General features: G+C 28.9%; 5 protein-coding genes across 7 annotated transcripts in view; all 5 read left to right on the top strand.

Moving 5' to 3' along the window:
• Positions 1 to 5,778: 5,778 nt before the first annotated feature.
• Positions 5,779 to 8,365, top strand: LOC111622053 (lysozyme-like). The gene is made up of 4 exons (XM_023364366.1): positions 5,779 to 6,030; positions 7,130 to 7,191; positions 7,286 to 7,418; positions 7,815 to 8,365. Exons 1-4 carry the CDS (start codon positions 5,988 to 5,990, stop codon positions 8,087 to 8,089), a joined length of 513 nt encoding a protein of 170 aa, XP_023220134.1. The 5' UTR covers positions 5,779 to 5,987; the 3' UTR covers positions 8,090 to 8,365.
• A 1,416-nt stretch (positions 8,366 to 9,781) lies between these two features.
• Positions 9,782 to 15,283, top strand: LOC111622054 (lysozyme-like). Of its 3 annotated transcripts, none has more exons than XM_023364370.1 (5): positions 9,782 to 9,889; positions 10,020 to 10,101; positions 10,817 to 10,878; positions 10,958 to 11,102; positions 11,427 to 12,646. In XM_023364370.1, exons 2-5 carry the CDS (start codon positions 10,059 to 10,061, stop codon positions 11,690 to 11,692), a joined length of 516 nt encoding a protein of 171 aa, XP_023220138.1. In that variant the 5' UTR covers positions 9,782 to 9,889; positions 10,020 to 10,058; the 3' UTR covers positions 11,693 to 12,646. The 3 variants fall into 3 exon arrangements, with proteins under 3 accessions (XP_023220138.1, XP_023220137.1, XP_023220136.1); XM_023364369.1 differs by lacking the exon at positions 9,782 to 9,889 and adding an exon at positions 14,958 to 15,283 and having other exon boundaries at positions 9,931 to 10,101; positions 11,427 to 11,613; XM_023364368.1 differs by lacking the exon at positions 9,782 to 9,889 and having other exon boundaries at positions 9,932 to 10,101.
• Positions 15,284 to 25,611: 10,328 nt separating this feature from the next.
• Positions 25,612 to 27,644, top strand: LOC111622055 (lysozyme 2-like). The gene is made up of 4 exons (XM_023364371.1): positions 25,612 to 25,889; positions 26,843 to 26,913; positions 26,988 to 27,123; positions 27,208 to 27,644. Exons 1-4 carry the CDS (start codon positions 25,844 to 25,846, stop codon positions 27,411 to 27,413), a joined length of 459 nt encoding a protein of 152 aa, XP_023220139.1. The 5' UTR covers positions 25,612 to 25,843; the 3' UTR covers positions 27,414 to 27,644.
• Positions 27,645 to 29,266: 1,622 nt separating this feature from the next.
• Positions 29,267 to 32,425, top strand: LOC111622056 (lysozyme-like). Its single transcript, XM_023364372.1, has 4 exons — positions 29,267 to 29,522; positions 30,681 to 30,745; positions 30,826 to 30,961; positions 31,032 to 32,425. The coding sequence occupies exons 1-4, from the start codon at positions 29,477 to 29,479 to the stop codon at positions 31,247 to 31,249; spliced, it is 465 nt and encodes a 154-aa protein (XP_023220140.1). The 5' UTR covers positions 29,267 to 29,476; the 3' UTR covers positions 31,250 to 32,425.
• Positions 32,426 to 54,728: 22,303 nt separating this feature from the next.
• The window catches only part of LOC111622072 (orexin receptor type 2-like), a 24,618-nt gene continuing 7,257 nt past the window's right edge, over positions 54,729 to 72,089 (top strand). Inside the window, 2 exon segments of the mRNA XM_023364389.1 lie at positions 54,729 to 55,137; positions 55,140 to 55,300. Of these exon segments, the coding sequence (XP_023220157.1) occupies positions 54,921 to 55,137; positions 55,140 to 55,300 (378 nt within the window). The 5' untranslated portion in view covers positions 54,729 to 54,920.

A 72,089-nucleotide genomic window follows, 5' to 3' on the forward strand; every position in this document is an offset into this window, starting at 1 on the left:
TAAGAGGTAAAAAAATATTATTGAAAACATATTCTATTTACAATACTTGTTTAAAAACATCACTTTTTATTTTGTTATCCGGGATTCCCTTAATCGTACCGGGACTCGTTTTTGAGTTTTAGCGGCACGCACATTGTACACTTACCTTTATTATATATATTGATTGCATCCCAGCAACATACAAGATAATAACACATTAACATTACGTGTTTTTTGTAATGTCTTGTATAATGTTTTGTAATTGTTACAAACCTAAACCAAACGAATAACGTTTTGCTCTTTTCCACTACAGTTAATACGGACACATTTATATATATTGTTTACTTTATTATCATCGCGTCTGCTTCAAAAACTTCGACTATAATAATTATTGCTTAAATGGGGATATCTGAGCTTACATCGATTTTCCGAATTGCCACGTATACGGTTTTGCGGTACCAGAAACATTAGGCATTCGTACAGATCACATTAGGCAATATAGTGTTAAATGTTCGTGGTAATGTGCATATTTTAAATTATTCCTTGTTTTATACACGCAGGTGCTATCCATAAATTACGTCACACAGATTTGGATGAGTGTTTATAACTTACATAATAATTAAATTTCGATCACTGGATGACATTATGATTGATTCTTGTTTTCAAACAGCCGAAATTACATCTTGTTATACAATACTAGCAACGTATTATAGTCATTACCGGTTAATATAGGCCTACTAATGTAATATACAAGACATTATAAACTATTACGTGCATTACGTGTACAAAATCTGTACATATCTTAAATTTATCAAAATTTTTCAAGGGAAGTTTTCTGAACATAGCCTATGTTTACAAAATATTTAAAATATCTAAAAATTAAACACTTTAAGGATTACATAAAAGTTTGTGCAATTTGAATTCTCAACGTTTAACCCTTGTAAATGGATGGAGAATTTAAATTAATCTTTTAATTTTGCAATAATATTTAATTTTTTAGTAAATTCAACGACACACATCTCATATTGTTCTCTGGCTTGTTGCATTGTTGCACGTTCCCGAAATTGCTTGTTACTGTAGACGAATGTTAGTTCGATCCAACAGAAATAATTGAGAACAATGGTCAGTAGGTGCGTCACCTTACAACCTGCATTTCGAATAAGCACAGACATGTTTTATTTATGTATTTCGACAAGGCCGTTAATTATGCCATTCCTTTCGGTTGCACGCGCGTCATACCAATGTCTTGAGTTGTAATAATAATGAGTTATTGAATTGGACATCAGTAGTAGAGTACTTATTGTGCTCTCTGTTTCCCAATGATAACGAGCAGTACGATGATCTGGATCAAAGCCAGACTAGGGTAATAATGAATAATTATAGTAATACCAGGCATGTCAATGATGTAACTTACAATAACGTTGACGTAGCCGCTAAAGCCTCGACGAATAGAAAAGCCCCTGGGACCAACAATATTACCAACAAGGTAATTAAAGAAGGTTATGGTGTCTTAAGGTCTCATATGACAAGATTATATCAGACATGTTTGCTGTATGGTGTCTTCCCTAACTGTTGGAAACAGGGGAAGGTGGTAATAAGGATAAGACTAATCTATGGTCGTACAAGCCCATATGTTTAGTACCGTTGCTGAAAAAAATATTTGAGCGTGTAATAAAGAACAGACTAGAGTCTATGATCAATAGGTATAATAATGATTACCAGTGCGGCCAGTACGGTTTTAAGAGAGGATGCTCAACGGTCTCGGTCAGATGGTTGAAAAGTCTTGTAACAAGTACTTTCTTGGTATATTTTTTTAATATTAAAAGTGCTTTTAATCTTCTGTAGTGGCCTTCCATTTTAAAAAGTTGGTGTATATGCATTGTCCCGGTGAATTATATTGGATACTACGGGAAAAGAAAGGTTATGTACGAGGATGTGAGCAGTGTGGAAGGTAAATAGAGGCTGTCCCCAGGGCTCGGTTTTCAAATCTCTCCTCTGTAATTTGGTATTTCGCTGTTGCCTCAGGATTTTGCTTGAAAGTCGTGTAGAGTAAATAGCTTACGCAGACGATTTGGTTTTATTTATATCCGGTAAATCGAGGAGGGAGCTAACGTCCCAAAGTGAAAAGTGTCTATAGTACTGTACTTAATATTAAAGAGTACGGAATTGCATCTGTAGTAATTAAATGCTTGTCATGCAATGGAAAATAAGCCACTGTTGTGTGTGACATGTGGTAACGTTAAGTGCATTGTAGGATGTAAGGTGTTAAATCTATAAGCGGACCAGGAAAACTAACGTATGACGATACGTGCTGATAGAAATGATGTGACGTATTTAGTTTTTAATGAAACGTTTGTAGACATAGGACAGGAAAGGGCTGGGTAGGTGCAAAGTATTCGTTGCAAGAAATGCATTCATCTGTGATTTATGTTAGTAATCACAGCTAACGCTTTGATGTACAGGTACATTACTGATTCGTTCTATTCTCCATTTCGAATTAAACGCTTGTTGAATTATCTAGTAATTAAGCTGCAATTCAAGCCTGAGATAGAGTTTATATAATTTACGTTAAATGTAAAAGATATGATTAAAAATTGCAGCCCGGCATTGTGACCGTGTCACAATGAATAATTGCTCGTTAATTTTAAAGCTTTTTATCTTATTATTGTTATCATTTTTAAATTAACAAAATATAGGTTATTGATTGCTATTATTATAAGTTTTTAACGTTAATTTGTAACTACACTTATGCAGTTTCACAGTTTTTTATTTTCATTGTGTATTATAAAATGTATACACAACTAAACGATTTTTGAAAAATACATTTTGGGTTCTTTCTTTAAATGATGTTTATTCAAGGTTTGAGAAAACCCCGACAAATGGTTTACATTGTTAACAAACTCAGATGCTACAGTGTTTTCTACAAATTACAATAGAATAAATTTCTAGTTCCATGATAATTCTTATGAATGTGTTATATTCCATTTGTTACTTTTAACGTTGTTTAACCTAAGGTAAGGATGCCGAATATGAGATATCATTTTTATTTTTGACTATAAAAAATAACTATTACACTTGGAGCTTTACAAATTACAATTTTGAATAGGGAATTTAATATATTTAACAATATAATTGCTATTTAGTCCTAAGCATAATACATTTTTAGTTATATTAGATAAAATGAAAAAAGTCCGAAATCACGTCTTAGGTAAATGGTCTCCTATTATGAGATACTAGGGGTACCCCAGATTCTGGACAGTCTTGACCCGTCCAGATTCGATCCCGGGTCCCCCAGAGCGGTAGGCTGTCACCGTGACGTCACCTCTTGGCCATCCGGCCTTTTCTGGGGTATCCTTAGGAACACCGAATTGTTTTGATGCCTTTAAGTAACCTATTTGATTGCTCCGTACTGCATCCACGGCTCGTATCATGGCACTATGGTGCCAGGTTTTCCTTTTAATTGGGGCCATCTAAAATATATAAAAAAAGAACTTAAAGTAATACGTATACTTTCACCTTATATATGAAATGAGATATCTCATATTAGGAACCCTCATGTGTCTCATATTGGGAACACATTCAAATTTTACAAAACGGCTGCCTACTCTTTTTGCTGACAAAGAAAACAATAGTACTGCACTAATATCGTGAAATTGACCGTATAATTGATACAATGAATGTAAATTAAAAGAATTTAGCGTAATAATAACGTTGTTACATACCTCGTAAACATTTAATGTCGAAAAATTTGTTTTGTGCTTTTGTGAAAATCTGCACACCCACGATCTAACAGCACCTCTGGCCAGCGTGCACTGACACACGTTTGGAGCTATTGCCAGGACGCTTCGGGAAACACTAGAGCCAAATAGTTGCCGTTAATAGTTTGGCCAAAACCTTGGTATCTCATATTTGGCGCCTATCTCATAATAGGCATCTTTACCTTATATTATAAATATTTAAAATTAGAACTGCACTTTATATTTCTACGTTTTGAGACCTCTTGAACTCGAAAAAGTCAAAGAACGTTAAGAAATTTCATGTATATGTGTGTATGCTGGCGACTATTTCGTATATCTCAGGATGACTTAAACGTTAAGAAACGAAATTTGGTGCGGTGACATGTGCATAAAGGTTATGGATGGATGGACTATTAAATTTGGTGGTTAAAGTCGAGAGATTGGGGTGTCGTGTGTCATATCTCGAGAGATGACTATATAAAGATTATACCCGTTATTAACACTTATAAGTTTTTATTAAAAAATCATCCGTATTCTGAAAAGTAAGCTTTTTGCAATTCGATAATTACGTATTTACTCTCTTATAAGACCATCTCGCATATAGGACGAGGCGTGACTTGAAAGATCAAAATTAGATTTATTAATACAATTTAATTTTATTTCGTTTAATCACAAATAAAATGTCGAATGCACGTAAATGCACACATTGTCCCGCAAAAATCACTGAATTACTGGCATTTTAAAATTTAATGAAAAATCTTGTAAAATCGATAACATAATTTGTTCACGTAAAGTTGGACAATTCGGAACCTTTTTTGCCAATTCTTGACAGTCGAATCCACTCTCCGTCGATTACACCTACGAGTTTCTCCGAATTCTGGTTTCTGAATAATCATCTGTTTTCACGTGGGTATGGATTAAAACTTGTATCGAGCTCTTGTGTTATTTTGGAATTTCAAATTGGATTTCAATTCAAAAACTTTGTTTTTACTACTCCTATTCATCTTTACTCCTGACAATACACAAGAACGATTGAAACGACCCAGATAAAATACTTTTATTTTTAAAACATCGGAGGGTGAGCATCCGCTAAAAAATGCCAACACACGGTTCACAAAAAATATTGTAAAAACGCAAAGAATCTAGACATAGGTTTTTCCAGCAATGAAAAATAAATAAAAACCACGATAATACGGCAGTAAAAATATAAAAAGTTTTTTGTAACAAAACCTCCAAACAGATGGCGTTACATACAAAGTATATTTATTATGGTTAATAATATGAATGTTATTTTTAAAATAAAATCTCAAAGCACTCGAAAATGTTACGCAACTCGTTTTTGCATTTTTTAGTCATTTCTGTAGTACTTTTATTTATTTCGCATCCCCTATTGTTACAATGTTTAGCAATTGCTATGCATGTTGGTTAATTTTGGGTGCGAATATAATTCTTTAATTCTTATTTAAAATTTCGTTCTGTTTCACCTCTATAAAATTTTTCTCTTTAACAACTGCATCGAAATCGACATTTTGCTTTTTATTATCCTTTTGTCTATCATTATTGCCCTGTACAATTCGTTTATGACTATCCTGTTCGGCTGCTAATTGTATATTGTAATTATTTATCTATTTTTTCATATAATTTTTTTAAGTACAGAAATTTAAGTGTCGTTTTAATATTTGACAGACAATTACTACGTGTTGTATTGTTTAACCATTCATTTAGTTTTTTTTAATAGAATTTAGAAATTAAACACTTAAATAAATCTTATGAAAAATTTAAATATTACACATTAATAAGAATTAACATGGAACTACAAGTTTATTTTATTGTAATGTGTAGAAAACACTTTATTAAAAATTTAAATTATTTATTTTTATAATAATTAATTGTATTTTTAGAAAAATGTCAAGAGTCGAGCGATTTTAATAAAGTCAGATAAACAAACCAATGTTATAGTCTGTCTCAAATGAAATCGGATGTCATTGGCTCGTTTATCCAGCTGTATTAAAGTGGTTTTACAAGTTTTTAACTACGTAACACCTGTAAATACCTACAAACATGACGTAGTTCAAAACCTGTTCCGAAAACAACTTTAGATTTCCTTTCTAAATGTAATATAAACAATGAAGTTTTTTAGCTTATTATAGACATTACAATTCGGTTGAAGTATTACAAAATTACACGTAAGTAGGCTACATGTAAAATATGTTTCGAACCACTTCTCAGTTATCATTCTTCGAGTTATAAACAAAGGTTATAAATGATATAATGGAACTCAAGGGCATTCTGTTTACAACATTCGTGCTTCTCAGTAAGTAGCCTAATTAATCTCTGAAACATTTCTATAATTATAAAAATATAAACGAATATAGTTATGATCGTTCATTTCTTCCAGCTTTAACAATAAGTATTTCTTTATATAACCAGTTTAACAATAAGTAATTACATACTATATTACCACAAGGCGTATTTTGTACGGCGATACTTCGACCAATCGGATTGTCCATTTCAAGTTTCAAAATTTCTGTATTTGTTCTCTTAATGTCTCGCAATATTTATTGTTTCTCGGAACGATAAGAATTGCAATGGCGAGTAAGAATAGATTCTCGTGTTCTCTTGGGTTTTATTTTATTGTCTTCGCTGGTTTTTGTTCTTTTATTTAATTGTTTTTATAAAGTGTTTGTACGTGCGAAAATTGTCCGTTATTCTTTGATTTGGGATAAATCTTCGATTGTTACGCTTTACCCAATCGTATTACTGCTTATAAGATTAACGTGTATCGAGTGTAAAAGTTTCTACTTCTTGCGAAACTGACTTCTGAGTAATTACTTGTGTAGTCAGTACACACGTAAAAATATTTACTTTCTTGTCTTGTTTACTTTGTTAATGTATTCGCGAAATATTTTATTAATTTTTCGATACAAAAATACTGAGAAAAATATATAATCAAATATAGAGAAAACGAATGGAAAGATATCCTCAGAACTGGATTTATACTTGTTGTAGCCATATATTGTAGCGTATAACAGGCCCTTCGTCTGCACGGAATAACGACGCGTGTAGAAACGTAAGGCCGTAAGCTCGTAATGCGAGGCCCATCTTAATCAAAAATTATGTTATAGCTTCGAACCCTTAGTCTACACACGTTGCTTAAACAAATCTAACACGTTTCGCCCTCTTTAAAAGTAATTCTTTCACAGGGAACCGAATTTACGTATAAGCTAACAAACTAAAGTATAGGACCTCGTAATACGAAGGGCTTCGTTTTATTCTATTCTTTCAACTTGCTAGTTGTATATCAATCGCGTCGCGACGCGTCGTTTCGTTTCGGCTAGCGCGCGACGATCCATAACAAAACATTAATGCTTATAGATAACGGAATTTATTTATGTTTTATTTATTATTTTTAGGCGAAAATGTATTGTGTCGGTGTAATCTTGTCGATAGAAGATGCTTCGATTGTTTTTGTCAGGTAAAAATTTACATTTGTTAATTTCACGCGCGATGCGCCGCGCGTGGAAATTTATTTAACTTAGAATTTTTAAAATTTTAAACTTGTATTTTAGGCGCAAACTAATTGCGATTTGTCGTTTCAATGTGTGAATAAAACCGTTACTTTGTGTGGACCATATAAACTAAGTCGTCCATATTGGATAGACGGAGGTAAACTTGGAAACGACGATCCCGACGAGGAATTTGGTAAATTTTAAATTAAAATATATATAATTAACTAAAGTGTAATTTTAAAACGATAATTAATAAAGGTTCGTGTTCTTATATTTGAATATAAAACGTATTTTTAATTTTAGAAAGCCTGTATCTATCCACGCCAGTGATATACTATATACAAGTACTGTATATCACTTTGCGTTACAAAAAAAATATATTTTTTTAAATTAATTTTTATAATGGATATAATGAAAATATAAACATATTTAAATAATTCGTTAATTTTTAATTTTATTTATGCGCTTTCTAACAATAAAATTAAAGGAATAAATTAAATGTGTGGAAAGATCTGTGGCGACGACCGATGCGAGGCGCCGCGCGTCAACTTGCAGTAATATACGACTAATTTAAGTTTTACTCTTACAGAGAATTTCGTAAAGTGCTCGAAGAATAAAGCGTGTGCGGAACAAACAATTGAAAACTACATGAAAGTGTATTCGGTCGGAAAAGATTGTAATTCTAATGGTGAAGTGGATTGTGTCGATTACTATCGAATTCATTTGGGAGGACCTGGAGGATGCACACAAACCCGTTTCGAAAATACTGTGGAATGGTTGAGATTTTTAGAATGTTACCTTAACACGGCTACAAATATACAAGAGGCATTAAACAGTTTGAGTTTTAAAAAATACAGAGTTTAATAAACAAATCTTAAGGACAACTTTGAATATTTGAGAAGATGCTCCATCTGTTGCATTCGACATTGGTGTAAATTAGTTGACTTACAATCCAAAAATACATCTTGAAATTTTGTTGATAGAATTTATATTTTATCATTAATTTTACATAATATAAATAAGTGTTCGGAATAAAAATTGAAAACATTTCTCACAAATTTGTCTCGGGTATTTAACTCTCTACAAGAGCGTTATGTAAAGTAAATGCGGAGAAAGCGGTATAATTAAATTTAGTGAAGTGGCGGATGAAATTATTGATTGTTTCTGTTGACATTTATGAATATTTTCTTATTTTCTTTAATATTTATTGAATAATAATCGATAGAATTTCTTTAACTGCCGAATATTACTTAATAGGAACAATTTTTTCTAATCTTAGAACTAATTATCAGATCTTTAGAATGAAATACAATAATGTTTATATAATAACTGTTTATGTAAATTTAATCTTATATTTACACAAAGTTAGTAAAAAAGAAAGGAGTGTCAAAATCCGTTGGCAATTGCAGGACATGTCTCTGTATCACTTTGTAACTTAGAATTATTCTCTACTCGACTAATCAAAGCGTTACAGCATCAGTTTGGCTTTTATGGTTATGGTTTACAATTCAAATTGGATTCGAACCCGAAATCTTGAAAAAACTGACCCGAATATGTCGTGTTGCGTCCACTTAAGAGCCTGGCCAAATTTGCAAAAATTCCTCTTTGTTTATTTTTCTGAATATTTTGTAATATTATATAAAATTTAAACACCAATTAAGACCTTAGTATACAATTTAAGTTATCACGTAAACACACTAAAAGCGCTACCGTTGTTTTGCAGCCCGATGTTAAGGCCAGTACACAAAGACGGCGATCAGCTTACCTTATTGGTTTCTGAACAACATCAGCTTCATCCATCGTCTTTTTCGACTCTGACAATGGATGGCGAGGATTGGTCGAGCTTGTCGTTGACGCTCATCGTCGTCGTTATTCTATTGCTCGTGTGAATCGGCCTTTAGTGTCGCTACTACGAAAAAGTATTTTAAATTTCGCCGGGATTACAACCAGCCCAAATAAATTTGTGTTTATATTTATATATCCAGTAAACATTCATTTCTTTAATTTATTTAGTGATCAAATAATTCGAATTAACATTAATTATAAAAAAACTAATAATTATGGATTGGTTTTTAGTTTAAAATCAGATCACCCGCGCCTATCCCTTGTCCAATTGCTTAATATATTATTAATTAATTATCCTTCATGTATATCAATAAGATATATATAAAGGATAATATTAAAATTTATTTTCGTAGAACTTTTACGTCGTTGCCAGAAAATAAACAAAGTTATGTGCAAAAACCACCGAAAAACGTGTGGTTAATTTAATACACAGGGCTGTAAAAATCACGAGACGGTTGCGCCATCTTCCGATTTAAATAGTAACTATTAATTTTTAAATATCTTTTTAAAAATTACAGTAATCTTTATTTACACTAATTTAATTTAAATTAAAAAATAAATTTAACGAATTAATTTTGAAATTATTAGTAATTATTTAAAAATACACAAGAAAATAATTTAAACCAATCAGAATAAAGGAAATGCAGAAGGAAATTCCATTTCCTTTTGATTTATTATTTTATTTATTTTTATTTTGCATTGTAATTAGAAATAAACTAAAATAATTATTTTATTTTTTATGAGGATTTATTAATTGTAATTAATATAAATTTAATTTTAAAGCCAGATTGTATAATACAAGGAAGAAGATATTTACAGGTACGTTGTAGCTGTAAAGTTTTCTAGGAAACGAGTCTGATGCTTCCTTTATGATTATTATAATATAAATATAGGAAAGTTATTTTGATATAAATAATTGCATTTCAGTTGGATATAAAATATGTTTCAGTTTATTTATCGTTCTTCGAGTTATAAACAAATTTATTAAATGGAATTCAAGGTTATTCTGCTGGCAACTCTCATCCTTATTAGTAAGTGATTATTTCTTTATTATATTTACCGTAATTATAATAGATTTTGCTTGTATTGTTGCACTTTATATTAAGTATTTCTTATGCAACAGTAAATAATCTAAATCGGCGCTTCTCAACCTTTGTCACTGGCGTACCGTCTGATCTTTCTTTGTATAGATTTATAGCACTAATCCATCCCTCTTACATATCCTTAGTAGTATTTGAACTACTAGTTGAGAACTGCTGCTCTACATCCTCTTTTCTTAGTTGAAGAAACGTACGAGAATTTCCGTTTTTATTTATTTTTTACACTAATTATGCTAGTTAATTTGCATAAGTAACTAATTAAGACAGTAATTAGCAACTTTTAAACGTAGTTTCTGTTGTATAAGTACAAAGACTTAATGTTGTTTGACTGGATGGGGTCGAAACTTTGGTGACTTTACAAAACTTTATATTGACGTCAAAGTCGAAATCCCATTTTCCTTGTATAGTATCGTATAGACATTATATACGTATATACATTAAAGTTTATTACGTCATACGAAGGCAATCAAAATTGTTAATGTCGCCGCGCTGAAGCGCACGAACCGTCGCGATGCGTCGTGCAGAACTTAGTTGGCGTATGCGGGTCGCGTCGCTTTCGAGACAATTAGCGCGCGACGTTCTATAACAGTATGCTGTATACAATTGTTTAACAAAATAAAATATATTATTTTTATTATTTTTCCAGCTGAAAATGTATTATGTAAGTCTAATCTTGTCGATAGAAGATGCTTAAATTGCTTTTGTCAGGTAAAAACTTTATATAATAACGTGTCGCTCGAATAAACGTGTAATTAAAATTGACCTTAATTTTATTATTTTGATTAAGGCACAAAGCAATTGTAACATGTCAGCCGAATGCATCAATATGCCTTTTACCGTATGCGGTCCGTACAAGTTGAGTCACGGATATTGGATAGACGGAGGCAAACTCGGATATCAACTTGAAAATGACGATTCCAACAAGGAACGTGGTAATTGTTTTTTAAATTAAAAAAATATATAAGTAATTAAGTATAATTTTAAATTAATTAAACATAAGCCTACATTTATATATTTTAATCTAAAATTAACTTTTAAGATCCTCCTACGCGACTAAGTAAACGAAAGGTCGCGTCGCGCGCCATGTATACAGGAAAATTAATTTTGTGAAATTTCTATTTTATTATACTTCAAATTAAATAATTCGTTTATATTTAATGTATTTGTACAATTTTCGATAGTAAAATGAATATAGAAACGTAATAATTAGTGTGAACATATATTAATATATGACTAATGGTAGTGTTTACTTACAGAGGATTTCGAACGGTGTTCAAAAAATAAAGCGTGTGCGGAGCAAACCATAGAAAACTACATGAAAGAGTACACGAAAGACTGCAATGACAATGGCATAGTGGATTGTGTGGATTACTTTCGGATCCACGTAGGAGGACCCGGAGGATGTACAGGACATGGGTTTGAGAGTGGTTTGGAATGGTTGAGGTTTTTAGAATGCTATCTTAATACGGCTACGAACGTAAGCGAAGCATTAATTAATTTAGGCATTGTAAGATTACATTAAATACATTAGAAGATGTCAGAGAAATCATTAATAAAGCCAAACCTCGATGTATCATCTTTCAAAATCGGTAAGGCGCTAAACGGATTCTTCTCTTAGTGTCTGCAATGCAAAATGCATTATTATCCTCGATCGCGTGAGACTCAAACTTGTGTACACGTCATTGATATAGCTTAAGATTCGTGTACTGTACTTGGGTTTAGCGTCACACTCGATTTAATGCCAATTTTAGAGTCGAACCGATAGACGACGGAGCTAAATATATTGAAATTTGGTTGATAAAATTTCTATTTTATCATTAAATTTTGCATAATAATTGAAAGTTTTCGGTGGAAAGATGGAAATATTTTTACATTTCTCACGTGTATTTAACCTTCTATTAAGAGCTTTTATGTAAAATAAATGTGGAGAAAGTAAATGGAGTAATTAAATTTATTGAAGTGGAAGATGCAATCATCCGGATAAAATTATTGATTCTTTCTATCGACTCATGAATATTTTCTTCTTTATTTCTACATTTAATCAATGGTAGCCGATAGCAGATGATTTAAGCTGAAAAATTGTTTTTTCTAGAAATAAAATTCTGTAATTTTTTTTTAATTTTACAATTAATTATAAGAAATCTGCTATAAAATACGATATATTTTTATACTAAATTTAAATATTTTTCAAAGGTTTTATCCATTAGAAAACCGCATAAAGCGCGAAATTCTTCCTTAAAATTATCGTTTTATCAGAGAAAATTAAGGAAAATATTCTATTAATTAATAGTTCGGAGTTAAATTGTAATTCGTAATAAAATATAAAGAAATTTTAATGCGTAAAACCTACTTATGACAGTATTTGTACGTTCGTTTGCCTGTACTTGTTCAATGAATCTCTTAACGCGGTATTACTTTCGGTGTTTCGATTTTTAAATTGAGTTTTAATCAAGAAAAATCCAATAAAATTGTGAACATTTGTAAATAAAAAAAATTAAAAGTTTGTCAGAAAAAAAAAATTAAAATTATTATAATTAGAAAGAAGATCGAATGTATTAAATTATATTTTTAAACAGCCGAGAAAACACAAAGAAGTTGATAATTATAAATTATTTTTAAATAAAAAATTAAAATAAATGTTTAATTAAACAAATTTAAGAAATTTTATATTAAAAAAAATAATAAAAATTTTAATTATTTCGAATGAAAATTTAGTAAATTTGGCACATTCATTTCTAATTTATTTATTTGATAAAAAGTTTGTTTATAATTTTAACAATGAAATAATTTCATTAAAGTTATATAAAATTCTATAAATGACTAAAGCTTTTTAAACAATGACAACAATTTAAACATAATACATAATAAACAATAACAAACAAAATAAATAAGTCAACTATTGTTGTAAACAACTGCGTTAGTATTTTAGTTATTTATTAATCAAATCACAATACTTGCGTTCGAAAATATACAAAACATTCGTTTATATATAATAAATATTTATTAGTATGAAAGAAAAGTTTTCTGTATATTCCATTAAATTAATCTGTAAGTGTTTAACCTCTTCATAAATGTGAGAATCGCCGTTCAGAGAGAATGATCCCACTTTTATATCACTCTAATAATGCCTTTTTCTACACAAAATACTAAATTCTGATGCCCCTCTTTGTCAACGGATGGGGCCAAATAGTTTGGAATTTCATATTATAACTCATCTTCAATTTATTTTCATGCTCTTTTCGAGTGTAGAGAATATGCTTTATCGTTAAAGTTTGCCAGATCTCTGATTTATGGGACACAAGAGATTGGCACATCTTGCAATTATCAATGAAGAATTGACTTAGAAAGAAAACTTAATTTAAAATAAAATGTTTGAAATGATATTGAAGTTTCTGGTGTAGAAAATTAAAGGCAACTGTAACGTAATTGTAATAATATGAATTATAATATTATAAATTTATAATTCTTCTGTGTGAAATTATTTTTAGAAATTGAGTTACAAAACACCTCTGTACTTTGTTCCAATCGTTCAAACTTTGTATATAATGACATTTAATTATGTAGGATGTGTCACAGAGTTATTTAAAACACATTTTTATTATTTAAACATAACGAATAATGGGAATTTGATCTTTGCGAAAGGTTGATTGGTAAACTCTTACGCTGCACTTTCTATAAAGAGAGGTGCACATTTTTGTGTGTTGATTTTAGAATTTGCAGTGTAATATTTTATCGATCATCAAATTCACATAAGTAAGAACAACTTTCCGTTCAAATAATAATTACATCACAGCTTCATCTTTGCCATTTCATATATTTTTCTATTTTTCATCTTCACACATTAACGTTTGAGGAAAAAATTTTTCAAGTTTCTTCTTTCGTTTATATTGGAAATATAATTAGTTTAATTTAATCACGATTGTTCGACACGTGAAGAAAATCCGGAAAACTCACGTGGCTAGCTGGTCGAGTGAGGTCAAAACCCGCGATCAACTACAGTGTTCTGCGGTTGGATCCACTCGAACACTTGTGGGTAAATGTATCATTATGCCATATAAAAACACCTGTTTTTTTATTATTCTTTGCATTTGTTTTTATATATTCTTTAATACTATTCATTACATTTATTTTTAATATTAATCTTGTGGTATTATTATTGGCATTTATTCCTATCTCTTATTTATTGTATTATGTACTGTACTCGTGTAAACATTATATTTTTTCACTAAAATTTCGTGTAAAATATGCCATTTCGGTTTTAACAATAATATAACTAATTTTTCTTTACCTTTATTCAATACACTGGACATAAACCTCAAATACTTGGCCGAGACCTTACCTCAAAAAATATCGTGTGAATCGTGTGCTCTTTATCCAATTAATTTTAAAATATTTTTCAATTAAATATTTCATTTAATATTTTTTAACAATTTAAAATGAAAGTTTTATATATTACAAATTAAATTATATAATTTAAAAATTACACTTTATTATTTGAAACTTATTCCAATTTTTATTATAAAAATCGAAAGTTTAAAAAAATTTCCAACAGATGGCAGTAGAGTTTAAAATGTACGGTATTGCACGTAGATTGTAATTATGAAATACCTGTAATAAAATACAGCGCCATCTAGTGTAAAGTTTATCATCAGTTCTGGTGTCTGTCAATTGTAATCAGCGATAAACACACTATCATAAAGAAAAATACTTCATTATTTTGTATCTTTTGTTGATAAATATCAAATAAATTTTCATCATTCTATTAACTTGATAAAGTTTTAAGTGAGGTTTTTAGAATGCTATCTTAATACGGCTACGAACGTAAGCGAAGCATTAATTAATTTAGGCATTGTAAGATTACATTAAATACATTAGAAGATGTCAGAGAAATCATTAATAAAGCCAAACCTCGATGTATCATCTTTCAAAATCGGTAAGGCGCTAAACGGATTCTTCTCTTAGTGTCTGCAAGGCAAAATGCATTATTATCCTCGATCGCGTGAGACTCAAACTTGTGTACACGTCATTGATATAGCTTAAGATTCGTGTACTGTACTTGGGTTTAGCGTCACACTCGATTTAATGCCAATTTTAGAGTCGAACCGATAGACGACGGAGCTAAATATATNTTTTTTGTAAGAGTCAGAATTCGGACTTGATTCCATGCTTAAAGTTTAACAGCGAAAGTTTGGGTCGGGGGTGCCATTGACCATCTTTTATTTATGCTGATCGACTCCATTCAGATTCTCGCCTGCCCAAAATTGGACTATGGACTCGTACATTATGAATTAGATCTAATTTTCTAGGTTAACTTTTACTGGGATCTTAAAAAATAAAATTGAGAATTATGTTGATAGAATGTACATCTTTCGTGACCAACGAAGATAAAGTACGTGGAATAAAGCTCGTTATTATCCAAATCACTATCAACAACTAAAAAACCGAAATGTTGCTATAAAACATTTAAAAAAACAAAGAAATGGTGATGGAAACAGCAATAAATAAGTCCGAGTTGAATTGGATAACAATAAATTTATCGCTGAAAATTGGTTTGTTTCGTTTTATCTTCTCTACACCAATGCATAATAAAAAAGAAATAAAGCAAACAGGAAAATAAATGGGAAAATTTTATGATTATGTTTTGAAAGTTAAAATTATATGGACTCGTATAAAGATTAAAAGAAATATATCAGCGTTAAAATTGAGAAGACTCTGTTGAATGAACAATTCAAACCAAATTAGGATATTTTCCTTTATTTTAAAGTGTTTCCATCAATTAGAGGTTGCATTGTAATCCCATCCTCCACTGTAAGCATTATTTTCAAACTCTAACTTTCTCCCCTGGTGATTCGAGTTTGCCCTCTTACAACTTCCTGCTGATGATCAATTTATCATCCTCTTTGGTTCTCTCTTTTTGGACATCACTTGAACACGGTTACATTACAACAAAGTTTTATCGTGTTCTTTTGTAAATGTTATCTTTACGCTTAGAATGAAACCATGGTTTACATAATGATCTCATTCCGAGTTCCGTTGTTGTAGACAATTCCTCTTTACCATTTGTTGCATCATTTTATTGGTGTAATGAATGTATTTTCTAACAAATCTAATAGAGAAGAAATTGGGATAAAGCAATGATCACAAAAATAGTAGAAAATATAAAGTAGTTCCAAAAGAAAGATATTTAGATGATTTTTTAGTATTTGAACACCAATTTATAACTGTAATAAGGATCGATGTCTCTGTTTCTCTTCAATATTATCAGTTTGAAATTTTCACAATTGTTTTTAGAAATGGCATTGTTCACTTTTTATCTAACACCAAGGAAAAAATATCCCTTGCTTTATTTCCAGAATAAACTACAAGAGCTTTCAATAAAGAAGATAATGCTCGGGACAATATATTAATCATTTAAATGAAGCAATTTAAAATACGATAATGACGAAGATAAAAGAATTTATGAAATGAATAAATGAACACAAGTGTATATATTATTTATTTTACATTTTCCAACGTACATTTTAATGATGCTCGAAATAGTAATTCATATTTATAACTTAAATAACCATTCGCTTTTTATTTTAATGATGTTTTACAGAGGTGAATTATACATGCGAGTCGTTAATTCATACAAATAGCAGTCTAATTAAACTTCTTTCTTAATTTAATTGTAATTGATTGCTAGAAAAATATTAATTAAGGCGCTGAATCGGGTATACTAGAAATATCGAAATGGCCAACTGAGAACCACGCCGTTCAATGCTGTCCTACACATGGAATGTTCATTGTGTTCTGGATAGAAAACAATTTAAATTCTTTCTAAATTGTATTTATCTCATTTACATTGGTATTAATATTTACTGAGTAAGAAGAAGCTAAAACTCAATTCAAATTTGTAGTGGTATGGATATATGACGGAAAGGGATGAAAGATTTCTCCAGAGAAATGTTGTGGATTTCAAACCGGTGGAAGAGGGATTAACTGTGTGAAGCAATATTTGAAGCAATTGATAGTAGAAACGACGAAAAAAACACAATTGAAAGACAGAAAACAATAGAGAATAATATTGACGACAGCGAGGGATTACTTAATCTGTGAAGCTCCGTGGAGCAGCAACTGACAAGCGAGTTGCTAAAATGTATCCAGTTCAAATGATTTAGATCTGATATTAAATCATTAAGCCATTAATGAATTACGTGTCCAAAATGTATGATTGATCTGAAGGTTGTGGATTTTCAACTTTTAGAATATCTTATAATATAAAGGTAATAAATTTTCATGAATGTCTGTCAAATTTCTTGACCTTAAAAATGTTGCTTTTTTTTGTAACAGGTAAATACAAATAACATGGACATGGCCCCCACATCCTACAGCGGGCCTCTAGACCAGGATTATTGGCGAGCTCCTTCCCCCTCCCCTCCAGTAATTTTTATACTTTTATGATTGTTATATTAAGTTAATAATAGTAATAATTTGTTAAAAGTTGTATTTATATTAATAATAGTAGCTTAGAATATTAATTAAACTATGTATAGAATTAAATACTCTAATTAAATTTAACTCAATATTTCACAAGAAAATCCAAGCAAAGCAAAAAACACATGCTGGCCATCTTCATACCGGTCCCCATGAACCCGGGCCCCCTGACTAGGGTCCGGCCAGTCACTGCCATATGGGAACCATGAACATGAAAAACTCTTATAAATGTAATCTTCGATCGTGGCAGCTTCATGCATAAACTGTACTGTATTTAGTTCATCCATGTTAAAAATCTCACTCTCTTTGTTATTTGGTGAATAATTTCATTAAAAAAACTATAAATTATGTGAAGAATTAATTCATTTTCTCATAAAATTAAGTTATATTTTATTTTGTTATCTCATAAGAGTTAGTGTCCTCAATGTAACTAGTATGGCACATTGATGACTTCACATAATTAATCATAGAATTAAAAACATCTTTTCATTTGTTTAGGCATAAAATTCTGTGTTAATCAATAGAAATCAATAGCTGCTAAATTAAGCTTTGATATGGAATTTCCGTAAATAATGGCATTCCTTGATCAAGATACTTGATAAATCGACTGTTAAAAGCTAATTTAGACGGCTTTTCTAATTAATATTGTTTTATCATTTGAAACTTTAATTTGTATAATTAAACTTTGATTTATAAATCGTTTCATTTGTGTTGAAATTATAATCTGCCATAACTGTCTAGAAGCGAGAGTGGTTCCACTAAGAAAATCCGAGTTTGAGCTCGTGCTGGATAGTGATCCCCCAATCTTCTTAGATCATACACGTGAAAGAGGTCAATAAGAAACAGGAATAAAATATAATATTATGTAGATGCAATGACTGGAAGTCGTTAAGTTAGGCGTGTAAATATGCCTGTCAATGACGTTCAAAGTCATTGAACCCGCATAGACAGGTGTCAATACTTTAGAAAAATTATGAATTTTCTTGTTGCTTACACTAAAAAGTATCTTTTGGATCAAGTTTTGGTTGCAATAAGTTCAGAAGAGCTGAACATCCTGAACGTCTTCTGAGTCTATAAAGATAAAACGAGTCACACGTATGTCAGAAATGATTTACGATTAAAGTATATATAAATAAATTAATTGTTTATTTGTACATTTTTATAAGCATAATTAATTGAAAGGCTAATGTACAGAAGTTCAAGGCCACTATTTACTTCTAGATGTAAAATACGTGAAGGGAATCTAAAGAAATACCCACCAACTACCTTAAGATTCGTGACGCAAAACCTACGATCTCATTCCGAGTTCCGTTGTCGTAGACAATTCATCTTTACCATTTGTTGCATCATTTTATTGGTGTAATGAATGTATTTTCTAACAAATCTAATTGAGAAGAAATTGGGATAAAGCAAAGATCACAAAAATAGTAGAAAATATAAAGTAGTTCCAAAAGAAAGATATTTAGATGATTTTTTAGTATTTGAACACCAATTTATAACTGTAATAAGGATCGATGTCTCTGTTTCTCTTCAATATTATCAGTTTGAAATTTTCACAATTGTTTTTTGAAATGGCATTGTTCACTTTTTATCTAACACCAAGGAAAAAATATCCCTTGCTTTATTTCCAGAATAAACTACAAGAGCTTTCAATAAAGAAGATAATGCTCGGGACAATATATTAATCATTTAAATGAAGCAATTTAAAATACGATAATGACGAAGATAAAAGAATTTATGAAATGAATAAATGAACACAAGTGTATATATTATTTATTTTACATTTTCCAACGTACATTTTAATGATGCTCGAAATAGTAATTCATATTTATAACTTAAATAACCATTCGCTTTTTATTTTAATGATGTTTTACAGAGGTGAATTATACATGCGAGTCGTTAATTCATACAAATAGCAGTCTAATTAAACTTCTTTCTTAATTTAATTGTAATTGATTGCTAGAAAAATATTAATTAAAGCGCTGAATCGGGTATACTAGAAATATCGAAATGGCCAACTGAGAACCACGCCGTTCAATGCTGTCCTACACATGGAATGTTCATTGTGTTCTGGATAGAAAACAATTTAAATTCTTTCTAAATTGTATTTATCTCATTTACATTGGTATTAATATTTACTGAGTAAGAAGAAGCTAAAACTCAATTCAAATTTGTAGTGGTATGGATATATGACGGAAAGGGATGAAAGATTTCTCCAGAGAAATGTTGTGGATTTCAAACCGGTGAAAGAGGGATTAACTGTGTGAAGCAATATTTGAAGCAATTGATAGTAGAAACGACGAAAAAAACACAATTGAAAGACAGAAAACAATAGAGAATAATATTGACGACAGCGAGGGATTACTTAATCTGTGNTTAAACAGTATTATAAATAAAGTAATTGTATTAAACTCAAATGTAAACTTTAATTGGTCCAAAAATAAATTAACCGAATTACTTAATTTTACATTACTTTAGTTAACTGACTTTTCGGACATTGTAGAAGTTCACGAATTAATAATTTATGGAATTTAATTAATAAAGATTTAAGAAAATCAATTTAAAAAATGTTTTAAATGATATTGTTAAATTATTTTCTTAAAAATTAAACTTAAAACTTTAATCTTTAGTGTTATATTAGTAATTCTCCATCTCATTTGTGAATTAAGTGAAAGTAAATTATTACCTTCTTTTTTATACCCTAATTTCGCTCCTTAAATCAATAATTTAACTTAATAAAATTTCATTAAAATCGGATTAAACAGCCAATTATATTGAAGCTACTTGAACATTTATCGATTGAATTTTTCCTTCGTTCATCCAAGTCGATACTTTCAAATAATTTGTCAAGCAAACTGCCAATGGCAGGAAATTAATGCTTGCCAGCAAATTATCAAAGGAAACTATTAAATTTCATCTCATACTCGACACTTTATAACACGACGATAGCTGAAACAGGAGAATATAAGCTGTACAGGTTTGATTTAGATCAAATTTTTAGAAATTAGCCTAAAATTTATGTACATTTTCACTGTTTTATCATCAAACTATGCTCATCCAGCCGCATCATCAAGTTCTCGAGCTAATTTTTCGTGTTTGATGTCGTTCCTTTTGTAATTTGAAGCTTCTTGATGTCATTCGAAATCACTAAACTATAAAAGCATTAATACATAAGCACGTGTTAAGCTTTAGATATTCATCCACGATCATTTTTTCTAGTCCTCAAAGTTCTTCAGAGGACTAGAAAAAGCTTCAGAGGAAACTCCAAATTATCCAATTTAAATCGAATTAAAGAGTTTTAAATCCATTTTAAAAGAAAAATTTCGTAAAACAACACCTAGAAGAGTGATTTTAAGGCCATAAATTAGTGTAATTTATTTAATAATGGATAAGTATGACTGGATCAAAAGGGATCTTGAAGGCTATTTAATGGATGTATTATAATTATGATGAGTTTTATGAAGATTTATTTAAATAAAATAACATTTTATATGATTTTATTTGTTAAGAATTGAATTTATTATTATTTAACTGAATAAATTGTTAGCGTAGTGAATAGGAAGATACTCCCTTCCTGTTTGTGAACGACCTTCAAAGCTCACTTCCAAGAAATGCTCTTATTATACAGTTCAATGGAGCATAAATTCTAAATGTTGAAATTCGTAAATTGTTTTTCGACGTTAATTTTTTCTAACAAGAAAAATTAATTTTTTAAATTCGATAAAATAAAGCGAAGTAAAATTAATTTTCGAAGATCAGCAGTTGTCAACAAGCGCTAACAATATATCCCACCTTTAATTAATTGTACTTAAATTCTTAATTAATATTATATCTTTAGCTTCTTTACGAAGAAATTCTGCTCACATTCGTTTAGAATAACGTCAAACTGAGAGGGAGACAAATGAAAAGTGATGACTCAAATGACTACATTGGTCGCCGCGTCGCGTAGCGCGCCGTGTCGCATCGTCTTTTGAGCTATCTAACTTCATCCCGTGTGATGTTAACGACATAAAAATAGGTAAAATATGTAAATAGTTATGTAATACGTATATTTAATTAGTAACATTATATATCTGACTAGAATTATAAACAAAAATGTCTAGTTTGTTACTCATTCATGCGAAAAATGATCTTTTAGAATTATGTAATTTAGAATATTCTTTTAAAAGAATACAACAATTTTCTTATTTAAGCATATAAATAGCTGTAATATTATAAATAATTATACATCTTCCTCCTTGAGAATAGGAAATAAGTGAATATCGTGCGTGAGTAACCTGTTAAGTTTACTCATATTTAACTGAAAGAGGGCGAAGTAGAAGGTCCTAATTCAGGTTTTAATCTATAAAACATGACTTTGAATCGAAATAACACGTTCAATTTGATAAAATCTTTCATAAAATATATACAAACACATAGAAATGTTCGCCTTTTCTTTATATGTTCGTATGACTTTACTATCTTTAATCTTTACGAGTTTATCATCACTTGTTCTCTAATAAATTCCTAACATATACGTGATACTTGTATGATACAGTCTACAATATGCAATATATATGTAGGTGCATGAGTCACGATTCAAGAACAAGTAAAACTATTCATGGTTGAGACATGTAAACTTCAAGGCACGTACACACCCACGCAATTTTTATTATATTACACATTATTTATCATCCTTTATACGTTATAAGGACAAAAAAATGTATTTTTTAAAGCATTAAAACTGATTAAAATAGCTTAAATTATGAAAATAAATAAAGCTCTTTTGATATTTATATTATATAAAATATAAGTTCAAAGGTTATATAATTATATTTTTATATAAATTATTTTTAAAGCATTTAACTTTAATGCTGTATTGTTAAAAATATTTATTAAGAAATGACTTTTAAAATAATAACGATAAAATATCTTTTAATCAAAAAAAAATATAACACAAACTATTCGGCCCAAAAATCAGTTAACTGAGTCAGTAGCGTTTTCCTATAAATTGGTTAAACAACTTTTGGACGCTGTGCATATTTATTTTAGTATAAATTATTAATTTAACTGTTATTAAATAAGCTTAACTAAATTGAACTGAATTAATTTTAATGTAGTTCAATAAACTTTAATAATAATAAAAATAAATAACAATTAAACAGTATTATAAATAAAGTAATTGTATTAAACTCAAATGTAAACTTTAATTGGTCCAAAAATAAATTAACCGAATTACTTAATTTTACATTACTTTAGTTAACTGACTTTTGGGACATTGTAGAAGTTCACGAATTAATAATTTATGGAATTTAATTAATAAAGATTTAAGAAAATCAATTTAAAAAATGTTTTAAATGATATTGTTAAATTATTTTCTTAAAAATTAAACTTAAAACTTTAATCTTTAGTGTTATATTAGTAATTCTCCATCTCATTTGTGAATTAAGTGAAAGTAAATTATTACCTTCTTTTTTATACCCTAATTTCGCTCCTTAAACCAATAATTTNTAAAATAAATGTCATTTCTTATTTATTTTACATTATTTAATATTTCGTAACGCATCAATTCGTTGAGAAAGGAGGGAAATCAATGTAAACTTCTGAGAAAGATTATTCGAGATATTTTGGAAAATAATTGCATTTTTTTGTGTTTTTTTCTAATATTAATTATAAATTTTATTCTTTATAGACTTATGTATCGTGTGGTAAAAAACCTGGATGCTTTGTTGGTTCAGATAATGTTAAGTATTGTGGACCTTACGATATCACTAAACCGTATTGGATTGATGGTGGAAGACTTAGAGTAGATGATGATGATGAAGATGAAGATAAATGTAAATTATAAAATATAATTATCTTTATTTATGTAGTGGCGTATTAAATATTATTATATTTTTGGCTCTAATGACACTTTTTATGATACTTTCGTTCTTAACTATGTCCTGTAAAATTCTACGTAATGTATCTTTATTTTGTCCTGTATAGTTGTTTGTCCGCATTATTTGATATATAACTCGAAAATTCGCAATTTTTGGATAGTCTTAGATTCTCAAAGGTCAAGTTTACATTAAATTTCACAATTGCAACTTTGTTACAGCTTACTTCTAAAGTTAGAAGTAATACTTCCTTGTGTGAATAATTGATAATTTTATGATAAAATTGTTTAATAAATGTTATTTTTCTTGCCTTTTTTGGTATTATTAATCGTTCTTAATCTAAAAGTTTTAATTCTAAACAATTCGTTATTATAAACCATAAAACAATTAAATTCCTGTACTCTTCTGTATCCTGTCTAGCTCCTACATCTCTCTGTGCTTATCTTATATTATTCTTACGCTAAATACTACTGTACTTTAATAAATGCAATTTTATTTAATTTTAACACACATATTTAAAAATTTTTATAAATTGCGTGTCCTACTTTAGTGTTATTTATATTTTCTAGGATGTCCACCATCATTCATTTGAATTATGTTTATCATGTTATAAACATCCTTGAACAAATATAAACCTCTTAAAAGACATAAAAACTATATTAAAATCGTTTCTAAAGTCCTACAATTTAAGTATACATCAATGTTCGTGCATTCGTTTCGTCACAATAACATATACTTTTACGTCAATTTGACGTCATTCTCGAACTTTTTGTCATGAGAAAGTGCCATAATAATGTCAATTTAACGTCATTCTTGTGTTTTTTTCTTGAAAAATTATGTCAAATTGGCTTCATTAGAATGCTATTTTGACGAAACGAACGTTCCCTTAAAGCATATTTGAAATGCCGAATGTCCAATACATGACTTTTAATGTTTATTATCTTATAGAAAAATGCACTATAAGTTAATTTTGCTATTATTTTTTAAAAATTAATTAAAATGTTCGATAATTATTAATCTTTCAGCATTTGAAAAATGCAGTGTCAATAAGAATTGTGCTGATAAAACAATAAGAAGATATATGAATCGTTACAAAACAGACTGTAATTCTAATGGTAACTTTGATTGTTCTGATGTTTACAAAATACATAAAATAGGATTTACAGGTTGTGTTAAAACTGACGTAGAAACAACAGAAAAATGGTTACGTTTCTTAGAATGCTACCTCAACAATAGCACTGATCCAAGGCAAGCTTTGAACAGTATTAAACCAAAAAAATAAATAATTAATTTATAAACTGTAATTTTAATTGAAATCTAATTAAAATATATTTGTAATCTGAATAAAATTATGTTTAAATTCTAGAAAAATAACCAAATTTCTTGTCTAAACAAACGTTGAAGTTACGCTAATTTCAAGCTAAATTTTTCAAATAAAATGCATAAATTTAGTTTTAAAACTGCATTTTTTCTGTTATTTAAATATACATAAATTCATTAAAATCGAATTATATGGTTGTTTAAGTTTAGATAAATAGTTATCTTGCTTTGAATCGTCCAGATTGGTAACGCCGCGCGTCGGATCGCTTCGCTTCGCGACGTTCGTTTTGGAATTATATTGGCTATATAATCTTTTAAATTAATCTGTGTTCGTAATAATTTTAAAATACACTCTTAAATTATTAATTAAAATTACACATTATTTAACATTTTAATATAAATTATACTATTATACGTCTTTGCGCGTACGTCGCGTCGCGTCGCGATTTGAGAGAAAATATTCAAATATAATAAATCTTAACTCACTACAAACATTAATTATCCTTAAGCGTATTCTATAATAACGATATAACTAAAAAATATATTCGAACAATTGAAATATTCATTAAAAATCGAGAAAAATGAGCTCCTGTCGCGCCGCTCAGCATGCCGTAACGTGCAACGCGACGCGAATCAAATTCAAAAAAATTTATCTTAAAAAAAAAACTAACGGTTTGATAAACGAACAACAAAACAGGTTAATTGCGTAACATCTTCAACTCTAGAGAATCTTAATTAAAATTAATTTTTATGTCATTAAATCCGCATTTAATATATTTATAATGGGTCATAAATAATTCTCGCCCTTCAAATGAATCATTTAAATTGCAAAAGAGTATTTTTAAGTGGATAAAATCATAATTATTTTGACATTTAAGTGGAAAAACCGAGTGGAAGAGTTTAACAAGAGAAAACAAGTTTAACAAGGTGACTTAACAGCGCTGATGTCAAGGAAGTGGCCCATTTTTTTAATGCACCTGTCCCACTCGGACACTCGACATTGACTTTCACTGCCAAATATGTTTACTCTGCTGCTGTTGAACGTTGTTTTTGCCCTGGTTACAGGTAAATTATCATTCAATTTATTAAAATTATTGTTCAAGTTTAGTGTTCGGGGTCGTTAATTAATGTTAAATCAGTGGCGCCAGTAAGAAGATAGTCGAAAGGCAGCTTCTTACACATCCAATTGTTTGTCAAAAATATGTCTTATCAGCGCTTTTGTCTGGTTATTTTTGTATAAAACGTATTATACCATTAATTTTTAATGTTAATTTACGTTATACTTGTGTATGTAACTTAACAGAACTTATGTGAACAATGGCGCGTTATTAATGAGTGTCCCAATTCAAAGGGGCCTTCGAATGGAATTTCGATTTGGTACCCCCACCTTAAGCTGCCAGACACACATCTCAAGGTCAAACAGTGTCGCAAGTAGCATAGATAAATTACCAATAAGTATTGTTATGTAAGCCTTCTAGCTGACCAGATATTCTCTAAATGTGTAACTTACTCGGGGCCCCAAAATTTAATTAAGTTTAGGGCCTGCGCCATTCATTACACGTCGTGTAGGCGCAAATATACGCAAACATATGTAACACGTAGCTTATAAGTGTAAGAAGCACGCCCATTCAATAATACGTGTGTTCTTCTGTCTGAACAATTATATTTTACTACACCTTAAAAATATGTATCGTATATAAAACATTAAGTTCTGCCTTCTATTGTATTCTATACGAACAAGGTGATTCAAAAGTATCCATTCGAAACACAGACTACACTACACAACGATAGATGTGTTAAAATGCATTCTCTATGAGTGGGTGGAAAGCATTTATATATCATATTCTGTGACTTATAAGGTAAGGACAGTTGAATTATACTCTTTTTTAACGTAAAGTTTAACATAAATTATGCGTTTAAAAAAAGAAAAACGCCTTTTCTATCTTGTGTGGGTGTTTAAATGTGTGTATTCAAGCTTCAAGTACGTTAAAATAATGTTAAATTTTTATTACTTTCAGGACAATATTACGAAGGTTCTTATCAGGACACTTCGCCTGTTTCTGCACAATGCTTGCAGTGTATATGCGAGGTAGGGTGTTGTATTCTAATATTATGGATAATATAATTAAAAAATATAAGTAAAACTATAAATTTTTATATTAGGCAAGCACGGGATGCGATCTTAACATGGGCTGCCATAATGCGGGTCATGGAGCGTATTATTGTGGTCCATATTTAATATCGTGGGCATACTGGAGCGAAGGTGGTAAAGTAGGACAAGATCCTAGAAATCCTCATGGTATAATCTTGTTTATGATTCATAAAATATACGATATTATTGTAGTTTACGGTATATTAATCATAAATGTCTTGTTTTTTTTAGATTTTGAAGTGTGTTTGAAAGATAAAACATGCTCCGAGCAGACCATTCAAGGGTACATGACAAAGTGGGGTTACGATTGCGACAAAGATGGAGACGTCGATTGTTACGATTATTCTAGTATACATAAAGCCGGTCCTTACGGGTGTAACGGTACATGGTACAAGAATACCGATTACTGGAGACTGTTTGAGAATTGTTTCTATTAAAATTCAGCGACATCATTGAAGCGTGCTTAACATTGTTCAATTGATTTGCAATTTTTCAGCTGTAGTTACGACTAACATTACTTTATATGTTTTGTAGGCATTAATATTTTAACTGTAATTAATTTTATATAAGCTTCAATACTTTATCTTTATGTTTATCTTGAGTCACATCATTGTGTCACCAGTGTTGATGGGGCATTAAAATGACTTTTTTATATCAAATAAACCAATTAATTTACTATTTGTGAGGTAGTTGAATATATAAAGTTGAATTATTTATCAAAATAATAAGAATTTATATATAGCTGTTACGGTTAATTTACGCTGATGTAGTAATGTTTATAAAATTATTAATGCTACAGTCGTTAATTTTAATATTTTATGCAATTAATTTTATGAAAGAGAGGAGATTTTATGGAAATTTTTTAGTATTACACATTAAAAAGCTTTCAAAAATCGAAACAAAATCCTCAGAAATACAAACAAAATCTTCATGAATCTTTAACAACAAAATTTTAGATTTACAAAAGCAATTTTCAAAAACTTCATCCCTCTAAATTGTATATTAATATGAAAAATTAATAATATACTTGATTTAGGGCATTTGGGGGTGATTTTGCGTAATTTACGTCTTAGTAAATGGTTCCAAATTTTGTTTATTGTACCTTTTATACGATAAGTTCGACCGTACAAAACAAATTTTGGCAGAATTAAAGGAGGAGAAACAAGGATTAGGAAAGGGCAAAGGTCACATTATATCTTGTTTCTTTCTTGCTGCGGTTTACTCCACCCATTAAATTGGTGGGGAGGTTCTGTGTTGTCTCGTCTCCCTCGTACAAAGATAAGACAGAATACAGAAAGTAAACAAAAAGAGAAATCGCGTTATCTCACCAACTGACAAAGAACAGAATCAAAGAAGACAGAATAAAGAAAATCCCTTGTAAATACTTTAGATTTATAAAATATAATTATAAACAGAATCACAATTGCAATAGCTCTTCAAATTCGTATTGTTTAACATAATCAAAATTAATTTCAAATTAGTGATTGAGTCCTCCAAATATAGGTCTGTACAATAAAAACCTTTGCCATTTTGTTTCGGAACATAATGCCGAGCTTCAAAGAAATATATATACAGACACACAGACGGACTAACTGATTAATTACTTAACGTGTGGTGTCATAGACTAATATAACCAGACACAATTACTCCCATTACGAGAGGACCTGGCCCTCAATGGGGTCGAATTGGGTGTTTATTCTCTAGTTATAAAAGTAGCAAGACGCACGTGCAAGTGTCGAAAATGTCACGTGGACACACCCGATCGGTGAGACTAATTTTTTGTACTGTACTTTCGTAACTTCTAGTGACGAAAGTATGAGGAGTAACATCGAGCTCCTGAAATTGTCTATCTCTTTATACGGTGAAAGGTCAAAAGTACATTCGATACAAAAGTTTTTATGACGTCACTTCCGGTTATGTGCCTGCAGAAACATGTTTCTGAAAGAACTGAATAACAAAATAAAAGCTTATGTAGTAAATTATTTTGATATTAATTTATATAAAAGAAATAGAATTCGAATTCGGGATTAATAAGGTTCATCAAATACGCGTAACAATTTTGAATTAAAAAGAATATTAAAAACATCTACTTTCAACTTACACAATCTGCGCATAATTTATAAGGAAAATAATAAAAGAGGAAGAATTAACGGTTCAGAAATCACGCATTCCAACTAGCTAATTGCGTAATACATTCAAATTCCCAGAATTTTAATTACAATTAACACAAATATGATTAAATCTGTATTTAATATATTTACAACCGATTGTAAATACTTATAAACACTGGTTTAACGAATAATTTAAGTTTATAGAGAGAATTTTTAAGTTAAAAAAAAATAATTATTATCAAATTGAAGTAGAAAAACCCAGGAGAAGAGTTTAAGTGAAGAAAACAAGTTTAACAAGCTGACTAAGTGCAATGACGTCAAGGAAGTCGACTGTTTTTCTAGTCTACCTGTTCTAGTCAGGAACTCGACATTGACTTTCACTGCCAACCATGCTCACTCTGCTCTTTTCCAATATCCTATTTGTCCTTGTTGCAGGTAAATTCTTTATTATTTTGTCTGTGTTAATTAGATACAACTTGGTGTGTTAAGTAACGTACTCTTCGTATTGTTTTGTTAAGAAAATATGTCGAGTACATCACTTTTTGGTTAATTAGATAGAGAAAACAATAATTTGATTCGTGAATTTTTGTCTTATTTTTTATTCTTATCATTTTACTATAGTCTAGTCTTTATTTGTGGTAGATATATATGTTTATATGTAAATTAAACGCTAAGAATAGACAGTAAACATATATTTGAAGCATTTTAAATATCTAGAGAATAAATTTAATAAAATTCTTGAAGAATTTGACTCAATTTGCTGAATTTCTGCATCGTAACTGCTTTAAGGTTTGAAAGTACTTGGCCTTTGCATCTGTTCTTACATGTTTAGATTCAAAAAATAACAAAACTTAATTTCATTCGAGGTTTTGTCAGCAATGGGATCCCGAGTGAAACCTGAAAAACAGCATTTTGACTCGTGCTAATGGTTTTGTTTACGGTTTAACTTCCGCTTCTGGTACCAACCGAAAAAATATCCATAAGGAAGAAGTGCAATGTCCATTCTGAGCACGTGCGCGGAATCCTGATGGAACGTCATTCTTACTCATGCTCCTATTTGAGAGGCCTTCATACTTGGGGCTAAATTTATACAAATCTAAACGAGATACAATTTAAGGTCTTACAATACCGAGGTCCTGGTTTTATTTTGAAAAGCGATTCATATGTATTGTCTATTATTATTTGGTGAAAGAAAAGGATCTCTTGTTTGTTACAGACGAAAGCCTGTCCACACTATTAAAAAAGTATGATGGATAAAATCATTGAAAAGTGATTATCCATTAAACACCAAAACCACTGGCTTTGTACAAGGAGCACCAAAGAGCTGGCCAAATGGAGATTTCCGGATTTTCTTCACGTGTTAAGTTTTCCATAGAAAGTTTTCCCTGAAAGCATCCATCCTTGGCAGATGGCTTATTTATTGCGTTGCAGTATTCCATCAAACCACGAAAACCATGAACAGGATGAGATTGATTGTGTGGACCTTCAACTAACCGGATCCTAATTTTTATTTCATATATATTTAGGCAGCTTTTAAGAAATAAAATAAGAGAAAAAAAATATATTTTTAACTTTAAATTTTATTACATTTAGGACAATACCCTGCTGATACTTATATTCCGAGTGTTTCTCGAGATTGTTTACAGTGCATATGCAAGGTAAGAGTTATAGTTTTAATTATACTAATGCATAAATCTGTAAATATATACGTATAAAAATGTTTACGTGCTTAAATTAGGCAAGTACCGGATGCGATCTTAACATAGGATGTCACAATACCGGTTCCGGAGGATATTTTTGCGGTCCATATTTAATATCGTGGGCGTTTTGGGCCGAAGGTGGTAGAATAGGTGAAAATCCACGAAAACGAAGCGGTAAATATAATAATTTACTGTTTTATACAGTGTATTAAATGCAAATTGTCTTATATATGTAACATTTTAGGTTTCGAGAATTGCGCTAAGGACAAAGAATGCTCAGAGAAGACCATTCATGGTTACATGAATAAACACGCTCGCGACTGCGATAACGATAACGATATCGATTGTTACGACATTGCCAGTATACATAAAGCTGGCCATTACGGATGCAATGCCACATGGTTCAAGAATACCGATTATTGGAAAACATTGGAGAAATGTTACGAACCAATTGCTCATTAATTATTTGTAATTGTTTTTTATAAGCATTCATAACTAACATTACATTTTATGTTTTTAAACATAATTTAAAAATAGTCGAACCTGCGAACGACGGCCACTGATAAAACATAAAAATATGGCCGTTGTTTAAAGGTTATTTCGAACAGGAACGTTCCTCAAGAAATGGTTGTTGTTGGGGTGGCCGTTATTGCAGGTTCGACTGTATTTTAATTAATAGTCAAATTTGCATACTTATTTAATAACAATTTTTTTATAACTTAGAACGTAACATTTTTGTGGTTATGAAAGTACATAGAAACATATAAAAAATATATGAATTAATTTGAATTTCTGTAGTATTTTAGCATAAATGAATAGAACTACGTTTAAGAATATTAAAATGATTAAGTATACGTTTGAAATATTTTTCCAACGCCTAAAGCATTATATTGTTAATATAATTGAGTATTCATGTATGAGGTTCTTCAGAAAGCGCCGTGGATTTCTATAGAGTTTCTATAAACCTATCACGAGCATCGTAATGTTGAAACATGGTAAACTGTTGCGCAACATTTCGACTTAAATTTTACAAATTTAAAGCTATTTTAATAATTTTTATACATTTTTCTCCGTCATCATCCGCAATACATATTTCGAGCCGATTTTTCCATTCCAAAGATGCCGCGAATCCGTGACCAATCGCGAAGCTTCGCTACAGTTTAGGTAATGAAGAAATTCAACTTCGCAGTGACAGTTTATTCTTCAAATGACTTCAAAATAAATAAGTACAGAGAAATCATCCGGAATTAAGTTTTTAAATGCCATTTACGGCACCCTCTTATCACTTTTCTAAAGTTAACAAAGTTTATATTTGCGCCTCGACTTTATAATCACCTGCTTTAATCTTCTTACAGTGAAGTTAGAATTAATAAATTAATACCGTGTAAATCAGTATTTATGATACTGATTAAAGAAGAAAATAGTATTATCAATATTGAAATTAAGTACTTCGTAGAGTTGGTTATAATTTCGAGAGTGCCAACTATCATAATTAATTTTCACATGTGTTCATTATTATAAATCGTGTATGATATTTCCCGTGGACATCCAAAGAGTTACGTTTAAATTCATTAAAACATTTATAAATGAAATACAGTGTAACATTACCGGATAAATAATGATTTTAAATTATTCAAACGCAGATCAATAACACGAACATTGAATAATTTAATGTTTAAATTTGTACAGATTCTCGAGAACACTTTTAATTATAAAGGAGGAATTACTTTCAATGATACGAAATTCTGTAATAACTTAATTATGAACTACATCAGTATACATTCATATTAATACATGAAATTAAAATCAAATACTCAGTTTTGTTTCCATCGTATAGAACAGTGGTGCGCAAACTAGGGGTCGCGACCCCTGTGAGGGTCGCCAGAAGTTTTTTGGGGGTCGCCAAATATTTATGAAATGCATTATGCCTGCATGCTGCATACCATACAGTGTACATATAAAGAGTGAAGCGCCGTCACTCACTGTTTAATTGCAATTTCATGCAGAAGATTCAAGGATTTTCCTGAAAACGATCTTGGTTGGATTCGTGATCCATTTTCCTACGACATATGCAGTTCAACTCTTCAAATTAGTGAGAAAGAGCAATTGATAGATTTAATTAGTGATTATACTCTTCGAAATCAATTTAAGACTCAGCCTTCTCAAAAATTTTGGCTATCCGTGGAAAAACAATATCCCGTTTTATGCAAGAATGCCATCAGGGTTTTAATACAATTTGCATCAACGTATTTACGTGAAACTGGATTTAGCAAACTAGTTTCAATAAAAACTAAATACCTGCTCGCGTTTAAACCTTGAAGATAATGTGCGAATTGCAATTAGCAATATACATCCTAACATCGATGAGATAATTAGAAACTTGCAGCCACATACATCTCATTAAAGGGAAATTTACTGATTTTTATGTTATACAAAAAGTATTTTCTTAAAATTATAAATAAAATTAATATGAGTCAGATATGATGATGTTTTTATTCGATGAAACGAAAGAAATGCGCGAAATATACATCGTATTTGTGAACATTTATCTTTAGGGGTCGCCAAAAATGTTCTCTCTACAAAAGGGGTCGCAGTCGAAAAAAGTTTGCGCACCATGGATGTAGAAGATAGATTTTGGCATCCTTTTAAAGTGAATGGTGGCACGCAATTTATCATCCAGGCAGATTTGCATACAGGCTAAACAAGCGTATTAATCTATGGACGTACACGATTACAGCCGAAGCCTCATCTCAGTATTCATTACTTTTTATCTAAATATATAGGCCTATAATGTTTCTGAAGGAGTTGGGCCGGAAGACTCAAAAGTGCTCAACACGACCCTGTAAGAGATGACTTAGGGCCTCGCACTTCAGTTTCCAGAATACAGCTTGTTAAATCAAATTATTACGAATGAGAATAGTTAACGTCAATACTTACTATTCATCTTCATTTCTGAAATTCGTTTAATGTAGGGCGCCAATATACTATGGCTCATTAAAGCAGGAATGACCACAGAAATTTAAAGGAACAAATTTCCCTTGGCTAAGAAGTAGGAGCCCTATACCAGGGGTCGGCAGTTTGTCAAGTGAGAAGAGCCAAATTGTCATGAAAACAGGATAACAAAAGTACCAGAGAGCCGCATATTAATTTAAACGTGCGAAATACAACACACGATAGGGGCGCCTCTAGTGGACGTTTTTGGCATAACGTTACACGGATGGACGGACACGCATTCAATGTGTTATATCTATAGATATACTTCAAATGCTACCTATCTTATGCGACACATATTGATCAACGCGAGTGTGATCATGTGCGGAAGGCGTACGACTCTATCTCATAAACTCATAAGTTATAAGGCTGCGGTGAAATGAGGTGAGGTGAAATTGGAGTTTATGTCCGAAGAGCCGCAAAAGTCTATGCAAAGAGCTGCATGCGGCTCGCGAGCCGCTAATTCCGACCCCTGCTCTATACAATACGTTTATCGTTTACTTCCTTTACTTTAATATAATAGGGCATTAATGTTTACTCTGGTTACCCCGTTATCCTTTCGTTGCCCTGCATTGTAGACAGGCCTTACTCGTAATGGAGTCAGCCATAATAGATGCTTCCTGCTATCTAAATAAATTCACGTAGATTCTGGTCCAAATTTGGATTTCTTGTAGGGGTAAAATGAGATATAAAGCGCGAGACTGTACATGCTGCATTCACATTTTAAAATATAAAAATATTTTACGTAATTAACCTCCTTTCATTTAATAATATTTTCTTTTTTCTACTTTCTTCTGGTTTCTTACAATTCTTTTGTAAGTCTTCCAATAAATCATTTTTATGAGAAAATACTTTTGTTTTCTCATTTCTTTTTTAACAATTGAAAACGTCGTTAAATCTCATTCCGTCATATCAAACTAATGCTTCACTTATATAACTTTATCACAATACAACTATGAAATTAAAGATGAAATAAAACAATTTTATTGATAAAAATGAGCATTAGAATTGGCAACATTTCACCGATTAAACTTCCTAACAGTTATTAAATGTTGCCAGATAAAGACATTTATAAATTAATATAATTAGAAATATTAAAGAATAAAGATACTGCATAATCAATTTTGTTTTAAATTGTTCATGTAGACCTTGTTTACAAATAGGACTTATTATACTGGTATAATTTATAACTAGAAAAGAGAGGAAGTCTTAGTCAACAGATAAAAACCGAATTATCTTTATTTTCACTTGTATAATAAAATGTAAACATAAAATTTTAAAAGGGATGTCTTTAAGTTAATGGTGATATCAAATTTCATGTCATTGTTTAAGTGTTCCTCAACAAGGCTGTATAGTCAATAAGTAAAAGATATTCAAAATATGAAAGTTCAAAAGATAAATTTTTCAATATTTTTAACTCGTTGGAAGAAGAAGAATGCAGAATTTAGAATAGAAGTTATATTTTAAACATTTTCAATCCTTCCAGAATTATCAAATCAAAAATATGAAGAGACTTTTTATATTTTTCGCTTAACAAAACAATTTATAATTCAACAGCCGATCGTGGTTAAGTCACTGTGATGCATCTCACGTGAAGATCCAAAAATTTTCAGAGAGGGATGCAGAAAGAAAATAATATAATTTATAAAATTTTTTACTTGAGGTACCCGGCTTTATTAGGGAAATCGTCAGGAGGTGCATTAATACCCCGTGCACTCCTTAAATCCTCACCTGCGTGTTGTGTGATACTGTCTATCAAAGTTGCCAAATTTGCAACATGCCCTCGATAAATCATACTTTTTCTGTTCTCATAAATACACAAATTATGATTACGCGGTTTGCAACGCCAAAACTGCCGTAGTAGTGAATTTTGGTATTAGTTTTTTTACGCGAATGTCTTTGGCGTGTCCTGAAATGTCACCATGCCAGATTTTGTTGCATTAAGACTACTAAATTTCTTTCCAGACAGTATTGAATGGTATTGCGCTCACTCGGTGAGTCAGAAATGTCTCATGTTTGATCTCTTGGTTTGCTGACATTATTTGATTTACAGGAAAGTCGATGACTTTTAACTTGAGAATCGCTTTCAATCTTTGGCGTTTGAAATCCAAGGATTGAAAGTAATTTATAAATCACGTTTTGCCAGTCTTACTGCCCTAACTCGTTTTTATAAGCATTGCCATTCTGCAACTGTAATTTGCTGTTGTAAGCTCAGTGTCATCTTAGATGCTGACGAAACCACTGTTGACGTAACTCAAACATGTGAATTCTCCTTAGAAAGGCAACTTCTTCAAATGCCATTCACCTGTTCCCGGTAAATCAAATAATATCAACACACCAACAGATCAAACATGATCTTCGAGCATTTGTTAATAATGCTCGAAGATCACAGAAATAATGTGTTTAAAAGAAATATCTTATTTTATTTTTGAGAATTACCCATTTAAATATAGATACAATCTCTCGATTCATGCTGTAAGACGAATTTCAATTAGAATTATAAGCAAATACAAAACACAACATTGAAAGCAAGCAAAACAGCTAAAATGTATCTTTAATTACACTTTCTTTCCCTCCTTCATTCTATACTTTAACCTAAAATCTCAGATAACGTAAGAAGTGACGTCACACGAGCTTTTAATGCTTTTTGTTAACTTTTATTTCTCTTGTAGGAACTTGTCACAAGACTTACATCTCCTCCTCTATCATGTCACATATTTTTGTTTCACATACAAGATCTAAGCGTATATAAAAAATAAGTAAATAAATTTTATAAGCTGTATATTAATATCTAATATAACAGTTTATATGTTCCTTCCTTCTTTTGAATTAATTTATAAGCGTAATTGTAAGGAAAGGTTTGCTAAAATAGTTATATAACTTCCTTGTGTATGATGCGATTCAAGAGAGGAACACGATCGATAACCATGCAAAAAATATCAATAATTTCGTATCAGATAATAGATCGTTCCGAAAATCAATGAATGTTATCTTGTATAAATAATGAGCATTTAAAATCAAAATTGTTTTGCTGCTTTATACATTTTTACCTCTTTGATAATTGAAATTTTGCCAATAAATAAGCAATGCTCCTTTATACAGATATACGTGCTTCTTACACCTCTTTCTACTGGATTAAATTCTATATAATTAAGTACAAGTAAAATTTTTCAGAAAAGTAATTAAAATTTTCTCTCTAATCTAACATTTCACTTGTTTTTCCTCATAAAACTTTCTAAAAACTTTACACAGCTTTCGAATAAATGGAAATTCCTGCTCGTGTTGAGTCGATAAAATGGTTGTCACATACATCCAATGACTCTTGACACATTTATAGACACCTGTCCTCTTGTATTGCTCTTCCTCGTTGTAAAATGGAATTTTATAGGTTATTTTACAATATACACGATGATATAAGCCAGAAAAAATAAATATACGACAGATAGTAAAACGAAAGCTTACCAGAGAAATTTTTCAATAAAACTCATAAGAGAAAAGCTGTGACATCTATTGAACGAATTCCAGAAAGCTTTAAGCAAAACGTACGTTTATTTATTTTAAAATAGGAAAATAATTTTAAATTCAATAAATAAAGATAAAGTAATAGTTTAAATCGAAATTTTCTGAAATTTTTATCTTTAAAAATCAAAGATACTAATATGGATGCCTGTCGTGTGTCTGGATAAATGCATTAAAGATTCAAGATTTCAGTGAGATGAAATTCTAAAAGCCATAAATATAAAGAATTTAATTTAAAAATTGGCATAATTTACAAAAATGTGAATATTTTTATATGTTGTTTAAATAAATTGCTTATTAACTGAGTTATTCATAGAAAATATTTCAGTGGAGATCCTCTGAAGATCCTCTATCAGAAATTCTTGGATTAAATGCCAACATTCTCAAATTATTTTAATTAAATTTCTTTTGCATATTCTTAAAACATTAAAAAACAGTATAATAAATGAACAGTTATAAATGTGTTATACCATTTTTCCATTAGCAGACCCAAATGAAGAGAAAAACACGCAAAACTGAAAATTTAATACACGTTTCTTTACACTAAAGATTAAATGAAACTAAAACTTACATATTTTAATCATTCGAAACAATTTTCTTAATTAATCAATCATAATTTTTTTTCAATTGAATGTTGAATTGTAGAATGTGTAAAATTATACGACTAATATTCTTCGAGTTCCAGTACGCGTGTCCTTGGCCAAATTGATTTTGCATAATTCTATGCATTGAGTTTATTATTTTTCTATAAAATTTATGAAAAATACATGAAATCATTAATAATTTTGATACGCTTTTATGGACTGCCCGCAATATGACTCGAATCATTTACTTATTCATTCGTTTTCAATGGCATTAGACCGAGATGATCTGTGGCAGAAGTTCCAGTAGAATCTTGCAATGGCTTCGATCTTCAGCAACTGGATTCGGATTTCCTGATGCGTTTAATCAAGTTTCTGGTGTGATCCATTAAGATGAATGGACCACACCAAGCACAATGGAACAAATCTTTGAGAAATGCTGAGAATATTCACAAAAGGTTTATGCTTACTTTAAACATCATGAAAATGCATATGACTGAACTCTTCGAGATAAGTTGTAGGCAGCATTGCAGGAATATGGAATTGATGTAAAGATTTTACAAACAATTAAATCTCTATATGCATGATCACAAGTACGTGTTGATATAAACGGTTTTATGTAGAAACCCTTCAGTGTACTTCGCGTTGTGTTCTTGTCACCTCTGCTGTCTGTTATTTACGTGGACCTGGATTGACAAACACAGCCAGGACAAATAGGGTGTCTTGGAGACTAGAATAGGTCGACTGTTGTTTAATAATACTTTAGTCATGATCGATCGCAAACCTATCAAGAATATGCACGTAATAGGTACGCAGCTGTTTTCATTGATGCTGGATTGAAAATAAATGTGCTAAACACCGAAGCGTTGGCACTGTCAAGAAATCCTATTTAATGTACTCTAACTAGAGCGATATCGAAGTAAATGGAGTAGTTTAAATATTCAGGGATGGAATTCACGAATGATGGAAAGCAAGACATCAGAATTGATCGAAGGAAATGCCATGCTAAAGGAACTAAATCGATCAGTAGTGGCTGGAAATGAAGGAAAAACTATAAGTATTTCCTTTAGTCTATGTCCCAATCCTCATATAGAGGCATGGATGTTGTATAATGTCCAAAAAAGTGCGATCTCTATAGGCAACATTGATTTGAATAATTTTCGTTTATTTATTTTATCTATTTATTTTTTGTATTCCTGTAAGTTAATATATCAGAAATAATTTTAGAATAGCTGAAAATTATCTTTTGTATAAAAAAATTCTATTATTGTTAAAAACGAAATGGAGTGTACTTACATTTTCAACATGGCAAAATCCAACAAATTTGAATTTTATAATTTAATAAAATTATAAAATGACACTAAAAATCACTGTAAATAATCTTATTGTCTTATTATAAAGTTTTCAAATATTTTAAAACTTTCTATAAAGAGAAAATGACCTACATAACCATAATTATTAAAGATAAAATTATTGCCTAGTTTGCTAGTTTTACACCAGTTGGTCTTCAGTATTTGGCGATTTGTTAATATCAACCTTTGTATTTTTTTAATTAAAGTATTTTGAAATATACGGCCAGCTGGCCAGGGCTTATCATTAAACCGCTCCGGAAAAGCCGAGTTCGAATCCCGTCTGTCATTACGGGTCTGGACGAACCCACGACAGGAATGAAAAAAGGACATCTCAGTGCCCAAAAGATAAAGAATTACAAAAAACCGATAAGCCAAAAAGAGAAGCACTAAGACGGGCGTAGACAAGAATATTTCCAAATTGGATCTATTATATTTTATTCTACTTCCTTTCTATTAATACATTACATCATTACTGCATCTAAATATAGAAGGATTTGTCTTCCTCTGCCACGCCCATTTACTAAAATTGTTTTATAGTGTTTAATGACTTAAAACATCGATGTGTTTGCGAAAACAATTCTGTAGGTTATGAACAAATTCTATGCAAGAGAACCCCAGATTTTGCGTTTTACTCGGACCGAACAAATGCGCACATAAAATGTAACAAAATGTTTTATTCTTCATACTCCATAAGTATATCAAGAGTATCTGGATTTGAATTCATGCCTCATATTTATTACAGATAGTTCGAACAGGACTGTCATTTTTCCATCATTCTCCACTCTGACCCTATTGAAACTGTGGCACTCTTGAAGAGAAGAAAATTACACTTATCCACATAAATTAACATTATTAGGTACAAACAATAGAAATTGTTGATGTTATATTATGTGAAATTTCTTCAAACTTTGGCATGAGTCCAGCTAAAGAATATTTTTAAAAAAAGTTTTAATTCTAATACTTTTTTGAATCAATAAGTGATATTAATTTATATGAAAAATTTACCAAGAAATGTATGCTCAAACTACTTCATTCATATTTTAATCTATCAAGTTAAAATTATTCTTGAATATCGGCGGTCCTCTATCATATTACGTAGATTAAACTCCATAAGAATGTTTTTTAAATGATTGCGCTTATCTAAAAGACGATTGGTTAGAAATGTAAAAGTGGGCGGAGACTGTAAATTTGAATTGTTTTGTAATTAAAAACCGTTTCTAGTTTCTTAATTCTGCTTTTAATCAATAAATTTTAACTTTAAAAATTATTTTTAAAATTTTTTTTCATTTAAGATAATCGATATTGATTTTTAAAAAGATGTGCAAATTTTAATGGCAGATAATAGTATATTAGCCGGATAGTGTACGTGATAGACAGACAATTCGACAACAACAAAGATATTTAAAATTAATGGAATAAATCATTTAAATAACTTCACTCTAATGCTTTAACTTTAATAAAGAAGCCCATAAAGTGAAGTGAAATGCAGAAATGAAACATTCATGAGATCTTAAAGGCGAAAGTCTACCGAACCGTATTACATAACTTACTTTTAAAATATTTCCGAATTATTAATTTTGAGTAGAAACTCATTAAAATAAATTTTAAAAATCTTCACGTAAAAGTAAAAACTAATTTGCAAAACCCAAATAAATAAATAAATAGAGTTAAAAAATATTGGCTGACCCAAAAGTCAGTTAACCGTATTAACCAAGCGAATTCTAAAAGCGTTATAATTTGTGTACAGTACTTGTTTTTTAAATCCGAATCCATCCAAAACGCTGAATGACCTTGAGTTCGGGTTCGTAATCTAAAATTTTAATCACTTCTAAAAATTCAATGTTAAGTTGAAATCTTTTAAATTTAAATGGGAGCAAGTAGCTGTAACAATTTATAGTTCTTTAGTTCTATCACTCACCTCCATATGTGTGTGTGTATATATATATATATATATATAAGTATATATATAAGTCGACATCTGTCAGTTTGTTTTTGCTTTTTGACGGTGATGTATGATTTTTCTCACACCTTTCCAGCGAATTCTTCTTTTCAACGTCAAACGACACGAAAACACCTTTGTAAAAACACCTTTTCATTATTGATTATCTGGCAAAAACTTTTCCATTTTTCTTTTTCTTGCCGAAGGAAAAAAAAAATTAGAAATCGTCAATAAAATTTTATTAATGTAAATTAAATTTTATAAGAAAAAATTTAGATATTCTTTATCATTTTTTATTTAAAATTATTAATTTTTTTTGTTTTTTAAGTAAAGAAGAGGGATGGTAATAATAAATGTATACATTCAATTTATGGAAAATTTATGCAATTATTTCTGAAAATTCTTAGATATAAACAAAAATTGCAACTTTCTAGATACAAAATTTTAGTTTAATTTGAAATGAAATTTTAATTAATTAATTTAATTTTCTGTAAGCTACGTCAGTTTTTATTGTGGTTCGTGGTATTATTTTTATGAAAAGTTTAAGGAAAATAAGGAAAACGGAGGGAGGTAGATATTAAAAAAGTAATACTGAAAAAACACAATACTGTATTGCAAGAATTCAACTTTTTAACGCTTTCTGTTTCATTATAAGTTTGCCCTTTGCAAACCTCTGATGGATGAAGGAATATCCCATAATGGAGATAACCATTCTGGGTTAACCCCTATAGTTATGGGTACAAAGTCTTTATCCATGTCCATCGTGGGTTCTGGCCGAACCCTTTCTGGACATGGATGTACAGTACTCGACAACTCACTCAGAATGAGACAGGCAGCTAGTGAGGGACTGGACCTGACATGTCTGTAAAATTTTCCGAAATGAACTCGAATATGGGTCACATGAAGCTATGGGTTCATATCTTCTACGAAATAAATTAAGTAAAGTCTGAAAGTTTTCAGCCCACCAGTGGCCGAGTAGAGAAAAACCCTGAAGACTAGTAGTTGATCACGGGTTCGTGCCTAACTGACTATCCGCGTGGAGTTTTTCGTGTTTTTTAACATGTTTAAACACCTGTATGCAAGTTTTTTCATAGAAAATTTTCTCTGGAGACATTCCTCTTGGCAGATCACCCATAGCTACACTGCCTAGTTCCACCAATTCAATTTATTTTCCACAGTTCTGTTGAAATTCGTGTCTTAATTAATGGCTTCTTTTTATTTATGACGTAACACACCATTTTTACAATATGTTTCTTACTGTAATTCTTCTTTAACGTCTTAGATTTTCGGTATTTTTGAAAATTTACGTATTATTTAATAAATATTTCCTTTCAACTTTGAAAGATTTAATTATTTCGGTCAAAATAGCGCAAAGAACGTTAATGAAAATTTTTTATTGAAATAATATCAAATAAAATAGGACCTTTCTCTAACCTTGGGTATTCGTTTCCCTGATTGGTTAGAAGAGCAAATACGTAAATAATAAGTTTAACTGTAGATATGAGAATTACGTCACGAGTTATTTCCGCGTTTAACCAATCAGGATTACGAATGTGCATATTTTATGAAGGGTCTTTATTGGTTTCAGCTGTCACAACTGAAATTATTTTTTATTCAATTTTTTTAATTAAAAATACGGACTAATAAATAAATGTTATACAATTTAAAATTTTAACATATTTTTTTTAACTTTTTAATAAAGTTTTAAAAATAATTTATTACAGCTTTTTTCAAAAAATTTATTATTATTTTAATAATTGATTTAAAAAATAAAAATAAATTAATATCTTAATAACTTTATGGAAAATTTTTTCCGTAACTTTAAACATTTCTAAAGTAAATTTTTTATCTTTAGTAATTGAAAAATATTTTGAATATTTATTTAAATTAAAAAATGTTTTTTTTAATATTAAATTTCAACTTTTAATAATAACTTTTTTTATTTTTAATTTAAAATATATTTGAAAATTATTTTGACATATATTTTTAACAGTAATATTAATATTAGAATTATAAGTTTTATATATTTAATAAAAATTTAAATAAATGAAAGTTATTCGTTTCTCGATACGTAGGTTGTATCAACGTTAAAGCGAGATGGCGTATCTGTACGTTTGTCTATCCGTTGCCGCTATTAATTAATAAATAAATAATTTTAAGTAATTTTTTGATAAAAATGTTTTTTCTCGTTATATTTTTCGCTTTCCGTCGTTCCTCGCTTCGTTAGTTATTGAAAATATTTTTTTCTGTATTTTTTATGCAGAAATTTCCTCTAGAAGTATGTTTTTTGTTATAAGAAATAGAGAGAAAGTAGTCAAATATTTGAATTTCTATCTAAGGTTCTCCAGGGAGTGAGATAGCTTTTCTTATAATATATATAACAATAATAATAAATAAAATGTTTAGATAAATTTAAATAAAACTACTATTATATAGTTTGAGGTCGTTATTTGAGATCTTCATCCTCCGCATCTATTGTATATATGAAAGATGCGGAGGATGAAGATAACCTTTGAGAGATGCTGAAGAAGATAATTGATTTAAAAAAATTTAACTATTCCGAGTCCATTTGCTTGTTTTATGTTTAGCTTATTATCATGGATTATATATCTATATGTTTATAATTAATATAATTTAACAGTTAAAAGCTAAGATTTTATCATTTCGTAGATATGAAATCTTATCTCGTTTACTCTTAGATAAAATAGTAATCGGGTTTTATTCTCATTCGTACGGCTTCATCTTATCATTTTCTATGTTTTATCATCATCTTGTATCATTTAGACAGTTCCAAAAATCGAAATTTCCTCGTCTATTGTAGTTCATTATCATCTTATATCATTAACACAGTTTCTGAAGTTTGAAATCTTATCATGTCTTCTAGAATGTTATCATCTTATCATACTATAGGACTATCTGAAGAAAGGTTGGTCTTTTTATCTTCTATAACTTATCATCATTTAATGTCCATTAATACAGTTTCAGAACTTACAAGTTACTGATCGTCTATGGCTCAGCATCATCTTATAATCATTAATATAACTCCAGAATCGTGCGATCTTATCATCGTTTCGCAGCTTTTTAACGAGTTTTATCATCATTTGCACAGTTTTATAACTTAATAAATCAACTTTTTAATCATTACTAAAACAGTTGAAGATATAAAACTTATTTTAAATCCTCGAGCAAACGTATAAATTTCAAATTGATCAAACTTATCTCAGTTAAGTGAGTTGAGTTTTGTTCTTTAAAGTTCATCCGTTAATTACTTTGTAGTTAATTATAATCCGGAGAAACAACTTTTAAGATGGAAAATTGTAGAGAAATTCTAAAAACCAGGACCATAATTAATGAATTAAAAGAAGTAATGCGTGTTCTAGAAGCTTTTAATGCACCTCTACCACCCTTATCATTATAACATTACCAACAAGGGATTTACAAATTTAATGAAATAATTATCAATTGAATTAATTTAAGAGGCTTTTATTCAACTATTTTAAAGTCAATTAAAATATATGTTTATAAAAAAAGTGCAATTAACTAAGAATTACTTTTTATATATATACATTTTTTTCCCATCCTCCAAACTCTTAATTTTCTATAGAAGCTTACCTGAGTGTGAATGGAAACAAAGGTTTAATTTAGGAATTTAACAGATGTTTCTTACCCATTTTTTAATTTTAGATACTAAAGAAATTAAGTCTGAGCTTTTGTAAACTTTCAGTGCTTTTTTTACGAGGAAGACGTTGATGAATAGTTGATTTTTTTACTACCTGTTACAATAATCATTATCTAAATTTACGTGCTTATTTAGTGAATTATATCATTAATTTCCTCTTAAATTTAGTAAATTTACTATAATCTTTTGTTGCTCAATTTATTTTATGTTACTTTAATCAGCATTCTTCTTTTTTATGTCTTAAAAAAGCGCTAGAAAAAAATGAGCTCGCGATCTACATGTTGAGATATTAAAACAAAATCTTGTTTAATTGATGTTGCACAAATGCTTAATACATGAATTTTGGTACATTTGAAATATTTGTTATTTGTAAGAATGTTTTCTGTGATAATTCATTGAAATTTACTAATTTATTTCCAATATCTTCCAATTAGTATTCATCTAACTTCAAAGACTTCAGTTACAACTTTTCAATCTTTTAACTCTATCAAAATGGCATTCATGTAGTCATTTGTTTAAAAGTAAATCCGAATTTTGAATGAATCTGAACTAAATTTAGTTCTTACATTTACTTTACTGAATATTATAGATAATTATCACGATTTTGTACTTATTACACGTGAAACAATATGGCGGAAAACAAAATGGCGATCCAGATGTATACGTAGTAGATCTACATAATTTTTGAAAGAATTTCTAATAAAATCGGGATTTCATCATAACAGTTACATAAATGACCACAATATTGTTTCATTATTTTCAACATGAAATAATATGGCGACCATTTAATCAATTAATTTAGCATAAAATATCTAGAAGGGCCTGATTTTGTGTGAATAATTCTTATTTTATAATGAAACGAGATGCGGATTTTAAATTTAACTAATTTTAATGCATTGATATATCAAATGATACATAATTTACTATATTATGAAACAAAATGGAAGCATTTTACAAACAGTTAGCCAGATTGTTGAAAAGATTTGCACAGAATTATGATACAATATGGCGGCCGCTTGAAATCACCTGTACATAACTTTGTACTTTATCACGAAACAAGATGGCGGCCATTTTAGCTGCAATCAATTGTAAATTCCAAGATGGCGACCACTTAATTTTCATTAAAGATTTAACAATTATCATTAGGCCTATATGAATTAATTTTATAGTCCATTCCTTTAATTTTTTCCAATTACTCTATAGAAACAAATATGTTCACTTCTTATAGCCTACTTAAGGACATTGTTTCGAGTTTAAGAGCACTTTGATCATATTGGCAGCAACTGTTTTAATTTAAATATATCTTCTACTAATTTTATATTTAATAAAACTTGTTTTTTCGTTTAAAAATAACTCAAGATAGATTTAATTATGTTATGTAGAAACTGGCGTGTATTATAGAAGAGCAGAAGCAGCTTGAATGGAATCGCTCGTCCGTACTAAATATTTAAATTACAACATTAAAACGATTTTTATAGCTATTATAAAATAACATTTTGGACTCATTTTAATACAAATTTAACAATATCGAGCCTTGAGAGACGTTTAAAATGCTCTAAAAACTCGGAAAAAGTCATAAACTTTTCTAATTAGGCTGCACATATCCATGTAAATAATTAGTTAAAAATACAAAATACAGATATATAAATTAATATTTTTATATATTTTTACGTTTTCTCGAGTGTTTTGTTTGTTTATTAAATGTAAAACGGATATATAATAACTTTTAAACTGATTTCTATTTTTTTCTATCAAGAAGTAAAAAAAAAATTCAATAGCGTGTATCAACAAAAATTCTTCGCTGACATATTGATAAATTGACGTTTTCGCGCCGTCGCGTGCGCCGATCTTTTTTTTTATTTAAAGTGATGAATCGCGAAATACTTGGCGAATTTCTTTAATAAAAATGCAAAAAATGCATATAAATCGCAACTTTCAATAGAATTTTCGTTAGTATTAAATTAAATAGATTTAGCTTTGCGATTTTTCAGCGCGACGCGATTTCGCGTCGCGTACCCGTTTAAAACCTACAAAATAGTAGCCACTTCTAAACAACGAGCATCTCGAAACGGCGGCCATTTTTTCGGCCAAATTTTATAAAGAAGTGTATACAAAATAACCTTTAAACAACGGCCTTTAAACCTTTAAAGTTTTTTTTATGATTCCGTCAGTAACAGGTTCTACTTTTTTAAAAACCTCAAAGAAAATTATATAAATCAGCATTTATTACATAAACAATTCAAAAATTTATTTTTTATAATGACTTTTAAGATTAAATTCTTAAAAAACTCACTCGTAAATTTAAATAAATCATGCCTTTACGTCAAAAACATTCAAAAAAACATTGTAGAAATGACAATTTTTAGAAGAAAAAACGAATTTCCCTTTATTTTATAATTTATTTAGATAAAAATCATCCATAAAAATTTAAATATATTCAAAAACGATCAAAAATTGTGACCATGTCGGACTACATTTTTAAATTATATTTTTAATTTATTTAATTTAAAATATATGCTCTCCATCTCAAATTATCAGTGGCTTGCCCCTGTACATCATATCTTTCCTATTAACAGCAGGCAGAGTAATGTCGGTCATCTATTTAACTCCGTGGTGGAGAAAATTTTTGAATTAAACACGTAACTTCCGGTATGCACCGGAAGTTCGTATATAGTAATCTATCCCTAATCTTTCCTCATCTGGTCTCTATCTAACACCATTCTCGAGATTAAGGAAGGACAGGGAGGCAGACAAACAGTGGGAATTTATAGGTCTACAATCAATTTTTTTCCAAAATGCATTGAAAAATCACAAAAATTAAAGAAACGAGAATTATTTAGGTAAAAATAAATTCGAATTTCCGATTTTTTTAGATGAAATCATTTCGAAATTCAATCAAATATATGTTACTTACATCAAAAAAAATCACGAAAAATGATAGGAAAAATAGGGATTTTTGGATAGGTAAAGTTGATTATTGATCGAAGAACGTCTCGTGCAATAAGAACTCACTTCCATTAGACAGCTGAGATAAATATAAAAGATTCGCTTCCAACTTAATGCATGTTGTTAATAAGAATCAAAAAATACGAGAAAATCGAATTAATAAATCAATATAATAAATTATTTACAGTAAAATTTTATTTCGTAAAAATTAAAATTTCATCTCCATAAAGGAAAATTGTAGATATATGCTCTCGGTTTCAAATTAGTAATGTCTTACCCCTGTATATCATACTTTTCCCGATAACAACTGAGTCGTGCCGGTCATCTATTTTGTAAAAATTAAAATTTAATCTTGATGAAGAAGAATTGTAAATTGACTGATTTCTAATTGTGTTGAATGGCCGGAAGGGAAAACAAATTTTGAATTTTTTTGCATTTTTAGAAAATTGTAAGAGTCGTCAGCGCAGTTTATCGAATATTTTCGGTTGGATTTATTTGATTCTTTTCGGTTGGACCAACTTAAATTTGACACAAAACGTCAACGAAACAGAATTGACGTTGCTGACTTTTATCAATTCAAAGAGTGGAATTTTTTCTTCAGATTGAAACTAGATTAATTCGATTTTTTTATATATATATTTTTTTTTAGAAAATAAATTCCCTAAAGATTGAAATGAAATTGGTACAGAGTAGAAATCATTTAAGAATTTAATTTTAAAAAATAATAATAAATCCTCTTTTTTATTTTCATTTTCTCACTATTTTTTTAAAAAAATGCAAAATTTAATTTGTTTTCGGTGTTATTTTTTAATTTTTTTTGTATGCAATTTTTTGGAACTTTTTAATTCTCTGTTGCGTGATGTATATTTAAATTTATTTTTAAAAATTTACTCGTGTATTATTTAAGTAGCATTTTGTATTCGTCGCTCGAATGTTGCTCACGAAAATTCATCTGAGTTCTGGTCACGAAAGTTGTGTGTTCGTTTCTCNTTTTGGAACTTTTTAATTCTCTGTTGCGTGATGTATATTTAAATTTATTTTTAAAAATTTACTCGTGTATTATTTAAGTAGCATTTTGTATTCGTCGCTCGAATGTTGCTCACGAAAATTCATCTGAGTTCTGGTCACGAAAGTTGTGTGTTCGTTTCTCACCTTTGTCTGATTCCTTGTTTCATTGATGTGATTTATACACTAGAATGATGCTGATTTAGTCGACTTGTTACTTGCATTTGTTTCTGGCAAAGTTTGCTTTCTATTTCGTAAAGATTGCTTCATTTACCTTTCATGCAAGGGTTCGGTTCTCACCTCTTAAAAGTCTTTTTTTTTCCTATTTTTTTGAAAGAACGAGTTTCATCTCCATTTAATATACAGCTATAAACCTATTTCGTAACGTGAATCCGGTCTCTATTTAAAGTAGAGAATTCAGTTTTTCTATTATAAAGAATATTTAATCTCTTGTGTAAAAGGTTCAGTTTCTGTTGTGAAGATGATTCGGTCCGTATTTAGCTTAGAGGGGTTCAATCCTGTAAAGGGGTTCGATTCACCTTTAACGAATTTCTATCCAATGGAGAGGGTCTTCTTTCTTAATTATAACTTGTTCCATTAGAGATTCACTTCGGTTTCTAACCCACGCAAAATAATTTTCTCTCTACTTCTAATTTTCTTCAGCTGGTACGCAATTTATAGAGCGAAATTTGAGTCTATTCTTTATTATTGTTAACTATAGAATTATTTTTTAAAATATTCAAAAAACTTCGACAGAATATTACGTGATAACTGAATATTATTCAGAAAAAATTCTATGAGCTACTCAAATAAATTATCACAGAATATAAGATTTTTGATTGATAGTTAATTTTAATAAATCACGACGTAACATACATCAACGTTAAGAGGTAGAAAATAAAAAAAAATTCAATAGCGTGTATCAACAAAAATTCTTCGCTGACATATTGATAAATTGACGTTTTCGCGCCGTCGCGTGCGCCGATCCTTTTTTTTTTATTTAAAGTGATGAATCGCGAAATACTTGGCGAATTTCTTTAATAAAAATGCAAAAAATGTATGTAAATCGCAACTTTCAATAGAATTTTCGTTAGTATTAAATTAAATAGATTTAGCTTTGCGATTTTTCAGCGCGACGCGATTTCGCGTCGCGTACCCGTTTAAAACCTACAAAATAGTAGCCACTTCTAAACAACGAGCATCTCGAAACGGCGGCCATTTTTTCGGCCAAATTTTATAAAGAAGTGTATACAAAATAACCTTTAAACAACGGCCTTTAAACCTTTAAAGTTTTTTTTATGATTCCGTCAGTAACAGGTTCTACTTTTTTAAAAACCTCAAAGAAAATTATATAAATCAGCATTTATTACATAAACAATTCAAAAATTTATTTTTTATAATGACTTTTAAGATTAAATTCTTAAAAAACTCACTCGTAAATTTAAATAAATCATGCCTTTACGTCAAAAACATTCAAAAAAACATTGTAGAAATGACAATTTTTAGAAGAAAAAACGAATTTCCCTTTATTTTATAATTTATTTAGATAAAAATCATCCATAAAAATTTAAATATATTCAAAAACGATCAAAAATTGTGACCATGTCGGACTACATTTTTAAATTATATTTTTAATTTATTTAATTTAAAATATATGCTCTCCATCTCAAATTATCAGTGGCTTGCCCCTGTACATCATATCTTTCCTATTAACAGCAGGCAGAGTAATGTCGGTCATCTATTTAACTCCGTGGTGGAGAAAATTTTTGAATTAAACACGTAACTTCCGGTATGCACCGGAAGTTCGTATATAGTAATCTATCCCTAATCTTTCCTCATCTGGTCTCTATCTAACACCATTCTCGAGATTAAGGAAGGACAGGGAGGCAGACAAACAGTGGGAATTTATAGGTCTACAATCAATTTTTTTCCAAAATGCATTGAAAAATCACAAAAATTAAAGAAACGAGAATTATTTAGGTAAAAATAAATTCGAATTTCCGATTTTTTTAGATGAAATCATTTCGAAATTCAATCAAATATATGTTACTTACATCAAAAAAAATCACGAAAAATGATAGGAAAAATAGGGATTTTTGGATAGGTAAAGTTGATTATTGATCGAAGAACGTCTCGTGCAATAAGAACTCACTTCCATTAGACAGCTGAGATAAATATAAAAGATTCGCTTCCAACTTAATGCATGTTGTTAATAAGAATCAAAAAATACGAGAAAATCGAATTAATAAATCAATATAATAAATTATTTACAGTAAAATTTTATTTCGTAAAAATTAAAATTTCATCTCCATAAAGGAAAATTGTAGATATATGCTCTCGGTTTCAAATTAGTAATGTCTTACCCCTGTATATCATACTTTTCCCGATAACAACTGAGTCGTGCCGGTCATCTATTTTGTAAAAATTAAAATTTAATCTTGATGAAGAAGAATTGTAAATTGACTGATTTCTAATTGTGTTGAATGGCCGGAAGGGAAAACAAATTTTGAATTTTTTTGCATTTTTAGAAAATTGTAAGAGTCGTCAGCGCAGTTTATCGAATATTTTCGATTGGATTTATTTGATTCTTTTCGGTTGGACCAACTTAAATTTGACACAAAACGTCAACGAAACAGAATTGACGTTGCTGACTTTTATCAATTCAAAGAGTGGAATTTTTTCTTCAGATTGAAACTAGATTAATTCGATTTTTTTATATATATATTTTTTTTTAGAAAATAAATTCCCTAAAGATTGAAATGAAATTGGTACAGAGTAGAAATCATTTAAGAATTTAATTTTAAAAAATAATAATAAATCCTCTTTTTTATTTTCATTTTCTCACTATTTTTTTAAAAAAATGCAAAATTTAATTTGTTTTCGGTGTTATTTTTTAATTTTTTTTGTATGCAATTTTTTGGAACTTTTTAATTCTCTGTTGCGTGATGTATATTTAAATTTATTTTTAAAAATTTACTCGTGTATTATTTAAGTAGCATTTTGTATTCGTCGCTCGAATGTTGCTCACGAAAATTCATCTGAGTTCTGGTCACGAAAGTTGTGTGTTCGTTTCTCACCTTTGTCTGATTCCTTGTTTCATTGATGTGATTTATACACTAGAATGATGCTGATTTAGTCGACTTGTTACTTGCATTTGTTTCTGGCAAAGTTTGCTTTCTATTTCGTAAAGATTGCTTCATTTACCTTTCATGCAAGGGTTCGCTTCTCACCTCTTAAAAGTCTTTTTTTTTCCTATTTTTTTGAAAGAACGAGTTTCATCTCCATTTAATATACAGCTATAAACCTATTTCGTAACGTGAATCCGGTCTCTATTTAAAGTAGAGAATTCAGTTTTTCTATTATAAAGAATATTTAATCTCTTGTGTAAAAGGTTCAGTTTCTGTTGTGAAGATGATTCGGTCCGTATTTAGCTTAGAGGGGTTCAATCCTGTAAAGGGGTTCGATTCACCTTTAACGAATTTCTATCCAATGGAGAGGGTCTTCTTTCTTAATTATAACTTGTTCCATTAGAGATTCACTTCGGTTTCTAACCCACGCAAAATAATTTTCTCTCTACTTCTAATTTTCTTCAGCTGGTACGCAATTTATAGAGCGAAATTTGAGTCTNCTTCGGTGGAGTCATGTGCAAGTTGGTGCTTTACTTACAGGTAACGAGCAGTTTTAGTTGAATTTTGACGCGCATACGGACGGACGGACGTGTGCAACACGTGTTTAATACGATGTAATTAAACTGGTAAATGTGTAGATACGAATTAATGAACTTATTTGAATATTTTCTGTTAAATTTTAATGAGTAGAAATTCTATTTCGATACAAATTAACTTAAAATAATTAACTTATTACCATTTACAAGTTCGTAATGAATTATATAATATTGTTAAATGTAGTTGCGAGGCGTCAATTTGTTTTAATTTAATAAAATTATTATAATTAATAATAAAAAACTAAATTTTTATAAAATTACTTTTATAGATAAACTTTAAAAACCGCAATTAATCTTCTTTAAATTCTTCGATTTTAATAAAAATTAAATTCAAGATATACATTTTATTATTAAAATTTTAATTTTAATTTTAATTAATAAAAAATTAAGTTATTAATTTAACTTATTATATTCAAGAGAAATAAACCTTACATAAATGCTAAATTAATTGATTTTCATATTATAATTTTGAAAATCTAGAACCACGTGATCAAAATTTCTAGAATCGGGCAGTTACAGATTATGTAAATTTTCTAGAATTTAGTGTATTTTTGGAAACGTGCGGTTACACACTTCTAGAAATTTATTGTAGCAATTTTTATAATCGTGTTTTTATACAATTTTTTTTATTTATATGATTGAATCACGTGATTTTGAGGCCTGTCGGAGTCACGTGGTGATGGATTTTTACGAGTAACTTTGTTTCTGATAGTGTTTTCTATTGTGATAGTGTCTTTGATTCATTGTGTGACGTTGATGGATCGTATAACCAAAGAAAAAAAAATTTGTTTAATGACGAATAACCCTTTATAATGTCACCTATCGTTATTGTTAGATAATTTACAATTTTTTTAAAATTAATTACATTTAAAATGTGATTTAATATCAAATAAATTTCTCAGAACTTTCCACTTTTTTATAATGCGAATTTAATGAATTCGTGTTTAAACTAATTATCATTTGTTATAATTTTCTATCTAACGTAGTTAAAAATATATTTTTTTAAATTAAATTTCCAAAAAATTTTTAATTGTGATTTCGCAATTTCCCATTAAGTTACGCGTAAGAAATGGTTTTAGCATTAAGTTACGTATTCTTAGTTACTTGTAATTAAATGTTAAGAGTATTATTTCTATTTACGTATCCAAATTTACGACTTTAAGTTACTGATTTATAATATATTCTTCCCAGTTACGGGTACAAAAATGTTAGTTTTATTTACCTATTTATAAGAGTAACTATCTCAGTTACGCGTAGAAAAATATTACCTTTATTTACTCGTTTATAGCAGTTATTTACCCAGTTATACGTACAGAAATATTAGTTTTATTTACCTTTTCTGTACGCGTAACTTTCTCAGTTACGCGTAGAAAAATATTACCTTTATTTACTCGTTTATAGCAGTTATTTACCCAGTTATACGTACAGAAATATTAGTTTTATTTACCTTTTCTGTACGCGTAACTTTCCCAGTTACGCGTACAGAAAATTAGCTTTTTATACTTATTTCTAAGAATGTTTTTCCAGTTTCTCATCCAAAAAACACATGATTTTAGTAAATTATTGATAAGAATATTGTTACTAGTTACGCTCCTATCACTCTTCACGTTTTCTCCTCTCCTAGTTACATTCTAGTTACCTTCTAGAGCATTAAATTCCAAAGATTAAATAACGAAAAACGTCATATTTTAATTAACTAGATTTAACACGATTTTATTTACGATCTTCTGACAGATAATTACTAAAATTTATCTCATTAACACTACACACGTCAACTTAATCCAAATTTAAACAATAATTAAAATACAGTAAAATCTCTATAAGTAGTACACTTCTGTAAGAGGCGTGGAATTTACAGAAGTGGTCTCTGATTCAAATTAATAATGACCAATTTACAGGGGTGTAATTTTCTTTAAAATCTTTAACTGAATAAGCATTTTTTGAAGACGGTGGGCCCAATTTGAGAGGTGTCTTAAAAAAGTAAAAAAGGAGTCGAAGTAATTTCAAAATTTCTGCAAGATTCGAACGATAATATTTTAATTTAAAAGGAAATTTCTTCAATATCAGTAAAGGCAGATTAATTATAGGGTGACAAAAGAGAGGGTGATCAACGCAGATAGCGTGACGTCACAGGAGAATGTCCATATGGGATCGAAACTGCGCACAATCATTCAGTTCAAGCTGCTTTATTCGCTTCAGATACACACGTTAGTAACCAACTCTTGCAAAAATTCATTAAACCAACTCAAATAAGTGGCTAAAACTTTCACTTTTCTGGTGTCGTAAGCCCTTAAATTACAATTGGAAGTGAGCGGTGTCCGTTTTGATTGTTTATTCGTAGAATATGCCGTAGTAAAGTTTACTCACTCAATAAAAAATTAAGGAAAAATCAGTAGCATGGAGTACACTACCGAAGATACGTCATCGAAGTTTAACAATCAAACTAAAGTAGAGAACACCTCAGCTTGTACGAATGAGTATTGTGTTTCCGACGAGGACTACATAGAAATGATAGAGGCGTACATATTTCCCACCCCCTACGAATGGGTGCTGATATCTTTACACATCACGGTCTTCGCTGTGGGCCTGGTTGGCAACTCGCTCGTATGTATATCCGGAACCACAGCATGAGAACCGTCACCAATTACTTTATCGTTAATTTGGCAGTGGCAGACTTTTTGGTGATTTTGGTTTGTTTGCCACCCTCCGTTCTGTGGGACGTCACCGAAACTTGGTTCTTCGGTGGAGTCATGTGCAAGTTGGTGCTTTACTTACAGGTAACGAGCAGTTTTAGTTGAATTTTGACGCGCATACGGACGGACGGACGTGTGCAACACGTGTTTAATACGATGTAATTAAACTGGTAAATGTGTAGATACGAATTAATGAACTTATTTGAATATTTTCTGTTAAATTTTAATGAGTAGAAATTCTATTTCGATACAAATTAACTTAAAATAATTAACTTATTACCATTTACAAGTTCGTAATGAATTATATAATATTGTTAAATGTAGTTGCGAGGCGTCAATTTGTTTTAATTTAATAAAATTATTATAATTAATAATAAAAAACTAAATTTTTATAAAATTACTTTTATAGATAAACTTTAAAAACCGCAATTAATCTTCTTTAAATTCTTCGATTTTAATAAAAATTAAATTCAAGATATACATTTTATTATTAAAATTTTAATTTTAATTTTAATTAGTTTCTCGTATAACGTTTTTCTTTATTAAGAATGTATGGTTATAAATCATTTTCCTTTCTTCATTTTCTTGAATACGGAAACTACTTTTTTAATGGAATAAATAATTTGTTTGAAAATATGTGAAATGTTTTATTAATCTCAGCATTATTATAATCTAAAGTATTTTTATGATAACCTTTGCAAACAGTTCGTTCTTTGAATAAGAACGAATATTATGTCTAACCACTTTACTCCGCACACACGAAGGGAAAAAACAATTTTAAATTACTTATTTAAATATATTCAAATATTCTAAATAAACTAGAAACATTTTAAATAAATATTTTATAAAATTTCTCTCTTAAAAATGTAATTAAATTGTTTTATTTTCAAATAAACTTTAAAAGTTTCCAGCATATACTGCTTCACATCGCTATATTTATCATTATATAATATAATTTTGCATATTTAAAATTATATTTTTTGCTCATGTATTGGAGAAATCGTCTCCGATTTTATTTGCACATAATTTTTTTTAACTGTTGCTAGAAATATCCAAATATTTGGAAATACAGTATAATTGATTATAGCTGAGGTCAGGAACTGTGAAGTTTGAGTAATTATATACATATAGCTGAAGCTTGTGATGCTGTACTTTTGTAAATACAGCATTATATGCTTCAGTTAAGCTTGAGATAGCTTTTGTTCCTATTCCTTTATCCATACAGAAAGATAGTTTTAATTATAATTTCCGACATCTCCTAACTAAACGTAGTTATATATAACTAGTGGCCCGGGACGCCCCCTAGTGGGCGTTCCAGCAGCATTACAAATTCTTGAGGCATGTTTAATGCACTTAATATATGAAAGTTGTGTGCGCTTAATGTTTAAAAGTTTGATGCAGTTAATATATATAAATGTATACAATTCTTCATCTTAGAAACTAAACTTAAAATATCAATACACAAACAGCAAACAGTATTNTTCTCATCCAAAAACACATGATTTTAGTTAATTATTGATAAGAATATTGTTACTAGTTACGCTCCTATCACTCTTCACGTTTTCTCCTCTCCTAGTTACATTCTAGTTACCTTCTAGAGCATTAAATTCCAAAGATTAAATAACGAAAAACGTCATATTTTAATTAACTAGATTTAACACGATTTTATTTACGATCCTCTGACAGATAATTACTAAAATTTATCTCATTAACACTACACACGTCAACTTAATCCAAATTTAAACAATAATTAAAATACAGTAAAATCTCTATAAGTATTACACTTCTGTAAGAGGCGTGCAATTTACAGAAGTGGTCTCTGATTCAAATTAATAATGACCAATTTACAGGGGTTTATGTGATCTAGAGGTGTCAAAATTCAGCAGTTTTAGTATATTTTTCTTTAAAATCTTTAATTGAATAAGCATTTTTTTAAGACGGTGGGCCCAATTTGAGAGGTGTCCAACTTAAGAGGTGTCCAACTTCACAGGTTCTTGAGGGGTTTTATTATAGCCTAACATTTAAATCTATACAAAAAAGCGTTTTAATTAAATTTTTTAAATGATTTTATTGCCATAAAGGTTGTTTTATTTAGAAGATTGTAAACCTCCAACTCGAGGTGTCCAGCTTTGCTGTATACAAAGACTGAAATTTATATTTAAAAAAGCAATTTTTTTGAATGTATTTTTTTAAAATAATCTTCATTATCATAATGGATTTTTTATAAGATGATAAAGATATAAACGAAGCAATTTTATTATTAAAATATCGAAAGTTGGAAAGGTAAATTTATTTCGATTTTATGGCTCGAGTTACTTTTAGAATTACGAAATTCTCATCGCATTTACATAAAAGAATCCTTTCTGATTCTGTTTAGAAAGTGTATTTTTTGATAGAAATTCAAATAAAACAAGGATTAAGGATTTAATTATCCATAGAAGATTTCTAATTAAACAAGATTATTACCAAGTTTTCCATTTTAATATGTTATTCTGTGAATAGAAAGTCTTTGAATGTAAATATAATTAAAGTATTTTATTAGAATGAAGTCCTAATTCTTAATTCAAATAAATCTTTCTACTAAATAAAGATTATTTTATTTATAAAATGGATTTTTATTGATAATTAATTCTTCTTTTGACCCTCCATCTTCCCTATAAATTCTTACATTAACTCTCTATTTTAATGTAGAATTTTCATGAATATTTGCTTACATTTTTGATACAGTGGCCAAGTTAGCTCAATTTTGCGTGCTAAATTAGTTAATTAGTACTGAAAATTAATTTAAAATAATTAAGTACGTGCTTGAAGATGTCTTCTCTTCTTAAGCAGAATTTATCGTTTTGTGTGTATTTTTTTGTTATTTTTTTAATAATTGAAACTTGGAATATGTGTAAAGTTCAAAATTATGAGAACAAGATGGTAAATTACTCATAAAACAATATATTTTAATGTAAAAATGGACTTTTAAGAGCCAAATTACGGAGCAAAAAGAGCCTTCAAGAACTATATTACAGACCAGAGGGTCTTTGAAAGTCATCAGACAGCTAGAAGAGCTCTTAAGAGCCATATTACACAGTAAAAAATCTTCAAGAACCATAGAGCTTTTAAGAATCACATCACAGCAACTTCAAGTCATATTACAGACCAGATTGTGTCTTCAAGAGTCATATCACAAAAAACAGATGATTATAAGTTGTAGAGTGATGAAATTTATAGAAAAACTTTACTTTTATCAAACAAAATTCTTCTTTCATAATTAACAAAATTGACTGAAATATCTTCCTTTGCATCGTATTCTTTTCAATCACTTTTGATCTCCCCTAGAGGAAAGATTAAATAAAAAGTTTATTGACAGCTTAATCTTGTATCTGCGATCAATGGAAAGATAGATTAAGTCCATTAAAAATACTTTCTTCGAAGAAAAATGAGACAATAATGAAAATAACCATTAAGTAACGTTGCTGAAAATCTTCATTTTCATGCTTACAACATGCATTTGAATTAAAATATTTTTGAATCCAATTTGCAAAAATTCAAATCTTTAAACCACGCTTCAATTTTTGGGCATTCTTCGAATTTATCTGTACATAATTTACTCGTAAGTGATCCAGACAACCCCAATGATAAAAGCAAATAAATTCTTACTAATTGCTTAATTAGTTTCTTTAGGATACGTCTGAATGATATTTTCTGTATATATTTCCACGTTCTTTTGCAAATAATGTCATAGCATCTTCTATCAGATGAAGGTTCTCACTGGAGAAATCCTTGTCACAATTCTTTTCAATCTTAATATAGCATGAAAATAAAAGAATCTGAAGATAGTCTACCCCTATTTATAACATCTAAAGTGATATTTTTATATAAAATCGATTCAAAAAATTGTACTTTTACTTGTAAAATTGTTAAATTGAGTGTTGTGAGCAGACTTCTTACAGTATTTAAGGGTATTGATGCTTTGTAATTGTTGTTTGCATCACTGAAATTTTGAAATATCCGATAATTTTGGAGCACTTTATTATATTTTGAAGAACATTCTGAAGCATTCTTCGACATCTTGGAGGGCTTTGAGACAATTCTGGAACAGCATTTAAAGCATTTTAGAGTAGTGCTTACCACAGTTAAAACAGCGGAATTAAGTTCAAAAACTAGAAAAAAACAGTATAAAAAGCAACAATTTACGCTTGAAAAAGTAAGAAAAGAATTATATTTATGAAATAAAAATAATTTATTTGGTTCTTATCGAATGAATATGGTTTTTATGGTACATTGAGGGTTGCAAGATGTGAAAAATGGTTGGCAATTTGTTAACTCGTGACAATATTTTCTTAGAGCTTAGCACAAACGACACTCGGATTATAATGCTTAGAAGCAAAGAGAAGTTACACCATTTATAAACATTAGCCATAAGATATTAAGGGATGATTGAGGAAAACCTTAAGGACTAGATGACCCATCGACATAATTATTCTCGATAAGTGCCTTGCTTATTTATTCTCGAGTATTCTTTCTGGTTAATTTGATCCTTTTTTAGATTCTTGTTAGAATTTTAGTTAAAAAACTTGATCACTTTAAATTATTTTACTTGAAATGTTAAAGAAAGTTGCCTGTTGCGGTACGATGCAAATGAAAGTACAAAGAAGCATTAATAGCTTCTAAATACGTAAATAAATTGTTTAAAAAATTATTCGGATTTTTCATTAAAATGTGGCAGACATTTTTAAACGAAAAAATTGTTTTTATTTTTTAATTGTTTTTTTCAGATTTATTGCCGACATCAAGTACTTACAGATGATCGAGAATTACTTCAAAATTAATTAAAATTACATTAGATATATTTCAAAATGTGTAAATAAGAATCTAAGCATCGATTTCTCTTCAAAATAATTAAAACTTTCTCCAGAAAACCTCATATGAGTCTAAACAAGTAAAAAATACATTGACTGTTAATCTAAAAAAACCTCAAAACATCTAAAAAATCTAAAAATCTAATTAAAATAATATTGAAGAGACTTCCAAATATACTATCCAAAATCTAAAGATTATGTTCTTTCATGGAAAATATTATGGATTTTTTAAAGCTCTTATAAAGCTATGATCACCCACGACATTAATACGTTACAAGCACTTAAAAATCACTTCAAAAATCAAAGAAATGACATTTAGGACACCTTAAAATATATAAATTAAAATCTAAAAGGTATTTTGCTTCAAAAACGTCAAAAATTTCCTGTAAAAAACCCGTTATAAAGCCATAAAGAATGCATCGACTAACAACATAGATGCCGCATAAGCCACAAAACTAATCAAAATAGCATTTAGGACCCCACAAAATATATAAATATAAGCGTCAGCATTTATTTTTTTCTAAAACTAAGCAGAATTTCCTGTAAGAAACCTGCATAAATGTAAAAAAAAAATTAAAGATACATTTATCATGGAGAAAGATGAAGAAGGAGTAAGATTTAAAATAAATATATTAATTACTTTATCCAATAAAAATAGTAAATTGTGGTAAAGTAAACATGGTAGAAAGTAATTTAATACTTTAAATAAATCAGTAACAAGTGTCACGTGACGAAACAGGGCGAGGAAGAAGAATATTAAGTACAGAGAAGTGGTGCAGACCCACCATCTGGTACAGACATTAGAGTGAGACACTCTTGAAGCATTGATTTCGCTTTGCTCCTACCAAAAGCCTTCAAAGATATGGAAAAAATGAATTCAATCTTTTCTAAAAACTTTATTTTTTTTCTAGAGTTTTCAAGAATTCTATTCCTGAAATGTCGTTATTAATTCGATTCCATTAAACGATATTTTCCTAGAATTTAAATCCATTTAAAATAATTATTTATGTATTTTTCGATCATATTTTAATTTAATTGTATTTAAATCATTCTTAAACGTGTTTAATTTACTTTTAAATACGATTAAAGTTAATCTTAAACGTGTTTAAAATTAATTTATAATTTTAGCTTTGTTTTATCTTTAAATAAATTTAAATTTTTTCCGAAAAGTGAATTTGAAAATTAAACTGAAGGATAATTTATTTTTACAATAGAACCTCCAATAACGGCTACCTCCCAACAACTGCCATTTTTTATGTTCTGGCCAATGGCTGTTGTTCACAGGTATTAATTACTGTATATTTTTGGAATTTTCTGTGATTCTAACGACCACCTCCAAACAACGTTCACCTGTAAACACCGGCCACTTTTCTAACAAAATGAATACAAAATAACCTCTAAACAACGACCATTTTTTATGTTCTCTCCAGTGGCTGTTGTTTAGAGGTTCTTTTTTGGGGGAGGGGAATTTTTCGTCTTCTTTGAAATATATCTGCATGCAATTTAATTATATTTAGAGTTATAAAAATAAAAAATTTACAATCAGAAAAATATTCGACGAGATGAAAAATATCAAACGATTTTTTAACATTAGTCACGTGACAATGATGTACCGCTTCTTGTCACGTGATCATATCACGTGGCGTTGTCAAATGGAATGATTTTCGTGTCACGTAAACAATTCAGAAAATTTCTTTTGAATTGAAGTTAATTAAAAGAACTTTATATTACGTTTAATTTCCCCTAAATATATTCAACTATAAACCAATAACGTATTAAATTGTATTTACCGATTAAATTTACATTATCATTAAATGTAATTTAAATACTGCATATATTTACACGGATATAACAACAAATTACTTATTTTCAGAGTGAATGCGCCTTTTAATTAGAGGGAAAAGTTATTTTTTAGAAGGTTTTTCTTATTAAATTAAATTAACTTGAGATCATTAATCATTATCAGGAATGTAACATCATTACAAGTGCGTTACATTAGGGTAATGGGAAGTTACATCTCGGATAACAATTGTAGTAGAGTGTCCATTAGTATCAGAGTAAGTGCTATGAAACTTTTATATGCTGTTAACCAGAAAATGGGAAATTAAGTTTTAGTTTTAAACGTAATTAAATAGAAAATAATTGTAATTAATTCTGTGATAAAATTGCTTTAATTTCGTTATTGTGTTTTATTATCAGTTTGTTTTAAATATGGATTATCATTCGAAGAGGATGGAGTTTTAGAAGGCTGAATTACAGTCGAACCTACAATAATGGCAACCTCCAAACAACGGCCACTTTTTATGTTCCCGTCAGTGTCCGTTGTTCACAGGTTCGACTGCATAAAATTTATAATATCCAGAGTTTAAATATAATTAATTTTAATCTAGATTAATTTTTGTAGTGACTTTGTACGGAAATTTACCATTTAATATATTAATTGAATTAGTCATTTTTATGCGTAATACAATAAAAATTTAAATTATTAAATTTATCATTTTTTAATTATGATTAAAAAATTATTTTTTGAAATTCTATAATTTATATAAGTATATTTTGAATTTTTAAATTAAAATTACTGTTTTTGTATATTTTTACTTGCTGGGTTACGCGTAGAGATTAGATCTTAAATATTTTAAAATTATACTTAAATTTTGCAGTTACTTTTAACTGTAATTAAATAATCCATACTTAAATTTCAATGTGTTAACATTTATTAATATTTATTATAGTTAATTTAACTTATATCATCTTTTATTAAAATAATTAATTCAAATAAACCCGATAGAATTTTCCTATAAACTCAATTAAGTTTAATCGTAAAGTTTGAATTCTTCCTTGCTTAATAAAAATGCTATTTTTAATGGAAAATAATGCAGTTTTAATTAAAATTAATATTTAGAAATCGTTTAATTTTATAATAAATATGCAAAGAACCAGTTTTAATTAATTAATCGTATCTTTACTTATTTCTTGACCAAGTTCTAAGACGTCTCCGAATTCTGTAACATGCAAAAATATTAAATTATTAACATTTAATTATAATTTAAATCAAAATTAATTTAATTTTACATCAAATTTTTAAAGAATTGTATTACAAAAAACATTAGCAACTTTCAAAAAGTCGAGGATTTAGCATCGTGTTTCCACTTTCTAGAACATTTCCAAAATTATTTATTATAATTAATTAATTAAAACTAAAATGTATAAGTTATAAAATTTATATATTATCTATATATTTAATTAATATTTAAATATTTTATATATTTATCCGTCTAAGAGAGATAAACTTCGATGCATTGGTAATTACAATAATGTAAGATGGAGGACCGCAATATCAATATTAATTTGTATCAATTCGTGTTTATTCCCATCACAGTATTAATATTTTACATCAATATTTAATACAATTTGACATCTAAATATTTATATGATATATAATTTAATATAAATTCATATATATTAACAGTTAATCCGTTTAAACACGATCGACATCTCAACTTGATTAACGAAGATTAACGCTTAGAGTACAAGTTTAATGCTTGATAATTTAGAGAATTTTCACGGATAAACAGTAAAATGGCTTAAAATTTGCTTTCAAATGATATAAATTTCGATTAAAGTAGTAAAATTGTTATTAATATCGAGTCTTGGTTGTTTATTTTCCATTTAAAATGTTGCATCAACAGTAAGGAAAGTACTCGAGAGAGTAGGTTATAGTGCAAATTCTAATAACAATTTTACTCAAATTACCTCATTAGCTGTCCTATATAAAAGTTAAATTGTTTGAAAATCACTTGAGAATTATTATTTAAATATAAATGAGTAATTTCTGATGAATTTATTCGAATTAATTCATTTATTTATATAAGATGAAAGTTCAGTTACAATTTTAAGAATTCTTTATAGTCTGTACTTTTAAATTTAATGTTTTAAATGATATTTATATAATTAACTTACCACTTTTTATATATTTACTTTAATTTTTTAATTAAAATAATATTTAAATACATTATTAATATGAATTTGCATAATTTATGCGCATAATAATGTTTTAACTAAAATAAACAAGATTATTGGATAAAAAACTTTTTAAATACCTTTAGCCACGCCTAGTTTAATTCCTCGACCAATCGTTGTTAAAATAATAATTTTCAAATAATTGAATCGTTCATAATTCGCAGAGTACTGCCTACTTTTTTAAAATCGATATTTTATTTAAAAATACGATTAAAAGTTAATGTTTTACTAAACTTTATGTATATAAATATGAAATTTACGAAAAAATTATTTATCTTACAATATATTTTCATGTTAAGTTAATACAACGTGAAAAAACACGATTCAAACTTGTGTAAATATTAATAAAATGAAAATTTTATTGGTAACATTACATTAGGTGTTAAAATATAATGCGTCAATTTGAAATTAATTATAATTGATTGTACAATTGAATTTTTATTCGTCAACTAGTGAATCGCTTATTACATTCTTAGGTAATTTTTGATTATCCTTTTCTCAACGTAAACCTTTAACCAAAAATGATTTTAAACTCTAGTTTAAGCGAATAAGATTGATTTGTTTTTAATTTTAAAAATATATCTATCCGTTTATTGATTAAAATCACGAAAAGTAGGAGGAGATAAGCACTGCCAATTAGTTTTATTCAGCCAATCAGCAATTAGATTTTAAGAATTATTTTACAATTCGTCTTCTCTGTTAAGCAGAGGACTGTATATGTTTATAATTATTTTTTTAAATTTTATTTTACGTTCTTTATAGTTTTAAGCTTACTATTAAGCTTTTTTAAGCTTATAATAGTACATTAACCATATAAAATCTCATTATTTTACAGATAACTTGGATATAGTGAATAAAATGAAATAAATATGTTGTAGAAAATATTTTAATTTTTTTGTTTTAATTTTGCAGTTTGCTAAAATTTAATTTACGCATTTATATCTAAAATAAATGTTAAAATGATGAGCATAGTTACGATCGAAAGAGGAGAAAAAATTCATTAAATCAGATCAAGTTTTCTCGTTTATATTAATATTTATTTATTTTTATTCGTATTTTATTTTAAAGAAAAGAAATTTGATCTGCTTTGAATTAGAATTACTTCTGCAAATGCAAAAGAAATCAATATTTAAAACTAGAAATTTCTCTCTCTCTCTCTGCCATTTTTCTTCGCTAAACGAGAAGAGATACACTAACTGAAACAAATTAAATTGCAAAATATGACAGATGTTGTTTAAAAAAATTAAATTTTTATATCATAAAACAATATTTTGGAAAGTCTTTTTATAACTTTTTATATTTTTTAGAAGAGAATGTAATTTTATTTGCTTAAAAATCGATGTGGATTTGAGTGAATGTTAAGTGGTTTGTAGTAATAGAGAGAAAGATGATGACGATTATACAGGGTGTATGTACAATGTACAGCCGAAGTTGACATACTTATTTTTCTTATAAAAACAAAGAGAAAATATCAGAAAATATTATCAACGTGAGTCCAAAAGTCTTACGTTAGCGAGAAAAAGTCCGTAAAATTTATGGCAAGATTCTCTTTAAACAGAACAAGAACCCTTTTAAAAAGACCACTTTTAAACACAGTTTTGCTACAACTTTAAAAAGTTTTTCTTACAAACAATAGATTTTTTGGACAAGTTTTGATTAAACGTTTGGATTTATGCATAAAATAAGTTTATTAACTCTGTCTTAAAATTAAATAAATAAATTTAAATCCTTCTGGAATAAAAGAACTNATTTAATATTAAAAATATTAAATTAATTAAATTATTGGATTATGTAAAATGTAAATTAATTTTAAGTACTTATTTTAAAAACAAATGAAATGAAGGAAAAAGAAGAGAATTTTTGCATTTTTTAAGTAAACGAGTGAATTTTTTAATGATTTAAAAAATAAAATAAAAATGAATTTATTTCAAAAAATTAATGAAAAGATAATCTTCTTACTTAATCATTTGTCTTTAATCCTTTTTATTAGTTTTATATACAGAAGCTATTTGTTCAAATATTTATTGTGTCGTCGTACCGAACATATGACAATAATTTGCCTTTTTAACACAGGAGAAGTATGATAATAGGTGAAAAAAATTCTCTCTTTCCTCAAGATTTTTGTACTCGGAGGACCTTCAAACGTCGAGAATTGGGGGAAAAAATTGAGGTTTTTTTACTGTATGTATGGAAGTTAGTGTATTTAGGGGACGCGATTTTGTCCACCAATCTTAAAGCTTAATAACTTCTGTGTCTTTTGTCAAAAATTTCTGAAATTCTGCCTGGAGGTTCATGTGTTAGAGGGATTGATGCTGTTAAATTTTGATGGTTAATGGTCAAGGAGGAGGGAAGGTAGAAGGACTCAGGTGTTTTATCTCCAGTGGAGTCAGACTTAATCAAGATTTTATTTGTTATTTGCATTTACAATTTTTATTAAACTCGTCTCTACTCTCAAAATTAAACTTTTTGTCATTTTGTAATTAATAATATAACAAAGCTTTTAATAAAATATCGTAACAGATGGCGCCACACGCAATTTTAAATATTTTTTCCGGGAAAGTTACGCAACTCGTCGCTGGAATTTTCTTTCTTCTAAAAATCCAAAATCATTGAAATATTTTAACTCTTCTACTATTAAATATTCTTCAAATATGAATTCAGTTAGATTCGATATAGTGAATAATTTTATTGTTCTTGGCTTCCTTTTATGTATATATTTGATATAGTAATTACTCGAAATAGTGAACAGTGTTGCTGGGCCTTGTTATTCGTTATGCGTGTAGTGATCATTAATATAGTGAATAATTTAGCCTAGTTTTATATCGAAATTCTATTATATATAAGCTTTATTAAGATAAATTCGTTAAATTTTATATCTGTTTGTATGTCTGTTCGCTTATATATCCAAATTATATGCCAAAATGTACTTGATCTAAATTTATTAACTGTACTGTACAGTTTATAATGTGCAGATGTGTTTCAACAGTTTTGAACCAAGCTGAATGATATTTCAATTTTATATGCAACTTATATATAACATATTATCTAAAAATTTCTCTAGAATAAAACAAAATGAGTGAATTTTTTAAAATAATTTGACATTGATTTATGAGTTTTGAATCAATTCATGCTTTAAAAATGGCAAAAAAATAGCAAATTACTCGTTTCAAAAAATCAATTTTTCAATTTAAACTCACTCAAACAGTTATAACTACTATAATTAAATATAATAAAGGGTTGACCAAAAGTCAGTTAACCGCTTTAAGGTCTAAATTGCTGACTTATTCAAGTATTTTGTAAATTGCTGACTTATTCAAGTATTTTGTAAATTACTTTTTCTTACCCCCTAGACTTATACACGGCTCTATCCTCTTAATAACTTATCAAGTGTAAAAACTAAGGTCTTATGTGATGCGAGGTTAACTGACTTTTAGGCCACCCCACAAAGAAATTTACATAAAATCGATTTATTTTATATTTCAAGCATTTAATTTGTTGGGTGTATTATTTAATACACTTCTTTGTATATAAATCTGTATAATTTATAACTCATAAGTTTCTTAAAAATTAAAAAATTCTCTAAATTCTTTATCAAAAAAATCATCCAAATGAATGTTTAAAGATTCTTCAAGTCTATAAGTTGTCAATCTCTTTAAAGAGTTTAATTTCAAACACGTCTCACTTGACAACCTCTCACAACTCCCTCCCCCTTCATTCTTAATACTAATTTCATGATTATTATATAAATAATAACTTATTAATTCTCCGTATTATTATAATTAAGCTTTTATAAATTTTAAATAAAATTAAATTCGATTAAAATCTAAATTTAGTAAACAAAATTACACAGTGTTTCCCTCCCCTTTCGTTGAATTTAATTAATTTATATGATGTAATAATTTTAAAATAATTAAATCAATTGATTTAATGTGAATCGAATATGATGTTAACTTAATTAACTTATTTCTGTATTGATTTACTCATTTTGTCACGGGATTTTCTATTCGCCATCGATCTTCAATGGTCATTCTTATAATAAATTTAGCCATTTTCGTCAGATTTTTTCTCATTTTTACTGAGTCAGTTTGTTTGTCTGACTATTTTTTTTTTGTTTACAAATTCGTCTTCTAAAGCTTAGAATTATAATTTACAGTAGAACCTCGATTATCCGGACCTCTATTATCCGGATTTTCGATTATCCGGATTGTTCAAAATAAACAAAAATTTTACGAATTTGCTGATTTGCATCAGGCGAATTACGACACTGTTTATGTACGTGATGGAATGCATAACATTTTTTGTTTCAACAACGTCTCACCCGGCACAGTGGTCGTAAACTCTTAAATATATTTTGCGTCATAATAAAAATATAACTTGACATACGTATTTATAAATAATTTTATACTCAAATTACATCATTTCTATAACCAAGGGCGGCGTAAGGTATGGGCAACGTGGGCCACCGCCTATGCCTGGCGGTCCGAAGGGCCTCGCGCCTCGAAGGTTAATGCATTACTTAAAAGCCGAGACCGCGATGAAAAAATTTTACTCGTCATAAAACGATAGTTTGTCAAATTTTTATTCATAAAAATGCAGTTTTAAACTGCTTTTTATTTTATAAAATCCGTCTTCTTGAGCCGCCAGAGGGCCTTTTAAACAATAGCTAGTCTGTTAGCGCTGGTCAGTAGTAGTACAAATTCAATAAAACATTTGTTTCTTGAAAATTTGATCACGATTTAAATACAGTATTTATTTTTAATATTACCGATATGTCATCGAAAAGAAAACGTGTTGTATTATCATTAAAAGACAAAGTATTTGTTTCGATTATCCGGATTTTTCCTTATCCGGACTACCTTCATCCCCAATTAGTCCGGATAATCGAGGTTCTACTGTATATGTAATTGTTTATCCCGAGCATAAACACCTGTAAAAGTCATCAAGATGCCAATTTTATTCAAATTTTTAAGTTTTTTTTTAATTTTTCTAATTGTTTCTGTCTTAATGAGACTTTATAGCTAAATCTGTAGCATTATCAGTGTCATATTTTCAAAATTTGATATAATTATCATCAGTGAATGTTAAATACAGTAGTTTTTCCTTTACGCCATTTTGAATTCAGTCTCAAATTTGAGCAAAAATTCGCCGTTTTTATTCCAAAATTTGAATCCAACTACATTGTATTTAGTCCAAATTTTCATAAAAATTCACAATTTGATCCCAATATTTTAATCTGAAGGCTACAAATTTGGGTTCAAATTTTGAGCTCTGTTACGATTCTTGACAATGATATTTTCTTCACGGTTTCGACAACATCAACAAATGATATTTTCGTTACAATGAAACAAGATGGTGACTTGTCCCATTTCTTTAATTGTTTAGTTTTAATTTTATGTGCATGGTGGCCCATGAATCAATTAACTGTGTGAATCTTCCGAACAAGTTACGGTAAACTTTATGGCGTTATAATTGTGTAAAATTCTAAATTGAACTCTTTAAAGTAAATAACTTTTTAAATTGGTATTTTAGGCTATTTGATGCTAGTTTATTTACCACATCAACTTTGGATTTTCCTCAATGGTTCGTCATTAAAGTGTTCTACTTGACTAAACACAATTTTCTCACCTTTTAATTCTATTTTAAGAATGTTTTTGATATTTTATTTACTTTAAAGTTAATTATTATATAATAATAAGGAAGAATTAATTGTCATTTTTGATGTAAAAAACAGGCAAACAAACCATCTTTTTAATTTAATGAAATTTTCAAAATTTCCAAATAAAATGTAGTTATTTTATTTGTTTTTATTGACATAAATCTTAGAATTTTGCGAGTAGTTAAGTATGGCCTTATAGCTGCCTAGGCAGAGACCCGGATTATTCCCAGGGCCTCTTATTTTCAAAAAAATAAAAATAAATAATTAAACAAAACTTTTTCTTAATGCAGAAGAATGTCGACAGAATGGATAATTTGTAATACATTCTTTTAAAGCCCCAAATGTCATGCCTCATAAGAAGGCCCTATTCTGAACCATATATTTTGAACAGGTGCTTGTTTCATTTTTAAATCAAGGGATTTTAGCTAAAATTCTTCAATTAATTCAGAATTAAAATCTAAAAACTTATCGTTATTTTCTTCGAGCTTTAACATTTGGCTTTTATTCTATAGAGAAAGCTCAAAATGTTCAATTTATTAAGGCTATTTACAGGCAATGTTCGATTGTACAAGACCTATATAAATACTGTATTTTTTAGTAATTAAGATTAATTTTTAGACATTAATTAAGACCCACTCGTTGACTAAAACTGCGTATGCATTTAATTAAGTATATTGTTATTGTCTAAGGCTAATTATAAATACTTTACTCAGATTAAGGGTTTATTGGTATTTCGATTAAGTTCGTATAAATTATTCAAATTGATTAAGGCTCCTGGTAAGTTTTATTTGATTAAAAATGCATACAAATAAGACTAAGTACCATATGTAATTTTAGTATTTAATACTCAGAGAAGTAAAACTGAATTGTATTGTAATTAATACAATGTAGAAATATTTAAATCGATTAAGGCACCGTATCGATTTTAATTAATTAAGGATACTTACTAGTATTATAACTAGGTACAGATATTTGAATCGATTGAGGCTCTATCCAGAGGTTTGACTCGATTAAGGATTTATATAAATTTTTACTGTAAGGACGCATACAAATATGATTAACGTTAGGTATATCCATTTTAATCTATTAATGCAAAATATGCCTAGTTTAAACGATTAAGGCTACGTTTGTACGTTAAAGCTAACAGATACGTTCAATATTAATTACAAATAGCAATCGCATGTTGATTTTTACCGAATTAAACATTCCATAATTGCTTCTTTTACTGAATAATCAAATTTGCATTAACCTTATTCAGTCTTAAACGAATTTCCTGTGCTTAATCAATAAGGCGAATAATTTGTCCACAATTCAGGAAATTGTAATTAATTTAATATACTCGGTCAAAATGCAGACATTACAAAGGAAAGTAGTATTTGATTTATAATGCAGTTCATTAAAACAATAAGTCAGTAAGTAATACAAGAATAATTATATTAATAATAAGTATTTATTCTAGGACAGACATACAGAAACTTTAGAAACTGTCAAGAAAAATGATATCAACTTAAATTCTCTTGAGGTCTAACACGTTAAATATGTAAGATACAATGGTTGAAAAATTTTATGTACTTTTAAAGGCGATTGGTCGGAAATTCGATTATCTTAACGCTGATTGGTTGGTTTCAAATTGAATTCAAAATCTTATTTCCATATTGAATATTTCTCATTGTAGATAAGTGAAATTATAAAATTTATTTTAAAAAATTATTAAACAGGATTAAAACAATTTTCTTAAAAATTTTAAAAACTCAGTAATAAATTCCATATAAAAAATTTTATTAAAATATTAACATTCAATTTTTTTTAAAAGTAAACCGAGAAAAAAATTTCGTAAAATAAAAAATTAAGATAATTTTTCTTTTTGTTTTCATTATTCTGTTAAGTTAAATTAAACTCAAAATGTTTCATTTTTTAGAAAATCGAATTTTAGAAAAAATAAAATAAAAATTGTTAAGAGGAAAAATTAACATTTTTTTCAATATTTTTAACAAAGTAAAAAATTATCAATTAATTAGTATTAATTATCTTTTTAATTTTATAACGCTATTAAGAGTAAAACCTTGGCAAGAAATTGGATCAGATTTTAAACCAATATAATAAATTTTCTACAAAAATTGTTCTGTTCTGTATTTGAAAACAATTTTTCTTTTTAGATGTAGAGCAGTGCAATTTATACAGAAACATTGTACACAGCAGTGCATTTTTTATATAAAATTGTACATAACAGTGCAGTTTATATCGAAAAATTGAACACAGCAGTTTATTTCTGTAGAAAATTTGTATAGAGCAGTGCAATTACTGTTTTAAAATTTGCACAGAACATTGGAATTTCTGTAGAACACTT

This window comes from Centruroides sculpturatus, unplaced genomic scaffold (genome assembly GCF_000671375.1).
Source record: "Centruroides sculpturatus isolate CEXI.00-Female unplaced genomic scaffold, Cexi_2.0 scaffold11, whole genome shotgun sequence".
Taxonomy (NCBI): Eukaryota; Metazoa; Arthropoda; class Arachnida; order Scorpiones; family Buthidae; genus Centruroides; species Centruroides sculpturatus.

Bases quoted from the DNA above. Each gene is read 5' to 3' on its own strand.
- LOC111622053 (XM_023364366.1), top strand. From the start codon at position 5,988: ATGGAACTCAAGGGCATTCTGTTTACAACATTCGTGCTTCTCA. The intron at 6,031-7,129 runs GTAAGTAGCCTA...TATTATTTTTAG, and splicing joins TACAACATTCGTGCTTCTCA to GCGAAAATGTATTGTGTCGG. The intron at 7,419-7,814 runs GTAAATTTTAAA...TTACTCTTACAG, and splicing joins CGATCCCGACGAGGAATTTG to AGAATTTCGTAAAGTGCTCG.
- LOC111622054 (XM_023364370.1), top strand. From the start codon at position 10,059: ATGGAATTCAAGGTTATTCTGCTGGCAACTCTCATCCTTATTA. The intron at 10,879-10,957 runs GTAAAAACTTTA...ATTTTGATTAAG, and splicing joins GCTTAAATTGCTTTTGTCAG to GCACAAAGCAATTGTAACAT. The intron at 11,103-11,426 runs GTAATTGTTTTT...GTTTACTTACAG, and splicing joins CGATTCCAACAAGGAACGTG to AGGATTTCGAACGGTGTTCA.
- LOC111622055 (XM_023364371.1), top strand. From the start codon at position 25,844: ATGTTTACTCTGCTGCTGTTGAACGTTGTTTTTGCCCTGGTTACAG. The intron at 25,890-26,842 runs GTAAATTATCAT...TATTACTTTCAG, and splicing joins TGTTTTTGCCCTGGTTACAG to GACAATATTACGAAGGTTCT. The intron at 26,914-26,987 runs GTAGGGTGTTGT...TTTTTATATTAG, and splicing joins GCTTGCAGTGTATATGCGAG to GCAAGCACGGGATGCGATCT.
- LOC111622056 (XM_023364372.1), top strand. From the start codon at position 29,477: ATGCTCACTCTGCTCTTTTCCAATATCCTATTTGTCCTTGTTGCAG. The intron at 29,523-30,680 runs GTAAATTCTTTA...TATTACATTTAG, and splicing joins CCTATTTGTCCTTGTTGCAG to GACAATACCCTGCTGATACT. The intron at 30,746-30,825 runs GTAAGAGTTATA...TGCTTAAATTAG, and splicing joins GTTTACAGTGCATATGCAAG to GCAAGTACCGGATGCGATCT.